The sequence below is a fragment of the Aythya ferina genome, assembly GCF_964211825.1.
Source record: "Aythya ferina genome assembly, chromosome: 3".
Taxonomy (NCBI): domain Eukaryota; kingdom Metazoa; phylum Chordata; class Aves; order Anseriformes; family Anatidae; genus Aythya; species Aythya ferina.
Genome location: NC_140298.1, coordinates 105,599,534 through 105,671,622, shown reverse-complemented (window position 1 = coordinate 105,671,622; position 72,089 = coordinate 105,599,534). Strand labels below are relative to the sequence as shown.

At 40.1% G+C, this 72,089-nt stretch overlaps 1 protein-coding gene across 2 annotated transcripts; it reads right to left on the bottom strand.

Moving 5' to 3' along the window:
* Nucleotides 1–21,775: 21,775 nt before the first annotated feature.
* TRIB2 (tribbles pseudokinase 2) lies at nucleotides 21,776–43,115 on the bottom strand. 2 transcript variants are annotated; one of them, XM_084516292.1, is made up of 4 exons: nucleotides 43,044–43,115; nucleotides 41,799–42,209; nucleotides 37,536–37,828; nucleotides 21,776–24,173 (listed from the first exon to the last, which is right to left on the bottom strand). In XM_084516292.1, exons 2-4 carry the CDS (start codon nucleotides 42,066–42,068, stop codon nucleotides 23,705–23,707), a joined length of 1,032 nt encoding a protein of 343 aa, XP_084372418.1. In that variant the 5' UTR covers nucleotides 42,069–42,209; nucleotides 43,044–43,115; the 3' UTR covers nucleotides 21,776–23,704. The 2 variants fall into 2 exon arrangements, with proteins under 2 accessions (XP_084372418.1, XP_084372419.1); XM_084516293.1 differs by having other exon boundaries at nucleotides 41,799–42,330; nucleotides 43,044–43,098.
* Between the last annotated feature and the right edge of the window lie 28,974 nt (nucleotides 43,116–72,089).

Below are 72,089 nucleotides of genomic sequence, written 5' to 3'. Positions count from 1 at the left end.
CTGAAGCTCATGCGAATTGCAGGTGCTTGAACTGCTGAAAAATAAACTGCCCCTTTTGTATTTAAATATATGTTAATAGGGATCTATCAGGTTGCTGTGCTTCCATAATGATTAAAACATCAAAGAAGTCAGTAAATATATTCATAAATAAATAGTAATTTGAAAAACAAACACACAAATAAACAAAACCATTAAATTATACTTTGTGTCCTTCAGCCCAGCTTTTCCCCAAGGGCTTGATCAAAACTTCCTGACGTCAGTTAAAAACCTTTCTTTTGCATTTTGTGAACTTTGAACCAGGCTCTGGATGGCTGAGAAAAGAAATGAGCCAATCTGACCTGAACAAATGCCAGCCTGGTCCCCTGCCTTCCAGTGGAGACAAAGTCAGCACTAGAGTATGGGACGTGGGAAGTTGTGCATGGCTTTCCAAGCCTGGTGCCGGGGCAGCAAGCCCAGAGACCCCAGAATGTGGTGAAGGGTTTGGCAAAATGCAAAACAGGACAAGGCTGCAAAAATACATTTGTAGGCAGGGGCTTTTTCATCCTGCCAGCTCTGCAAGGCACAGCTCATGGGCTACGCACTAGGCCATGTTAACAGGATGTCAGGGGAGATTATGTATCATTGCTGCCATTCATTTCCTTTCCTGGACTTCAGCCTAACTCTTCAGTTCTTTTCAGGACATTTCAGAAAGCATTACATAAAGTGAAAACCTCAGGCTTGCATCTAAACTCCAAAATTAAACTGTTATTCATATCTCCTGGTCACCTTCAGAGACAGAAAGAACGAACGATGCCACTGGCCAACTTTTGGGGGGTCATCTGGCCCTGGCTGTGTGATTGAGAAACTGCTCAGACATTAGGTTCATAAGCAGGGGAGGACAGAGAGAAAATGTCCCCTAGCCATCACTGTTTAGTGTAGCAACACTACAAATTGTAAATTAGGAACTTTAATTTTATAATCTTCTCTATGGGAATTTCAACCCCCTTACCTTCCTCCCCTCACTATGCTAAAAGCTAAAAGGTACGGGGGTAAGGAGGTGGTTGGCTTGGGAAGAGGGTGTTTTTTTAAAGACTTAAAGTTGGGGATTAGGATCAGCTGTTGCCCTTTAACATTGTTTTAGAACCACTTATTTCTGCATTTGTGAAGGAAATATAACATTCTTGTAAATTGTGGCCTTTCTCACAGGCTTCCAACACATTAATTTCTGGGCCTTTCGTAGAATGAAAACCCAGCTGGTGTGTTGTGTACATCTAGGACCAAGCGTTCATCATGCCTCTCTCCTGATTCAAAACTGCAGACTTCTGAGAGGAGATTTATTTAATGTAGGGGCAAGAATGTATTGTGAGTCACTGTGTTTTTCTGATGTCTGCATTACGCTGGAGTGAAATTGAAATCATACTTCAGTCCCTATTTAAATGCCTTCTCTTGGCAGGAAAAAAAGAACGTTCAACCTCTGAACTCTGATTGGCAGCATGGTGCTTAGTTGGTAGCTGACTCTTAGCCTTATTGGGTCCTCCCTGTTGTCAATAGGACAAATCTTGTCCAACAAAAGCAACATCCTGTCAGTTACTGCTTCTTCCAGGAACCTGCCTTTTCCTCCCCCACAGCTGCTCTCTTTCTTCAGGATCAGGCAAGAAAATAGTTATGCATGAAAAGGATAGAGCTACAGAAGGAATAGCCATCAGACCTTAAACACATGCTTCCTGTGGGACTTCAATATCCTTCTCCATTTCTAAGGACATTAAGAGTGAACAAAATCTTGACTCTAACAACTAAGGAGAATCAGATAAAAGGGGGAAAATACTTTCATGTGAGGAAGTCATAGAGAAAGAAAGGCAGATATTTTTAGCCCTCTCTCCGTGTATCTCAGGAATATGAACTTGGAGTTGTGGCTACAGGAATTTCATCAAGGAAGACCAACTTATTCAGAACAGGGAGGGTGGACAGTCAGGTAATACAGAGACAATGCTTGGTGGCTCGCCAGCATCCTGCCACCAAGGCAGAAAAATCCCACACTTTAAGATGTATACGGGTATATGATAATTTACCTCCAGATGTTAGAAAACAGCTGTGTAGAAATGGAGCATGCTGGGAAGAATGAGAGAAGCAAGAGGGAGTGTGAAGGGTTGCAGAGGTTTCATTTTCACATTGCAGGCTGGGCGGGAGACATTCTTCTCTTTCATGCTCTCTTCTCTGGGAATTACTATTCCTTCTTCTTTAGCCCACAAAACTGGGAGAGAGAAGGCAAAGATAACCAATCTGTCAAAAAAGGAAGGTGAAAAAAGCCACTCACTGGGATGCAGATAACAGTGTGGTACAAAAGCCCTTCCTTTGTCCAAAATGGCAACTCAGAACCTCAAGACTGTAAGGGAGTAGGAGGAGTCCAGGATTTCCCAGCCAAGGACTGGGAGAGAAGGTACAGGAGTATCTTTCCTCAGAAATAATATACATGGGAGAGAGATTGTTTTCACAAAGGGAAGCAAAAAGGCTGAAAAGCTGACCTAGAAACAGGGTATAACACACACAATGGGGAACACGCAAGAGAACTGATGACAGCCTTAGGCATGGTTTCAATATAGCCTAATAATTTACAGGAATGGATTAGCTGAGAACATCCCATAAAGAGTCCACAGTGTTTTCAATTAATACTTAGGTATATACCATGATTATAAAATACCTTAGGGCTATCCATTTTTCAATGACATGTCTATATTAATCCTGTATTTTTTTCACTAAGTGATGGCTGCTACTGACTGCTAAGAATGTTCTGCTTCAGTAAACTTTGATTTCACTTGCAGTTGTGCATTTATTAGGCAAGATTATCATCATCCAAGTTTCCAGGGTTGGGAATTCGTTTGAAAAATATGGTCTATTTGCATTTAATTATCACATATTTACTGAGGAAAAATATAAACACGCCTGTTCTTCGGCAAGGAATGGAGCCAGTAATGTACTGCAGACTTGGGATTGTGCTTTTTAATATAATCAAACTACTGTTATAAATAATTCACAGTTTCCACTGTGGAAAAAAAAAATGAATAAGGTTTTCCTGTTAGGTTTTTTATTTTTATTTTTTACTTAAAAAGACAGAAATTATTTACAATATACTAAAAGTACCAAGACAAATTGCTCATATCATATGAGATATAATTAAAATTCACCTTGAAAGAGGATGTAAAGGGAAAAAAATATCCCCTGTATGAGAAGTAGCTACTAGTTGCAGCTGCTTGAAGAAAAAGAAAGAAGAAATATATTGTTTGTAAGATATCAAAACTAAACAACAAGACGAGAAGATGAGGAAATGTCAACTTGATTTTTGGGAAACAAATTATCTGTTTAAAGTTCACCTAGTTCCAGACATCACACAGACCTCTTAAAGTGTCCCCAACACAAATGACTCACAAAATGGAGATGAGGGATTTGAATTTAGATCAGAAGGCAGAATTATTGAATTGATATTAGACAAGAGAAATTTAATGGCATTGCAAAATTTCTGCATGAGTGATTTTTCATCCATTCGCTATGACAATCCTTTGTACTAATTCCGGTAGGCTGAAACAGAAAGAACAGCTTCATTTCAGCAAAGGACTTCTATCCTTTGACAGTGACCTGAAAAGACCATCAGTGGCAGTCACTGAACCAACACCTTGCCAAAAACACCCACTGCTGGTTGATGAAAAACTCAAAATGAGCCATCAATGTGATGTGTGCTTGCAGCCCAGAAAGACAACTGTATCCTGGGTTGCATCAAAAGAAGCATAGCTAGTAGGTCAAGGAGGTGAATCTCCCCATCCACTCTGCTCTTGTGAGACACTACCTAGAGTGCTGTGCTCAGGTCTGGGGCTCCCAGGCCATGGACCTGTTGTAGTAAGTCCAGAGGAAGGCCATGAGGATGATCAGAGGGCTGAAGCCCCTCCCCTATGGAGACAGGCTGAAGGAGTTGGGGCTCAGCAGGGAGAAGAAAAAGTTCCAGGGAGACCTTATAGTGGCCTTCCATTACCAAAAGGAGGGCTACAGGAGATCTGGGGAGGCACTCTTTGTCAGGGAGTGTACTGATAGGACAAGGGGGAACAGCTTTAAACTGAAGGAGGGTGGATTTAGATTAGATATTAGGGAAAAGTTCTTTGCTCTGGGGGTGGTGAGGCAATGGAACAGGTTGCCTAGAGAAATTGGGGGTGACTCATTTCCTGAACGTGTTTGAGGCCAGGTTGGATAGGACTTTGAGCAACCTGGTCGAGTGGAAGGTGTCCCTGCGCACGACAGAGGGCTTGGAACTAGATGATCTTTAATGTCCTCTTCAACCTAAAACATTCTATTAAAACAAAACAAACTAATAACAGCAACAACAATAAACAACTCACTCTATAGTAGAATGTGCTGCACTCAGTTTGTGCTAGGTTAGAAAAGATATACACTAAAGTGGACTGGTGGGCTAGCAGGTGAGTTCTGCCTGCTGAGGTACTGTGAGTAGGTAGCCTGGGGGCAAGTACATAGGCCTGAAGTGAGGGGATATACACCAGTGAGAAGAAAAGCTGAAACTGTCAGTACAGTTTGCTATGCATTTCATGGGGCCAAGTGGAGATGTCTAGAATGAGGCAAGTAGCTCTTTGAGTCCATTAATAGAGAAGATGCCTAGCTTACATTTAAACATCTGTATTGGCCAAGGCCTAAACAGGTGTCTTGCGATAACTGAGGTACACAGGATGCACTGGTGTGACAGACGTGACATGGAAGACCTGCACATTTTTGACCAGAAGCTGGAGGCTAGACAGGCTAGCCCAAGGTTTCCCAAATAGTGCCAGACAGCTATATTAGGTAACAAAAACCTATCTTTTTTTACCTCTTGTTTAGTTTGATTTTATTTTGAGACTAGAATATTTGCTTGAAAAATATTGTAAATATATTTTTTTTTTTTGCTACAGTTTCTAGATGTTTTTATTGAACGAATGAATACTAATGCTTGTTCCTGTTACACAAGCAGCATAATATTTTCTTTCATTAGCTTATTATTTAATTATTATTTTTTCATGTTTAGCTTCCTTCCTCTTCTTTAGATGATATAAACATTGTCAATTGTGTCATGTCTGTCTTTCATGGTTTTGGTGTTTATTTTATCAAGTAGGATAATAATTTCCTCGCACTAGAGTGTGCTTCTAAAATCAATGCTGAGTGTGATGATAATAGCATGAGACATATCCAACTTCATATTTTTATTCAGCATTTCAAGAACCCCCATCTGGCACTGCCCTAACCACATCATTCCTTGCTTTTGAAATGACTTGCATAGCAATTTTCTACTTCTCAATTTGATTTCTTCTATCTCCATTCTTAAAAAAAAAGTAAAACTGCTATATGAGGGTGTATATGTTGCCAGAAGCAACTGGATTTATACCATCAGCTAAGGATTTGTGACAACTAGAACTTCAGTCCTAGTTTTAAAAGATATTGTCGAGCAATCCTTTTTGTTTGTTTGTTTGTTTTAATTCAATTCACCACTATTATCAACAGGTGTACTTAGGTGTGTAAAATATTCATATGAATAAGCACTTTCAGTTACATCCCATGAAGAAAACAAATAAACAAAAGGCTTCAGGCCAGCTGATTTTTGATGACTTGACATTTATACAACTCATTCTACCCATGAACAATAACATTTATTGTGCTGAGAGTTCAGGAACTAAGTATAACAGGAACCAGCAAAAGATGGCTAAAAGTAAAGTAAGGCAGAAAGGAAGGTCATAGTGTAGAGACATGGTTATTATTTAATTTCCCTTCAGAAATAACAGGGAAAAACAGGACTGTTCTTTCATCCATACTTATCCCCTAAAAAAAGACATGCAAAACCAACACAGATGCACACCTCAAAAACTCAAGACCAGAGATCCTGGTTTATAGCGATTCAGTTTCTGCCAAATGGGCATAATTAAGAACTCAAACAACTGTAAATGAAAGCAAAACTTAAGCTGGATGTGAAGTATCTCATCCCAATATCTACCGGAACTAAAAAGATGTGAGGAAACACATACACACACTTGTAGGAATACATATTCAAAGGGAGTGAGGTATGACAAAGGGCAATGGCCAAAAAGTGGGTCACAGAAAGTTCCACACCAACATGTGAAAGAACTTCTTCTTTACAGGGTGATGGAGCACTGGGACAGGCTGCCCAGGAGGCTTGTGAAGTCTCCTTCTCTGGAGATATTCAAGGCCCATCTGGACACATACCTGGGCAAACTGCTCTAGGGAACCTGATTTGGCGGGGGGGGGGGGGGGGGGGGGTTGGACCTGATGATCTTTTGAGGTCTCTTCCAACTCCTACAATTCTGTGATTCTGTGATTGCGTGTGATTCTGTGATGACAGCCACGTAGAAAGACGACAAAAAAAAACGATCAGTCCTCTTGTTGTTGGATTTGTGTGTGTGTGTTTGCTTGCTTGGTTGGTTTGGTTTGGTTTTATTTATTTATTTTCCCAGGGGGAGAGGGAGATATGTATAAAAATTTATTCCAATCACATTGCTCAATAAGGAGCCAAATTCTGAGAGAACATATGTCTATTTCTTTTGATGAACAATATGTATTTTTAAAGTTTTTACTTTTCTTTAGACTTTCATTTAGGAGTCAGGAAGAAAAATCAGTCAGTAAACTTGTAGAGCACATAAAACAAAATTCTAGTCCCAAAGAAATACAAGCTTTCCACATCAGAACTTTTCAGAAATCCATGTAGAAGATAGATAGCAGATTCAGCTTTTGTTTTTCTTGGTATTGGCCAATATTTGGTTAATTTACTCATGGTATCCAACCAAAATAGTTGCAATTCTCTAAACTGATAAGATATACCTAACTGATGAGAATTAAGTAGGAGGAAGAGGAAGAACATATCCCTATTGGTTATGTTCATAAACTGATTTTTGTGTGTGCTGTAGTACATTATGTAAGACATACAAAATTGTAAGTCAAGGAAAACATTCCTAAAAATAGAGGACTGACCCTGATTTTAACCTGCAATAGCTGGGATATCCTTATCATGGTTTAGAAAGAAGTTTTGTGATGAAGGTAGCTTCTGCTTAAAAGTGTGTGTTTTCCTGTAGCGTCTAGTGCTGAGTATCTTGAAGAAAAACAAGACATAAAAATTAAGGCACAAAAGGTTAATGTCAGAAAACCTACCCCTCCATCTGAAAAGTATATTGGATATGTATGGCTTCATATTTAATCCTTTTTCTGATGGTGATTAGTGATTAGCAACATTCTATTTAGATGACCACATGAAGTTAGTACTTAACCAGATTTGCGATATTGGCCAGGAAAGATGAAAACAGCCTTTCTTGTGAGATTTTTGGCTCATACTCTCATAGGAAAATATCATACGAATTCCCTTTCATATAGCATTTTCCAGTTCTGCTTTCAAACAAAAAATAAACAGCTGTGAAACAATAAGCTCCAAAAAGCAAACAAGCAAAAATTCCCTGATGTGTTTTGATCTTATTAGGTTGAAGTTGAGTAGTTTGGGTCAATTCTTCTTTTATCTGTGTAGCTGGCATGTTGCCACCATACATGCTTAAATAGATTGTATTTGCAAACTATCATTTGCTATATAGAACAGAAAAGAAAAACAAAAGTGTTAGAATGACCATATTCTTACTGCAGTCCTTCTTTGCTTCAGCAAAGAAAAGTATTATTGTTTGACAGAATGAAACATACTAAAGTGAAATCAAATAACTTGCTGGCTGCTAGATAAATTGTTGATTGGAACATAATTTATGTTGATTTCAGAAGGCCCAATCTTACAAAATACACATGAAATTCTGTTAGAGCGCATTCAAGTTTGACCAAATGTAATAAGAGTTGGGGATACTGGTTGTGCTACAGCATAAACCCTTAACTGTCTTGAGGCAAATACAACAATCTAAAATTACCCTCTGTCTTCAGTTTCTGCATGTCTCTCCAAACATGTGAGGATTAGAAAGACAAGGGATACATTCCTTTTAGACCGCAGATTTTACATGTCAGAAACAGTGCAATAGTGGCTTTTTTATATATTTGCTACCATAGATCACTGCACTCCTAAATTCATCACAGGAGAGGAAAGGAGATTCAAATCAGGAAGACAAAAAACGACTATGGACACTGAAGTTCTTTCTATCAGTTTGCTCCATTCCTTCTGTTCAAACTTATCCTTACTTTTGTTGTCATTGACTCCATCAGTCACCTGAGTCCTTCTAGCCCAGAAGATCCCTAGCGAGAAAGAAAAATCTGTTCAATGAGTCATTTGCAACCTGTTCCTTTCTTGCTGATGACTCTGCTAGTTCTGTTTTGTATGAAAAGAGCAGGCTAGTGAAATAGCCCTCTGTCATGCAGCATGAGAACAACTTGTTCCTCACCTCACTGAACAGAGGATATTACAAAATGGACTCTGTTTTTTTTTTCTATTAAAAATATTTATATAAATACATAAGTAATTTCAAACTAAATATATAGTGTACATTTTATATACAGTATATAATGTATTACATGCTAGAAATTACATGCAATATGTATGTAAGCTATATTTTCATAATTGCATTTTATTTATAAATATAAATAATTATGTAAAATACTATATCAAATTATTATAGTGTTATATTAAATAATGATTGTTCAGTACAGACAAATAATAGCAAATCTCAGCATAGGGCACAGTTATTTCCAAACACAGATTTTAAGTTTGACAGACAGCTATGTTCAGCATATCATGGACCACAAAGATGACCACAAGTGCTAGGGAGAGAAACACAATTACTCTTAGAGGATCCCAGTGTGAAATGGTCATGTGAGTGTTTTTCAAAATTGTCTTGATAAGGTGCATCATTTTTATTATCTTTGTTATTACTGAAGTTCAGGATATTTTGCAGAGGAATACGGGATTACAAAAGTAATACTGTACATTATTAAAACACCAAACCACAAATCTTTTAAAATCCTCTACTCTTAAAAAGATGCTATTTCTTTAGTCTTTAGTTCTGCCTTTCTGTTTGTCACCTGGAGTGACCAGTAAAAGTTTACCTTAGATATAGATACAAAAAAAAAAAAAAAAAAAAAAAAAGTGATTGCATGGAACAAATTAACTTTTTTCTTTTTTTTTTTCCCTGCTCAGGAAGGACCAAGCCAGGGCTGCATTCCTTGCAGTGGTCATATAAGCCCTCAGCAGCTGAATTAAATAAATTTACAACACAGTAGTTAGAAAGTTGTGCTTACAACATTTCTTGGCTTTTGCAGTTCAGTTCAGCTTCAGCACTAAAAATAACAAACAAGTCAGGCCTCCAAAACACACACAGGTTGTTTAAAAACTGTGAACATTTAAAAAATAACACATCTGAAGATACTTTATTTATTTCTGTCATTTTAGCCTTACTGTACCATCATAAGAGACATAAATGTAAAGTTTAAATCAGAGTTGGAAGAAAAAACCTCTAGAAGACGCAGTCTTAAAAATACTAAAACTACAGGAATTTTGGTAAGGGGTGAGAGGAGACAGCACTCCAATACAAGCTGGAAAGATTTCATGCATGAACCTATAAAACTCTTGTAAGTGTTGACTACTGCCTGGGAACTGTGCATTGCTATGGAAGGTGGGAAAAGTGACACAGCAGCAACCAAAAAAGAAAAAGGGGACTGAGGAAAGCATCCAGCTGTGAGAGGGGAGGAGCAAGTACTCTGCATCACTCTTTGTTGAAATCACATTTTGATTTGATTTAAAAATTCAATTCTTTTAAAAAGATAGATTAACCTTTACTTTTCCCATCTTAATTCCCAACCTCCTTCATGAGGATTGTTCATTTAGAGTAGAAGTGTGAAGTGAGAGAAACCCCAGAAGGAAGGGGGGGTTAGTTATAATTAACCTACAGTAATTAATGGAACAGTAAATGTGTACTGAATTAACCTCCAAGTGCTAAGCACAGGCAATTTGCAACCATATCCCTTCACAATAGAAACATCATATTTGTTTGTAAAGCATAGGGCCACATACATTCATTGAATTATAGACTTGTGGAATCACTTAGGTTGCAAAAGACCGTACAAAACACGAAGTCCAACCATCAACCTGACCTACCAAGTCCTGTCACTAAACCATGTCCTTTAGTGCCACATCAGCATGTCTTAAAAAAATCACCTTTTGAATTCACCTTAAGTTTGGCCTCGCTACACTTTTTTTCACATGGAACTATCTAAAGGCTGGATGAGGGAGTTTGACAAAACAGAGCCATGCCTCTCAGGGCTCTCCTAACTACTGCAAACCCTAGCTTCTACCGCAGTCACAGTGCAGCTGTGGAGACTCCCTAGCAGCTCCAGCCTGATGTTCACTTGGGTCTGCCAGTGCTGGTTACTGTAGAGAAGGTGCTTTGACACCACATTTGGCAGGACATCCTCAGAGAACTCTTGCTTAGAGGTATCTGAAATGGGAGTCCAAACCTCAGAGATGCATCAATGTGAGTAGCTCGTTAGGTGAGCACAAGTACCTTGCAGTCAGGCAGTAGGGAGCTTCATGGCCATTGCTATCATGACAAAGCTTCCTAGCAGTATTTTCACTGCTAACCAGGACTGAGCAAAAAATAAATATATTAACAAAATAAACAGAACTCCACAAAACATCAGTGTGGGTTCAGAAGGATTCCTATTGGCACTGTCACACCTTGTTTGTTTTTCTAAACAAGTAAACCATGTTTAGCAAAATGGCAACCTTAAATTTTTCAAAAATCTTATGTTATTCTTTTTTTCTCCCCCCTTATAATTCTTAAGGAGGTGATTGCTTGCTCGTGTATAGTAGTATAATATACAATGTAATATGGTCTGGGCATAACTAAAATACTTTTGCTTTAAAAAACCTTCAGAGAACATACTGGATGATTTCTCTTGGACTGATATTGTAAGGCATACTGGGAACATCTGAAATGACAAACAATACTTCAGCTTATGAGATTTTTATGTGACCTTTTTCAGAGCAAGACCATAAAAAGAAAATTATTCCATTGTTTTCATTTACTCTTAATAGATTATCTTCTGAGTACAGTTGCTGAAGTAGATTATTATATTTTGCTTTCCTTTCAAAAGCTGGGTTAAAACCTGCTTAAGTTCTGTGAGAAATGGGTTTTATGGGTTTTGCAATATTAGTTCTGAAGCAGCTGAAGTTCATACACAAAATTTGTTCCCCTTGCACAAAAAAAAAAAAAAAAAAAAAAAAAAATCAATTAGAACAGAGCAGATGCCTTGTCTGAAGAATAGGAGGCTGCTGATCTCATAAGATAGGACATATTGTACTTGATCCTAAAAATGAAACTGTTCAACCATTCTAATATATTAGTTTTACTTCAGTAGTCACAAGGATCTCCAGTCCTAGAAGTAGACTTCATTATGCTGCTATTTGCAAACATACAGAAAAAAAAAATAGATAAATAAAATAAAAAAAAAGTGTTCCAAAGAACTTGCACTCTAATTACACATTTTTATATGATTAACATCTGAATAGTTATACTCTGCTATTATTTATAAATGCATAAAAATACCTGTTTGTACATATAACTTTTTAATTATTGTTTTATTATTTATATATTTTTTACTATTTATTTTTTATTTCCTGTGCTGGTCCTTGGTCAAGGCCCATGTAAACCAATGTGAATGACAATTATAGCACTGATTTTCCAAGACTCTGTGGCAGACTGGAAGTGAGATAGAGCTCTTCTAATTTCTGGTGTCTACAAGGTAACTATATTTATAGTGGAAGTTTAGGCTTCTGTTTAAAAAAATAAAATAAATAAATAAATAAAAATGGAGTTCCCGTGCAGCAGGCATAATGTGCCATTCATCTGATCAAGGATTAATGTCTACTTTAGTATGAAGTTAACCTCTAGGCTCCACAGTCTGTGCTGATTAGGTCTCCATAAACTCTATAAGATTTGAGACACCCTTCCTGCAGAAACCTAAATAAGAGGGGACTGAAACCTATCCAAGGTATTTAAGAAAGCCAGAGATCAAAGTGGAGGGTTCACCTATTATTTTTTTAAACATGCAGAAGGTAACACAGATTTTCAGTTAGAAAACTTGTATATTTGTATGGGTAAAGATTTTCTGAAAAGGTGAAGGAAAGGATCCTGCCACCTCCTATCAGCCTCCCTCCCAAACAGCAGTCACAGCAGTGTGCAAACTGCTTGTCTATACAAGTGCCAAACATCTCCCCAGCTCTTAAGGACATTTCTTGCTGAAGAAATAAGCTGTGATTCTCTGAAATAAGTGGGGAATATGTCACTCTTTCCTTTTTCAGCTTCTTATCCAGCTTAGTGCAGAGATATGTGAGAAGCAGAGCTCTACCGTCCCTACCCTCTCTCTAATTCAGGGATGTTCATTTATGCATGTGCACGTACACCCTTATGCACACATGCAAACATATAAATCCATCCATCTTCACTTTTATGTAAGATCCTGTTTGCTGAAGTAAGACAGAGAAAAGATTCAGAATACACTTTTGCAACACTTACATGTGTAATTCGTCATGGGTGATGGGGTTGCAACATTACCCATGAAGCAATTTATGTACTGCAATACCGTTGGCTAAAGACAAATGGACAGCCAGGATTTTGTTGCTATTTTTGAGGGAGGGAAGAAAGAATATATCATTGCTCGGACATCATATTAATATCGATGCTGAATCTCACAGATGTGATCTTTGATACTGATGACAGCTGTTAATTGTCCCAGGATGAAAGAGGGATGGGCATGCACTAAGTGCCAAGCTGGGCTGATAGTAAATAGATTTTTTTTTTAATGTCTTTTAAAATCTACCATTAGATTTTTCTTCATTGTTTATAAATGTGCTTTTCTCCAACAGCACAGAAAAAGAATATAAGACCCATGGCAAACCCCACACATGTTTGTGAATATGGGATGGCTCAAGCTGCACACCCAACTCTGATCATCACCTGGGAGCCACACTAATCATTTGTTGTGACCACATATTTAAATCCCAGGAAGCAGACAAGATGTCAAGCTACCATCACAACACAGTTTTCATCTTTGCAGACTGAAAAATTAGTGTTAGATCTTCAGCAAAGGTGTAACACCAAATAAATATTATGTAAAGGCAGTACATAAACAGGTTAGAGAAGGGCAGAATAACATCATAAAGGGAAAGTATTTGTGACTCATTTATAAGTGAGTTTTCCTAATGTGCAGTGTACAATTGAAATAAATGGAAACTTTAAGAAATATTCTACATAAGACAGAATCCAAAAATGCAGGAGGTTATGCAAGGCTAACTGTAAAAATAAGCAGATGAGTCCTCTAAAATAATATTGCAACATTTTTTGGCTTCCATTTATTGGTTGCCATAGGATTTTTACTCAGTGAGCAACTGCTAAACACAAGGCTGCTTCATACCATAGCTTGGCTTTTAAGAGAAGAAAAACATTAACATTGTTTAATGAACACACTTGTCTGGAGAAGTATTAACAAATGCTAGGAACTAATTTTCCTACTGACTGCCCAAAACCAGAGAGATTTGCAAGTGCTGTTTATGGTGCTGTGCCAGATTTGAATCTTCCTTTCTAACAACATGTAGATTTCTCCTTCAAATAAAAAGTTACTTGTTTTTGCAGGAAGCTGAGGGGGGAAAATGTCTGAGAGTAAACAGGTTAAAGTGCCATGTACACAACAGAAAGGATCACAAGGTACCTTTAACATGCTATTTGAGCTACACCAGCTGCTTCTGCATCCAAAGAGTACATCTGGTGGATGCTAAAGGAATGAAATGCTTTTCTAAAACATTTAACTTCTCAGCATAGCAGGTTTTCGATTTTGCCTTTATTAGTGCACACACTACACTGAGGTGTAAAAAGAGGAAAATGAAATAAAGACATGCTATAAAAAGTAAACAAACTAATTTTGATCTTCATCTTTTATTTCATCTCCCAGTATACCTGGTTATATCAACATTCATGGTTACTATTTTTATGATGATGCAATTGGGTTTATTTCTGGTTTTTGTCCAGTGACTGCTTGATATAAAATTCTTAAAGCAGCCAATGTGTGTCCATGGCTGAGTGCTTACTCATGTATCACATAATGGTCAGGCCTCCTTTGGCCTGAAATCCTTTTGAACCAACAATTTTTGTAATCTTGTTTTTCAGTGACCATTTCTGAAGAGGGGAAGGAAAGCATTTTCCCACATAAACTACACATGTATTTACACTTCTTAAGGTACCCAAGTTTTGACACTTAGACATCTCTCAAACTAGTGAGAGAATAGTGTTGTGGGCTGTAAATTTTCAAATGTCAAGGTCTTTTAGATCCTAGAGAAACAGCCATGTAGGTGTACCCACCTAGTGTCATCTGAGATGCCCGAGGTCACCACATAATATACCTTGCTGTCTCTTCACAAGAGGTCATTCTTCCCTAGCTCCAGTGTCACATCTGCAGGTCTTGTGAAGATGTCTTGGAAACCTGGTGTATCTCAAAAGGAGCTAGACATTTCTGTATATGCAAATAAATTGGGGCCCTAGCAAGCAGGGAGGATTAATCCCATATAACTTTAGACATCTATGCCTGACCTAGACACACTGAACTCCTTTTATAGCCAGCAGAGAGAAATATAGTTGTCAACATTTAGCAGGATAAATCCCACCCCTAAATTTCACTTGTGTAAGCCATAACTCCCCACATGAATAGCATTATATAGTCTGAATCTTGTCCCTGTCCTCCCTGTACACGTAAAGCTGGCAGTGGGTTTTTCTGCCCCTCTGCAAGGAACTTTATGTAAGAGATGAAAGGCAGAACCAAGCATGGGCTTGTCTACATTGACTCCAGAAGTCCTGTCAGCCTCCCCTGTGCTCTGACAAAGTAACTTTTTGTTTTAAAAACAATCTTGGAACAAGATTTGAAACTGCCCTAAATATCACAGTCTTCGGTTGAGTTTTGCAGTAAAAGGATGATGATTTAACTCCAGAAAATGAAGCCTATAGTCTATCTACTAACCTTTCTAAAGAAAGTTTTTCCCGGTTGTCTAGGGATTTATCTGTTACTGATTCAGCTGACAGGAGCTCAGAGTAAATTGATGGTGTCAAGAAATTGCAAAGAAATATTGAAAAATGTGGTTTGGACGCTTTTTTCTACTTCTCTGAACAATTGGCATCCAACATCTGCAATGTTAGAAACATTACTTATGGATGGGAGCAGCAATATTCAGTCTTTTAATCCCACAAGCCATTAAAAAGAAGATGAGTAGCCTTTTACCCTTCAGAAAAGTCTGATGGTTCTGAGATAGCTTTTGGATATAATCCATGCATTTTCCCCTTACTTTTACAGTGTACTTAGCACAGTGGCCTCCAAATGCACCCAGTGACCTAGCAGCAGAAACACCAACATAGCAAGCATCACTTACAATTATAGTTGCCTTAAACAAAAGCAAAGTGTATTAGCAGAGCAGAGAAAGTCAGAACAAAAAACTGTTTAAACACAATGACCACTGGATTTCTTTCTTTGTTCTGCAATTTAGACAGAATGTCAAAAGACTATGATTGCATAAAATATCATATATTTCCTCATATTTTTATTATATTTTTAGACAAGACTATCTGAAACCTAAAAACTTAATTTCTCTAAGTATTACAGAAAATGCAACAATGTTGAAGAAGTACTGTAGAAAGAGCGGAACAATAAGATTGTTAAATCCTGGGGAAATTTTATCAATAGTTTTCAAAGCATTTTGCAAGATCAGTTGAATAATTCTAGTTTACTAAATGGAAAAAATAACACCCAGATTTCACTTTGCTCAACTAGAAAATCAGTAGAAATCAAAATACCATTTTTTTTTCACAGGCCAGGTCAGGATGTAAAGTCATTCTGGAATGGCTAAGCAACATTGCTCTATAACAAGGGGTAAGGGGCATTACCTTCCTTGCCTTTACCTATGCAGATAGAGTACTCTGAAAGAGAAAAGGAGAGGAAAGGCACAATCACTCTGCATTTCCTGAACTTTGAGGACATAACTGCTACCTTGACTTTGTCCTGACTGCCTACACACAGCTGAATTTCTTCTGGCAAAATTTCATCCTGCAGTAAAATGTGGGTTATACTCATGGCCTGATCAATCTGTAGGAATTAAATCAGATGATTCTGACTACTCCAGTTTCATCAGCTGCAGTAAATAGCAAAATGTCAGTGGATTTATCTGAATCATTCATTTCATGCTCCCTGGTGTTCCTTTCTTGAATTAAAGACAGAACATTGCTAACTTTCTGACAAATTTTGCTGCTGTCCTGAGGTTACATGAGATCACTGGTTATTCATGTTAGCAGCTCCTCAAACAGAGCAAAGATTCAATTGTCTATACAGTATCAAGAAAATGAATTTGTCAACATTGCTCATCACATTGAAAGGAAAAAAAATCTTTCTCTGACATAAGGCCACTGTTTCAATTGTGCTATTTCTCCTCCAAATGTGTTCCTTTGACTGAATTATAAATTTAGTAAAAAGTAATAATTTCTACAATACGCATATAGTTACTCATCTTGAGCACATTGATTTGATTGGCCTTGATTTCAGTTACCAAATAGAGTAGATGCATTATGTAATTTTTGAAGTATGCTAATAAAAAGTTTGCATGCAGTAAAATCTTTTTACCCTAATGCAGCCAGAGACCTGTCAGAAGCTTGGTACCAAGAAAGGCTCCAGTTTTTACCCACTGATACACTCCATCCTACTGCTGCTCTGAAGGCTCTTTGCATAGCTTAGGCACATTTCTTGCTAATGTGAACACTACTTAGTAATTACAAACATTTAGAAATTACAAATATTCTGCAGTTATGGTGATTACACATAGGAGGGATACTATAAAATATGAAATAATGAAATGCCCGCTGGTATCCGGAAAGCATGAACTCCCCTTTTCTAACAGTCTGATAATGAACTTTAAAAATTAAACTGAAACTGTGTGAAACTGTGTGAAATGGAGTCACAGAATTATAGAATATCCTGAACTGGAAGGGACCCACAAAGATCGAATCCAGCTCCTGGCTCCACACAGGACCACCCAAAACCAGGCCCTATGTCTGAGAGCATTATCCAAACGTTACTGGAACTCCGTAAGGCTGGGTGCTGTGACTACTGCCCTGGGGAGCCTGTCCCAGTGCCCAACCACCCTCTGAGTGCACAACCTTTCCCTAACCCCCAGCCTGACCCTCCCCTGTCCCAGCTCCATGCTGTCCCCTCGGGTCCTGTCGCTGTCCCCAGAGAGCAGAGCTCAGCGCCTGCCCCTCCACTCCCCTCGTGAGGGAGCTGCAGGCCACCATGAGGCCTCCCCTCAGCCTGCCCTGCTCTGGGCTGAACAAACCAAGGGACCTCAGCTGCTCCTCATACGTCTTGCCCTCCAGACCCCTCTTCATCTTTATAGCCCTTCTTTGTATGCTCTCTAATAGTTTTATGTCCCTTTAATGCTGTGATGTCCAAAACTTCAGGCAGTACTCAAGGTAAGGCTGTATCAGTGCAGAGTAGAATGGGAACTTTGCTTCGACCCATATTGTAATTCTGACTGAAAAAAATGTTTAAATTTTATCTTTATATCAACTGATTGAATTAGATCATATTATAACTATAAACTAATATGAGAGAAATAACAAGCATAATGAACTTGTAAAACAAAAACAAAAGACTGAAATGAAGCCTGGATTGCATCAGACAAGTGGTTGTGAGCTGGAACTAGAAGTCCATGTGGAGCAATGAGACTCCTCTAGTGGAAGCAGATACACACATAACCAAGCCAGGTACTCATAGGAAACACCGAAATTGTCCTTTTGAGGATAAGCATAGAACACAAACTACTTAATGCCATCTTCATACAGCACAAGTGTAAGTGTCTGAGGTCATGTCAGATCTCTGAGTCAGTATGAACAGAAATCAGATGTTTGTCCACCTCTACCTCATACTTTGAAGAACTTGGCTTGACACACGAGGAATACTGTTCCTAGGTGTTGTCATTTTGCAGCTACTAACTTTTACAGGTGAAAATGCCTTTTTTAAGCACACATTCTGAAAGGAGGAAGACATCTGTATTCCACTTCTACCCTCCACATATCAAGCCTGTGCCTGAAGACAGCTGACTACAGCTCTTCTGCCCTCTTTGCTGACTTCTAATGCACACTTAGTCAAGCATGCAGAAGAACAACATTGGCATTACTGTGTCACAACGCGCCTTTTCCCTGTCATATTGGTTCACTTTGGAAGTCTAGTGGGAGGTGTACCTTCCCATGGCAAGGCAGTTGGAACTAGATCATCTTAAAGGTCCCTTCCAACGCAAACCATTGTATGACTACATGATTTGTGGAGGCCAAAAGTTCAGATCTGGACTTCCCTGCAAGGAAGGACTGCCAACGCCCAAGTCAAACAAAACCTATGTTTTAACATTGATATTTGGAGATTAAAATTGGAAAAAATCAAGCCTAGTAGTAGCTCCATAGAGTTTAACAGGAGCCTTATCAAGCACTACGTATTTCAGTCTTTCCAAGACCTGCTACGGTGTGAGAGGGCTAGTGGGAAGCAGAAACAAACACACTATTTCCTCCTGTGTACGCTTTGCATTTTGCTAACCTAATCAGATGAAGATAAACACCTTGCAACACAGTGTATAACTGACGTCAGCTTTATTTGTGTGCTTGGGATGATGTCAGCACCAGCTCTGCAACTACACTTTAATCTCTTGAGCAGAAATAAATGCAGCAGCTAACCTATTACTTTCCACAAGCTGCTGCACCAAGATTATTTTATGTTTCCCCCGCAGGCTACAGACATTGTGCAAAGGTTGCAGGAGATCCAGAACAATGGGATCTGCTCCTGTACTAAGGCTGTGCTGAACCATGTTTTTTTTTGTGTGTGTGAGGAGTCTAAATGAATTTTAATTGAATAATAACTAGAATAAGTAACACCTCACAGCACACAAGTCAGGCTCATTCAGACCCTTAAGAAATGAATTCCAGGCTCATTTACATCAGTGCAAACAATATGAAATTATTTTCTAAGGATTTACACTGCTATCACTGAAAATACATTTTTACTCCCATTTAAATACACTCACCAATATACTTAAAACTTTCCAAGCCAAATATGGCTGAGAGTTTCAAACTTGCGTAAGGCTTCGGGGGGGGGGGGGGGGGGGGGGAGAATCAAAATTTCAAGCAGATAGGCGCTAAATAAGCTTAATTCAGAAGACAAAAGCCAGAAATGGGGGCATGGGGACGATACCAAGAATGTAACAAGAACATGGGAAAAGCTAAAGTCAATGCCAGAACTGGTCTAGTTTAATTTTTATTTTATTTTTTCTAAAGCAATTCTCCTCAGTTGCGTTTCATGTTCCAGTGGAATTACACCATACTACAGGTCATTTATACCCTGCTTTCCTTACGGTTTGATTTCAATTTGTCTCATTGTGTTACCAATTTTCAACATTTGCTTCTACTGAAAGAGTAGGAAAGTTACAAGTTAGTTAAGTTGTTAGCTATACCCTCTCTTATTAAATTAGCAAGTTTTTCATAGAAACCTTAGACAAAACTTTAAGCATAAAGAACTGATCATTACTAATTCTTTTGGTATTCATTATGTTATTAGTCACAGGGCTCACTCATACATTTCCAAATTTTAACATAATCATTTCAGGATGAGTAGTAGTATTTTGCCCCCCCCCCTTCCCAATAATTTTTCCTTGACATCACATTTCATACCCTTCATCTCTGCCAGGAAAGTGTGGTTTGGTGTATTAGGGGCTTTTTTTTTTTTTTTTTTTTTTTTTTAAAGAAAACATAGGTTTTCCAAGGTTGATTCATCTCAAAGAATGAAGTTTTAAGGGATTTATTTATTCCCCTAAAAAGATGCACATCTCAGTAACACAAAGGGATCAGGTTATATGACATCATGGTGCCAAAGAATTATTTGTCATTTGTTCATGCAGTCCTGAAGAGGAGGTTGTAGCCTGAAAACACTAGTATTAGTACTAACAAACTAAAGAAGTCAGGGTAAATTTAAAAAAAAAAAAAAAAAAGAGTAAAAAAAGTTTGTTTTGCCATCTGTTTTATTTTGATTGGGTTAGAAGAGGGGTCATAATCTGCAAAATGGCATAGTTCATGTAATCTCCTTTCCATCCTGCAAAATCAGCCCTTTCCCCTGGGCTGTGGGGTAGCTGAGCCTGGCCCACGGCCCCTGCTCAGTGAAACTCTGCACCTGAGTGCAGTCACTACCCAAGGCGAGGGTCAAACAGCACTGGGAAAGCTACTAAGACATTTCTTCAACATGCAAGTCCTGTATCCGTGTTCCATGAACAGCAACCATGCAGCAATAAATAAACAGAGAGAAAGAAATCAGCTGTTTGAATCACAGATCCCCTTCTCAGGTTTCACTCTGGGGATGAGGAAGCTCAGGAAACAGGGCACCCCTTCAGCATTTCACAAAGCTGATTGCAGCTGCCAGAGGATTCCTCTGCTCCAGCACCAAGAAAGCTTTTCCCTCCAACATAAAAAGCTCTGCAAACGAGCAATCATTAGTCAGCCACATTTTTCATATAATTACTGGCAGTGAAAAAGCAAGCATGCAGGTTGCTGTAAAATAAGGTCTAGCTACTTCCACCCAAACAGAACAGAAGCCGCTCACATAAGTTTTAGTGGGGGAGATGGAAATCCTCAGCATCCTCCCCCCTTCCCTTCCCTCTATGACTGATTACAATCTGCTTTTTTTCCCATAAACCACATTTATTGTGGGAGTTTGATTTGAAAGAGTTTCAAGTAATTTAAACTTTGGCTGCAGGCATGCAGATCATTTAAAAACTGATCTTCAAGTGTTTCTACATGTTAATAACATTTCTGCTTGGTGCTATAATCAACAGTTTTAATTCTCAACCTATCAACCAAAATACTCAATATGTGCCAGGAATTACCTGGACTAAAATCATGTAGCACAATGCTAGACAGCCTGATGGTAATCCCTGTACTGGCAGTTTGGGTGCAATATTCTGCTATTTTGGAGTGGAACAGGTTTTTTGTTTGTTTTTTCTTTTGGCGGTGGACATCTGCTACCTATAGCTTTTCTTTTTTCTTTCAAATTATACAAAAGCCAAAACCAGATAGCATCCTGGTTGAAATCACAGCGACATTCAACTGGTCTTTCCTTAATGGGCCAAGACTCATCTGTTTTGTCTAACATTGACAAAACACTATTATTTCACATGCACTTCTACATAATCTCACTACATACATCTATAAATTATTAATCAAAAAGAATGAAAATAGTAGAATCTGGCCTTGAGTAGGAGACAGTAAATTAGGAGGTGTTATTTCAGATCCATCCTTTCTGGAACTGAGAGGTAAATGCAAGATACACATTTTTCTAGATCTTTGGAAAGTGGAAGTGCTAGCTTGCTCCATTTCGGCATGTCTCTATCAGTGGAAGAGCCTCACATTAACAAAAAGACATAGCTCTCACTGCATTTCAATGCCCTCCTAGAAAAAAAAGAAGTATATGGACTTGACAAATGGCAGGGACATGCCAAAAGAAAATAAACAAAATAAAAGCCAGTTTCATTTATAGCAGACTGTAAATTTTTTGATGAAAAGGCTTACAGTGTTACCTTGTAAATAGAAGTGCTAAGCTTTCTCAGCTCACAGGTCTGGCAAGAGCTTATTAGCAGCACAAAATATAGCAGCTAAGCGATCCTAATAGAGAAAACTCCTGCAGCACCTCAGACCTAAAGTAAGAACATCTTTCACAACTGAAATTTAGTTAAATATGCACAATTTTATTTATTGAAGAGATTAGGACAAAAACATTAAACCAAATACATGACAAAGCACCAGAGGCAGTAAAACCCCACCATGCACATCACCAATCTTTCCTCCTATAAGGTACTTATAAAATAAAAAAAAAAAGTCCTTCTTGACACAGCACCATCTTCAGAGTGTAAAAACATTACTCCTTTATATTCTTAGTTACCAAAATAGAACCAAGGCAGGTCAGCTGCAGCTAGCTTTGTCTCTTGATAAAGAACTGTGAAACATCCTCTTGAGAGTGGGACCATAACTTTCCTGCAAGGCAGGCAAATAGCATCCATACGTCAAATGCCAAGTAGCTGTACGCACATGCCACATACTATAATTAAGCACAAATTCAAGTAACATTTACATACTACAGAGTCCACATGTACCTACCCAAAAAACATGACCACTTCACAAAACGTATACAGGCAGTAATATCAGAACAACTGAGGTACTGGAAACACAAATATTTATGCCAAGAGATTTCAATATCATACAGCAATATAAAAGCAGTAATAAAAACATTTGCCAGTCTAAATCAAATAAAGCTATCTAGAAAAAAAAAAAAAAAAAAAAAAAAAAAAGCTAAATAAAAAGTTATTTAGGGACAGAAATACCTGAACAGAAAAGAAGTGTGTTAACTACAGCATGTAACATGTCATCCCAAGTCAACCCGTAATTGAAGTACTGGCTTAATACATCACTACTGTGACATTTTCTTCAATAAATAGAATAAGTCTTGACAATACAAAAGGTGCATATTACTGTGTATGTTTCAAGAGGAATATCTGTAATATAAATGTTCAGCTTATTAATACCCTCTTATTTCTTATTCTGGACATAAACAAAAATCAAACCCAAACAATTCTTTTCCCAAGTTGAGAGGAATTCAAAGAAAAAAAAACAACTCACAATACTCTTCTTCAATAATAAAGAGCCCTCTATTTACATGTGGGCCAGTCAGGTAACGAAGAGATCGGTTCTCAGATAAAGACATGATTAAGGGCCTTCTGCCCTCTCTAGTCATATACGTGCAGCATGGCAGATATGGAAGCCAGTATCTCATATCTTTTAAACAAAAAAAAAAAAAAAAAAAAAAGTCACATAATTTTCTTTTTTTTTTTTTTCTCTCCTATTATAGCAGTAATGCATCTGGAAGTTCGAGTTATAATAGCTTCCTGCAACAAACCATTTGACACAAAACAGAACAGCTTGTTAAATGACAGTTACTTCCCCTTAAGGGAACAAAGCATTAAAATGTCATTTCCTGACAAGAATATTAAGTAGTTTATTTAGAAGAAATGAGTTGAAAATAGCTATCAAGAGACATGAACTGAAATTTTGTTTGTTTTTAGCACCCACTTTTCATGTCCATCTTTGTGCACCTAATTTTTTTCTTAAATTAATCCCATTAATTATTAGACATCCGATTAAAAAAAAGTTAGCCAATTGTACTTTCCCTGAATAATGGCTGAAGTTAAATATCTAACAGTGCGATGCCAAGATGTGAGCTGAGGCAAAAAGTTTCTATTTGTTGTGAGTTACCACTATTTTTTAATGGAACAGAAACAGGAGTGATACAGCTGCACCAGAATTGGCATGTGCAGTCTCCTTGGCTCCAAAAAGGTGAGAAGCTACAATTGCTCCATGCTGCCTTTTCTCCTCCAAATCAATCTAACCTGATAGCAAGCTTCCCCCCACCCCCCCAATCTGTCCCCATGCTACATTTGTTATATTAGCTCCTTGTGGAGGTTCCTTCTCAATCCGAGGACCTCTGAGTGTCTTTTGCTACCAAGCTAGGCTGATGCAGGATGTGATTTAACACCGTCAGGAAGGGCTCCTTCATGTGTCCATCTCCAGGTTGTGTACCTTCTGAACACCAGTCTTTGTGCTCAATTAAAGAATGGGTCCAAATCTTCTTCCATGTTGACATCAGGCACCAGCTGATCTGATACTTCCTTAGCACCATATCCTGAATTAGATACATTAAAATCTGTAGAAAACCATGGATGGTCCAGAATTTCCTGTGAAGTCAGCCTTTCTGATGGCTCCCGACGCAGTATGCTACGTATGAGGCATTTTGCCTTGGGGGATAGAGTTTCTGGAATGTTAAATTGCCCACGCCGGATCTTGCTGAAGAGGGAACTAGGCTCAATGTCATGGAAAGGATAGCGTCCAACTAGCATGGTGTAAAGCATGACACCTAGACTCCATACGTCCGCTGCTTTGCCAGAGTAGCTGCCATTTGTGTTCAAGATCTCTGGACTCACATAGGCTGGGCATCCATGCTTATCAGAAAGAGAGTCATCATTTCCTCTTAAAATATAAGCATCTTCTAGGCTTTCCAATTTCACTCTAGTCCTGCAGGCAAAAAAAGAAAAAAAAAAAAAAGAAAAAAAGGAAAAAAAAACACACAAGGTAAGTAAACAGCAAAACACACATATTCCAGGCTGTTACAGTTACACAATTGCAATTGTAATAAAAGTACTCTACAAAATTCAACAACTGCAGAACTGCAACAGTTTAGATTCCCACTCACAGTGCTTATTATTACAGGTAATTGATATTGTCTCTTCTATACCAGTTAAAAAGACACATAGGGAATATTGCCATACACACAGCTACAAGATTTCAATTACACCTGTCCAGTAAATAAGCTGGTAAGGTCTTATAAAAAGAAGTTAACTGCTACATTCAAGTCTTTAGTAATGTTTCTGTAAACATGATTTCCAAGAGGAGACACAAGCCTCAAGGTTGTTTGTTTTCTGCACTCCAATCATATGTAGGACTCATGACTAGCCCTAACTAGACAATGTTGTTTTGACACTTTCACACTGGTGAACAGTTACTCGCACCTGTATTTCAAAGTTTGATGTGAATAAAAACTGTCACTCCGACCCTAAATAATCCTCTGACCAACCAATATTTTTCTTTATTTCAGTATTCAAGAGCAAGTTTGACAGATTTTGGTCTTCCTAAAGAGATCTTTGGGTAAGGGAGATCAGGCGAGCTGAATACAGAGATGAGCTTATCTACCCAGCCAAACCAGAAGAGCTTCTCACATTGAAATGAATGGAGAGAATAGCAAAGGGCTTGCACAGGGATGACAGGAATGCTTTATCTAGATTGCACACTCCTTTTGCCTGCAAAGTGTTGTGAACTTGTCATTGTGCTGAAGTAATTATCTCTGCAAAAGGATTTTCTTCCATTATAGATATCACACAGAAGCAGAAAAAAAACAACGCCAAAGCTGCTTGTCATAGCATGAGTTTTACATAACCTTTCTTTCCTCTTAATTTGGACTGCAAGCGTCTGTAGCTATATTTAAAAATCTGTCCCTTTTAAAGGCATCCAAAAGGATTACCAATTATCCTTTAGACAATATGCCAGCAATAGTTGGCTCTAAGAGCAGAATGGGTACAACGCAACAGGATTTATCCAGTGCATCTGGATAGAAGAGTAACCTAGCAGCAGTGCAGTCTTCCAACAACTTGGGGATCACAGCTCAACTGAGGGCATTTCAGTCCTCTTTCCTCAACCTCATGGGTCTGTATGATCACTCCTAGCCCTGTGTCGTGGCCATACTCCCATACCACAGACATTCACAGGCAATGCCTGAACTTCATCCCAGAAAACAGAACTCACATCTCTTGACTAAAGCACATCGTTTAATAGGCATTAGAACAGACAAGGAGAGCCCTGTTTCTTAAATGTTTATTGAAGACAACATTGCTCAGGCTTGAGTTGCAAGACAGCTGGGCCAGCTTTGGCTGAGACTTGGTTCCAGGGCAGCTCAGTGCTATTTTCTTTGAACCAACAGAAGAGCATTTTACTCCATGGAGTACTCCAGTGGCAACTGTGCCATAAACTCTCATAATGACACTTGGACCTTTTCAACAGCTAGAGATGTTTACTAGCAGAGGTGAAAGCCCCTTTGGCAACATGCCTTGAATCAGGAAGTCATAAATACAGAATGCAGGATACCTGGCTCCCAAGCAGTGTGTCCAGGCAGCTCCTTCTCACATTAAACAGGCCAGCGTTTTCTCCTCCAGTGCGGATGCTGATGGGGTTTGTGCAACACACCTGCTTCCCGATTAATTACCCATTGCCAGCCTAACAGCAATTCTGGGGATGGACAACTGCTCGTTAGCACTCAGACAATACCCTATAGCAGCAATACCTCACACAGGAAGCTGGCTGTAAGAAGAAACTAACTGCAATTATCAAGACCACAGCAATTTCCCTCTGTACACAGCTCAGAGGCTCCAAAATGGGAGAGTGCCAAGGAGAAGGGTTTTTCCATCATGCTCAGCCCTGTCACGTTCCCACACCTGTCCAGCATCAGAAGCACAGCGAGGAGAAATGTAGAGTGAAAAAAAAACACATCTAGGAGGACAGGGAACAGAGAGGAGGAAATGGAAGGCAGAGGCATGACTTGTGGTTCATTTGCACTGCCCACCTCAGTTTTTCCATAGAAAAGCATGTGTGGTAATAAAGCGGGGAGGCCAACTACTCAAACGTGCATTAAGTCACTGAACTGCCAGCCAGGAAAGCATCAACTCACTCCTGCTACCAGCAGCAGGCAAGGAACGGGGCAGGGTATGCTATTTATAAATAACTTGCAGGATGGAATTCACCCCCACACACACTCTCTTGCCATCCAAGTGTCAACAGTGCAGGGAAATGCTGCTTACTCTCCTATCTTGTTTTACGTTTCTGAACATTGCCAAAAAAAAATATTAAAGAAACAGTTCATTCAGCAGCTTGTGTATTAAAATAAAATTATTTTATTTCCCAAATCTTGCATTTTCTGTAATGGATGTAACACAGAAGTGGAAGGAGTGGATTGCAATGTGCGTTTAAAAAAAATGCTCAGAACTCATTTTCTCCAAGAAGAGAAATCATTTCTTGCTAGTAAACCAGACGCAGAACACAAAGGCCATATCCCTGCCTTGATTTTCATGCAAGGTGCTGCATTCTGCAGCCGGCAGCCCTCCGCGCATGCCACGTCGGGTTTTGTTTAAGCAAGCAAATGGAACAACAGCTGGCCCTTATCTGCCTGCTCCTCCGTAATCTGCAGCCAAATGAAGCAAACACTCAACCAGGTTTTTCATCCTGCTGAGTTGACAGGCTTTGAGGAAACAAAAGGTCCCAAATCAAACAAAAACACAACCTTCAGCTCTCCTCATCCCTTCTTGCCAGCCCCCAAGACCTCAACCAGTAACACCCTTGTGTTTGAGGTAAAAAGCTGCAAATCAGCTCCTTGACCAGGCTGCACTCCAGCAGGGGTACAAGCCCTGGAGACTCACCTAGTGCCCATACCCTTCCTCACAAACCACAGTCCCGTATCTGCTGAGCTCCTACCTGACACATAACACAGCCCCAGCAGGACACATAACACCACCCCCTTCCCAATTACCACCAAAAGCAACTGGGATGTTCTCATTTTGTTGGAGGGTTGGGTTGCTCTACAGAAGGTGACAAAGAAGGCACTTGCAGGCCTTCTGTGAGCAGAGCAAAAACACCAGAGGAGCACATCACAGTCCTGTGCACAGCACTCGTCAGCTTTTGCTGCTGAAGGCCCTGGCTGAGCTCTCCTGGACTCTTCACCATGTCCCAGAGCCAGGGGAGACCCAACCCAGCCTCTCTTCCTGACAGGTGACTGCACACATCTTGACCTTGCATACAGCACACAGGCTGCAATCACAGACCAGCTGAGTAGCATGCCATTGTGAACTCTAAGTCACTCCCCTTTTTTACAGTCATTTCACAGTTTTTTACGCAATTGAGAAGAAAGGAGCAGCCTGGCTGAGGAGTTGCTATTTCCCAGTGCACAGCACCTCTGCAAGACAGAGGTATTCCTGGATTCCAGTTCTGGTTGGCCTCCCATTTCTCCATATTTCAAGCACTGCCTAAGAGAGCTGGGTTTTCTGCAAGTCTGAGACCTTTCTTTTCAGGATGATGGGATGGGGGGAACAACAGGAAAGAGACGATCTAAATACAGAGAAATGCACAGACGCCCTGGATGAGAAGCAGTCTTCCTTTCTACCTCCTCTCTCAGAGGAAACACTGAAATAAAATACCAGGAAAAAGAATAAAAGCCAACAACAACAAACAGACCCTTAAAAACTGCAAGTAGCTTCTGAGAACACAGAACCTCTGCAGCAGAGGCTCGGAAGTGTATCCAACTGCAGCGCAGACAACCCTGAATTTGGCACTTGGCAGGCAGGGGACAGACTCAAAACCAAATGCTGAAATGTGAAATCAGTCAGCTTTGAAGCACTTCTCATCACAGAGCAGAGAAAGCACAAACAAAAATCATTCTCCTTATTAAGAGTCGCATTTCTAAAAAAAACACCTCTCATTCTCTACATAATTAACTCACATCAGCCAGCTGAAGGACCCCCACAAGAGAAAAGTTTTCCAAAAGCATCAGCATTTGAGGTCGACCATTCAAATGGTTGCAACAAAATTAATCCCTGAAGTTGAAATGTAAGCTACTGCCAAAGCCGGATGAGAATCGCTTTGTACACATACTGTAGGACAACAAAGACTTTTGTCAAGGCTTACGTAATTACAGTACATAATTTCAAGTTTTAATGTAGACCCTGAATAAGCACTTGGAAAAAGAGCATTATGCATCTATCAGATCATTGATAAAACACTGCATTAGTCTAATGCATTAAAAAAAAAAATACAACCCTGAATCATGGCTATTTAAAAAGGGGAAGCTATTCTGCCTATGAATGCTTTCCCATTACTGGTGAATGAAACCACAGAAGTGCAATCAGAGGGCAGCAGCAGCACTCAGACGGGAAATGCGTCTTTGTCCCCATAGAAACCGTCAGGGAAACCCATGAAAAACAATACCACTCTGAATTTCTTATCAATATGCCATTCATTACTTGACTACATTCAGACTTTGCTCTTCAGTAATGTAACAAAACCTAATCAATTAAACATCTTCCAGAAGATTCTTCAACGCAGCCTCCTCAGTTAGCACCCGTTTCTGGCAGACGGCTTTGTCGCATGTACTACACTTTTTTTTTTTTTTTTTTTTTTTTCCAGGGTGATTCACATTATTCCTCCCTGCAGAGCTCAGGGGTTACTGGCAAATTACTCCCTTGCCTTTTGACACTGAAGCCAGGACTGTAAGAACCCGCCATTCACGCTTGCTCCGCTCTTATTCTCCAAAAGCAAACACAATTTCCATACCAGAATCAGTGGAATTATTCAGAAGCCTCTAAGCTCATGAGGCACGGGGGGGAAATATATATAAAAAGATGGAACATTTAAAGCAGAAATGCTGACTGAAAGTCTGAGTGTTTCAGAGGAAAATATCTCCACTGCACTGAATAAACAGTAGTAAAGGAGCCCATGCCTGAATCAATGTTGCTTCTACAGTTGCTTCTAGTTTGTCCTCAAAGCCATTTGATAGAAAATAGCACCTGAACCACAGCTGAGCCACCGTTACCATTTTGGGAAAAAAAACTGCAGACCGAACCCACAGTTTGAGTCCAGCAGCATCCTTGAGACATCGACCAGATCAGCTGCTTTTGGAAGGAGGCATCCTGCTTCAGAGCCTCCAGGCACACCACCCACTTACTATTCAAGTTGGGTCAAAATGAGATGATCCAGATTTACAGATTCTATACAGCAGCCGCGTGCCTCCAGAGATCAGAAAACAACTGTCATCCAAATTGGAATTGCCATCCAAATTGCCATTTTACTGATATGACTGCAGGCAAATATATAATGGCAACTTCTGAACAGAAGAGGTGCCTCACAGCAATCCCGCCTAAATTAGCCTGCCCATAAAAAACAAAGGCACCCAGGCCACGCTCTCTCATATTTCAACGTTGCCCTGACTGAGGCCAGAAAAGCCTTTCCCTGGGTGGAAGCACTCAAGCCATCAGCAGGAACCCGTTACTGCCCAAGAGATCAAGGATTGCTCCTGTGTGGCCAATAATTTACAGGTCATTTAATCAAGGTCAGTTGCTAGCACCCCGTCACAAAGACAAGATGAGCATGAATGCAATTATGCCATCAGGCAGGAGAAAAAAAAAGAAAGGGGAAGCTCGACACTGGAAACAATTCTCTTTTGCTAATTGATTATTTTAACTAAGGGAATCTCTCCTAAATAATGCAGAAGCATGCTGCCTTCATGCAGCCGGTGAGATGGGGAAGGCAGCTAATGAAATCCCATGCGGATGATTTGTAGCTTGGTAGAAAGACTTGTCCTGAACTCAGAACTACCCTATCTTCTCCCAGGGCAGTGAGGCATGCAGGATCAGAGGGGAAATGTTATGCCATCAATTCAAATCCTGCTCCTTTCACTGTTAAGATCCCTTCCAGCGCGTAACGGCACGCAGCCTGGGAGTTCACCACACAGCATCCTACGCAGCTCCAGTGAAAAAACCTGTACGGAGGCTGTCAGACAAACTGTCTCTCGCATAATGAAACAGGCTCAAGGATACGTTTCAAAAGGCAACTGGGACTCGCAGGCAGTCAAGGTTTTACAGGATGAACCTTGTTCCTAAGGGAAGATTCCCTCACTGGTACTTCCGCAAAATGAGGAAGCCTCTAAAAATTACATATCCCCACCCACCCTTCCTCCGACGAGATCCTATCCTGCCCCATATCCCCTCGCTGACATGCAGGATCCAGCAACTTAGGACTTTTAACTCATTTTTGGCTGGTTTACACTTAAAAGAAAAAAAAAAAAAAAAGCAGATCACCCTCCCGCACCCCTCCAGGTAGGGCTGGGGCCCCCCAAGACCTCTGCCCTACAGCACTTGGCCAGGATTGCTGGGAACAGCCTGTCCTGCATGACACGCACTTAGCTCCTTCCACACCCTTATTGCCTAGGGTGACAACACACTCCCAAAAAAGCAGGCAAGAAGGGAGCAATGTGTGTGTGCCTATGTTGGGGTGAGGGCCCTGAAGTCCACTGCAGACCCTTTCATAGAAGGGCTCAGTTACAACCCTTCAAGGAGGCCATGATATGATAAGCATCTGGCTCATGGCAGCTACTTTACCTCTCTTTTATCGTTTTAGATCACATGAAAGGTCAGTTTTAAAAGGCTCTGCTGTCAGCTCTATGCCACGTTCACCATCTTTTTTAGGTCTGTTCACATGATAAAGCTCCATGGGGAAAGGAGACAAAAAAATATATTTTGTGAATGGAACTGCATGTTGCCAGAAAAGCCCTAGACTTTCTCAGCCCACAGTGGGTGCCCTGCACCTCTGTGACAAAGCAGATCCATTATTTTACAAGCTGACTTGCAAACCTTTGCTGAGATGTCTGTAGTCCATCTCCAAGCCATATACATTACTAAAAAGCAGGTGCTTAAGACTAAATATGCCCCAGGTTGGCTCCTGTTTATGGTCTCCTCCTTTTCCCTGTCTCCCTAGCCTGAAGTAATTTCATAGTGTGATAACAAGGACAATTAAAAAGAAAATACAGGATAATTTCACTGTGGCAGTCCATGACAGCTGCCCCTAGCCAGCTCAGATGCCTGCGAACTTCCTCAGCCTCAGCTCAAAAATGAACACCAAGTATCTTGCACCAAGTCTCTGGATGGAGCTTTTTAAGTCTTCAAAACAGCAAGCTGGTGAACTCTCTGTGCAAGATGTCTCAAGAGTCATCTGTTTCCAAGGACTGCAGAGTGCCTGCCCTCAGAGAGAGCAATCCTGTGACAGGCATTTCATGATGGGCACCCAACCATGCCAACTACATCTGGCGACACAGCCAATGTGTAATGTGCAGCATTCATCCAGAGGTGCCTTTCGTAAAGTCACACAGGAGTCCAGAAAGCCAGTGTGCAGTCCAGTGATGGGGAGAAATGTGACAGTTCCTGCAAAGAGCCTGCCAGAAAGCTGGTGACCAGAATGCAACAGGTCCAAATCCAAAAAAAAAAATGCTGAGCTGTCATAAGAAGTGATTCGGGAGCTTGCCAACACAAACCAGCTAAGGATACAGCAAGGAAAACTAGCCAGTGATTGTGGCAGGAGAGGCTGAGCAGCACATGAAGGCAACCTGCAGCCCAGAGTAAAGGCAGGACCCTAAGTAGGGCTTCTCTCCAACTCCTTGCAGGACTGCATCCCCACACCACCCTTCACAGAAGGAAGAAAAAAAGTTAGGTATTCAGCTACAAGTAGTACAATAGTGCTACACCACTCATGGTCACGCCAAAGGACTTCAAACAGACTTAGTTCCAAGATTCACTTGGAGCTCAGTCCTCACCCCAGAACCAGCCAGCAGCCAACTCTTCCCTGGCTTTTGTTTCATTTATGACCTTGTGCACAGCACTTAACCTCTATGACTCTGCATGCCCTCAGGAGGAGATTTACACACTTCAGAGGGCTGGTGTGATGATCAACATCTACAGATGGCCTCCTGCACCCCATCAGGAAGGGGGACACAAATGCAACAAAACTCAGTGTGCTGATCCCCAGAATGCCAGAAATCAGGAGATTTGCAAGCAAACCCCTTGAAAGCAACAAAGAGCACAAACCTTTCTGTAGGGGACAATTGTCTAACTGCTCCATCCTCTATCTGAAGTCTGATAGCAGAGATTTGCTGCCTGTAATGGAATTTGCCTTCCTTACCATATTCTAGTAAAAAGCAAAATAATAATCATTTTTAGTCTGAAATTTGACCTATAACTTCACACTATTGAAGAAGTGATGCTTATTTGGTCCTGTGGCACCTTTCCTCTCCTTTCAGGGTAAGGTAAAGTACTTAAATAACAAAACAGATGAAGACTGCCATTATTTGTAATTCTTTTGGTATTCAAACACCAGGACCAGGACATTAATTTACCTGTTCTCTACTGAATTTTAAGTAAAACAGCGAGTTCCAACACCAGGGGAAAAAATGAGCTGACTGCATTACAATTTGACAACCGAAGGGGAAGAAACTTACTGCTAACTCTAAGAAACTGAAATGCCTACTTGGACAAAGGTGAGTACACGTATTCTGTGTTTCTTAGTGGGATCAGGTTTGTATCACAAGGATTGCAAACAACATAACTAGGTCACCTTAAAGCACCATCCAAAGCTGAGAAGTTCTAGAGGGAAAAAAAGGATAAAACAATTCTAAGAGCATCAAATAAATGTTATGCTAACACAGGCTTTCTAAGTTGGTGGATTGCACTGGCTGCATTCCCCTGGTGCACAGCAAAAGGTGTCAAATGATATTTACTTTTATTGAATCCCACCTGCCTACCATTTCTCATATTTACTCAAGGAATACAGGGAAATTATGATATCTAAATACCAAAATTATTTTAATTTTCCCTTCAACAACTATGATGAATGTACAAGGTCTTTAAGCTTCAAATATTATGACAGCTAATATTTTAATATAATTAAAGGCTTAAAAACACACTACAGAAATTAATAATTCCCTGACAGCAGGAATGTTCATGTATTAAGAAAGCCATTGGAACAACCACCACAGAAATGCTTGATTTAATTCTGAGATCTTTGAGGTGGCTCTCTCTCAAAGCATCTGCTATATATCACACTGATGAATTGCTTTATTAGCTATGCTGTGGCTAGTGCTATTTTTAGTACAACCAAAAAAGCCCTGCCCATTCTGCGACATCATTATGGGACACCAGGAGAAGGGCAGAGATGCTCTGCCCAAAGGCCTACTGTGAAGGCAGACTGTAAAAATAAATAAATAAATAAATAAATAAATAAAAGCTTAACAGGAACAGAACAAAAATAATTAAAAAAAAGAGTCCCAAAAAGATAAGCAGCAACGCTGACCTTAATATCTAGGATGAGAAATCATGCATGGAAGTAGAAAACATACAAAAGCATGTTTTAGCTCATCTCCAGTATCTTGGATTCAAATTTTAGTTAGAAGTTTTTAAATAGTCCAATTTTCAAATAGTCAAGAATCCTGTAAGTACTTTAAAAAGTCTGGTGAGATTCAGCATGGCAAGTAAGTGTTTTCCATGTGTTCAGTAATCTGAAAGTCACTGCCCTCATTTAATGGATGTGCTGCTGCTTGCTAACCCAGTCTTATGAAACATTTCCAGCCATGCGGTAATGTCTTAGAAGTTCTGCTTCATCAAGATCATTTGCAGGTTTAAGAAGCTTAACTCTGAAATTTCAATACTCTGCCTATTTCACATATAGTTTACAAATAATAATAAAAAAAAAAAACAAAACACAAGCACAATCCCTCTTCTTCCACCCCCCCAAAACAAGACCTCCCAATCTTTCTTTATATGAAGCAAACAAAAACAAAACATAAAAGACCTAAGGTGCTTGCCAACAGCACACATCATTTTCATGGAATGCAATCTTAAAAATTTCTGCAGTTCAGAACTAAAGGAATCTATAAAACAAAGTACACTGAAACACAGATTGTTTTGTTTCCACACTATGGAATTCTGTATTTCATTTTAAGTGCTGATGTATTTACATACATGCAATAGCAAGATGTAACACACCATCACAGTCTAGCTTTGATTTAGCACATCAAGAAAACACTGCTAGTAAGATTGGGACCCCTACAAAATGCTCAGCACCAGCAGCCTCCAGCATTTTTTTTCCTACCACCTTGCTTCCTGGTTCATTACCGGTATCGCAAGAGCACTGCAATTTGCAACATCCAAATAACATGCATTCTTCGCAGTGACATCAGCAGGAGCAAAGAGCACTCCTGACACTAGATCAAGATCTTGAATCTTTGCAAATTCCATCTGTAGTTTAGATAACCAGAACGAGGTGGGAAGAGTTCCCATGCCATATCGTACCTGTCTGCAAAACTCCACGAGTTCTGACTTCATATTCAACTACCAGAGTAGCATTAGGATCAATGGAAGGAATACGTGCTAAGAAATGCTTCGATTGATTTTCTTTTTTAGACAAATGGAACTGCCTCCATGTATCCTTCATATTCTCTCTGACTCTTGCAGTCAGTCTGGCAGCCCATAGCTAAGAGCAGACAAATCTTACTTAAAAAAAAAAGTTTCCATTCATATGTTGCCTGCATGCTGGATTTCCCATCTTTTTTTTTCCTAAAATAAAGTTGTGAGTGTTTAATAAGAGAAAGTTTCAAATCAGTAAGTATTAAAGGCTTGAAGAAATAGGAAAAGAGCTACTGAAAAAGACCTCCACTGAGGAACAGGTGTGGAGTTCACAGACATTTCTTAAAACATCATTTTCACCTTTTTTTCTTCCTCCCTGGATCACTGCAGGTACCAAGGATCGTTGGATTTTGCAGCACCCTTACCACAGACACTCCCACAGGCAGCAGTTTCTGAATGCAAGGCTGCTCAGCATGCGGGCATCGCCGGCAGGCTCACCGAAACACTAGTTCAGATGGGTGTGAGCAAAGCACAAAAACCTCCATGAACCCGGAAGGACCAGGAAGATTTTTCAGCCTAAATATAGTAGCAGACAGAAAGTGATGACTGATTACAGTCTGATGATCAGAGCATGTGAAAAAGCCAGTCGCTGTTTGGTTCTATTTCCATCTCCCGCTATTTAATCTCACTGCATCTCCGTTTATTTAGTGGAGAAAGGATTACAATACCTCTATACTTACAAGTCAACAACACATCCAGAACAAAACCACATTACTGTTATCTTAAAAATAACCAGCAAGTCGTATTTGATCTTTAAAATTAATTAGTGGATAATTAGAAGAGACTGTTCAAATGTGAGTAACTGTGTGATATTGCAGACGAGTTATGTTAAAAACATTCATGAACGCAAACACTACTATTATAGTACGCACCACTCTTCTTGGGTGGCTTCATGATTTGGCCTCATGCCGTGTGTTGCATTTAGTTCCTAGTAAGCATCAGGGTAGGAGTTCAAAAGTATTCGGCACGGCCTGCGTCTGCTCCCACTACATTGCTCTGAGCTCATTCTGCTCAGAGTGGAAAGGTAGTTCCAGCCCTGTCCTTCATACAAAACCACACAAGTTTATGTAAAAGGCCAAGAAAAAGTCACTTTAATGTTAGGACATAATCAGCTATAACAGAAAACAACCCCACCTACTTGAAACAGGTTCCCTCGTTATCTACATCAAAGATGTCATAACGATGTTTAATTATTAAACTCAGTGTAAAAGTTGTGAATGTTTAGTTTACATGTATCTGCTTTGAATTTCTCTCTTAACGGACATTAAATTTGTTGCATTTTAGACTTTCTTATTAGAAGAGGAGGAAACAGTAATCATTTACATTGGGGCTACAGTAGGAAAACAGGGAATAGCTGTGAATTGCCCGAACTGAATTGAGAAGTGAAGAGATTCCTTTTACTTTACTGCTTGTAAAAAGATTAAAAGAAGTTCATTTTGGAAAAATTGGCTTTTACTAGGTTAAGTAAAGAATATTTAAATAGGATAGATGTTGCCGTTTTTATTTTGAGGTTCGGAACCTCTCTTTAATGACTTAAGTGACAGAAAACTAATAGACATTCTCAGATCACCATCTTACTGAGCCTACAGAAAACCTGTTTGCCTCTGTTTTTGTTTATAACCCTGCAAACAGCCCCAAATGGAATTGATAAGCATTGGTTATTTTTAATGAAGATTTCTAGAACACTTCACTCTGCAACAGTTTGAGCAAGCTTTCAAACACTTCATAGGATGGAACCAGAAAGGAAAAAACACCTCCCCATCCTCTACCAAGACATGAAGAAGCATAAAGGGAGGCTCTGTCCTCATTTAATTTTGTCTTCCGACAGTCATCTCCCAATTTAAATTCCTCTGTGAAATCCTGACATTACTCTGGCAGCATTCATTTCTCTGGTGGTTTATGTGGAAGTTGCAAGCAAATACATGATGTAATATAATTAATGAAAACTGGTAACCACAAGGAAAGAGATGTGAAGTTTCCACAGGTTCAACGCTATAGCTATGGTTCAGCATCCGAAATAGCACTTCAACAGCGTATACCTAGAGTGTATACCACACTACTTCATTCCCTGTCTTCCACCTCCTTCCCCAAATCATTTACCAGCCAATTACTGAGCAGGGAGAGCATGCAAGGAGGAGATACAAATAAAACCACCACAAAAAAAAAAAAAAAAAAAAAAAAAAAAGGGTAGTTTCCCAAGTACCACAACAGTTGATACTAAAAGCAGGTAAACACACAACAACAAGGCAGTTTTAGTCTTAGTATGACTCCTGACCACATAATACCCTTAGAAGCAGCCTCCAGACTCTTCCAGCACTGGAAGCAAGAAGCTGTCCTCAAAGTGGTCCTTCAAAGCACTGGTGGCCCTTGCCTCCAACCTACATCAGCATTAACCACTCCACTGTTCTTCCTCTTCATGTCTCCTCACTGGTATGAGCCATTTCAGTCCCCAGCCCTCTTTAATGTATCAGTTCTTTTACTCCTTGCCTCTTTAAACACCAGCTGTATTTATGCTAGCAGAGCTCCTACACCAGACATCTACGCAGAGCCTTCCCACAGGAGGCATCCCCTTCTCTGGAATGAGGGTGCTCCTCTGGGTGGAGATGCAAAGACAAGACACAGATACAAACAACTCTCTATACTTACTTTACTCCTAAGCCAGAACGCAAAATGGCACATCCATCCCATGATCAGGTTGCAGAGGTAAGTAAAGAAAGTGAAACACCTTGTGTACCACAAACGAACAGTATAGTGACCACAAAGAACACAGCATCCTGTGAGTCTGAAACTGACCTCAGGCTCCCCCCACCTGTAACGTCATGGAGGCTCTTACCTTTCTTCATCCTTGAAAATAAACTTTCGCAGCTTGAGATCTCGCAGTACCAGTCCACCATCATGGCAGTGTGCAACAGCGGAAGCTATTTGATAGAAGAGTTTGGCTGCCTCTTCTTCTTTAAGCTTCTTGCAGGTACGAACAAACGAATGCATGTCCCCATAGCTCCTTTCAAAGAACACATACGCTTTTGTCTCCCCAAGAATTATTTCAGTAATTTGGTTGATATTTTTATGTGCAGGCAGACAAAAACATGGTGCTAATAACTCCTGGTAGCAGCCAATATCAAACACCTGCAGGAACAAGGACAGTAAAGCCAGGGTTAGCACTATGAAGGACAGTGAAGTTAGGGCATATCTAATTCTGTTAACAGCACCACCTCTGAGTACAGTTTATGCTGCTGCTGAAGCTGTACCGATGTAAACAGGATGTCACAGGCTCACGGCACAGAGGACGAGACAAAACAGACTGTACAACCCCACACAACAGATACACGTAGCCTTGACGGAAAAGGCTAGCGTTCAAAACTTGTAGCAAGAACAGTTTCATTAGCAAATAGCTGATCAAATTTAGAATGTAATCTGAATTAAGCTGTAAAGACCAATGACATGCAGAGGCGGTTCTAGGAAGGAAGCTTGTTTATCTTCTATTTTGCATCCAAATAAACTCATAGAGAACATGACCAGTAGCTTTGTGTTGAGAGAAGCTGTCAAATTAAATCCACCCTGATCCACACGCCTCTCTCTTGATTTTATTAACCCATTAAAGCTTTCAGGATTTTCTGGTTTAAAATATCATCTATCACTATTCACGTTTACTTCCTGCATTTCTTTCATTTCCCATGAACAGCAAAGTCACTTTCACTTTCAAAGTCTCAGTTTTACAATGGCTGTTTATAAGATCAGAAGGACAACAGGGGAAATAGCCCTGCCTGTTGGAGCACAGACAAACACCCTTCAAAAGGCAAAGACAAAAACCACCCCAAAGTCTCTGCCTTTCAGTCAAGTGCTCCATTAAAAGCGAAGTGTCCCTTTAATAGTAAGTATGTTATCACTGATCTTATGAATGAGCTGTAGGAATTAAAAAGGCTGCTGGGAAACCCAAATATAAAAAGTTACTATAATCTAGTGATGACGAATGAATCAGTATTTGAGTCAATTGAGAAATGCCCATACTACACAAAGAAGAAAGACTTCATTAACAAGAACAGAAGCCAGTGTGCTGAAAGAGAGTATAAGCCAAGTATTGATGGGAGCGATTGTTATTTTCAGTTATACCTGCTCCAGATGCAACACAAAGCAAGGGATTAGCATTTCCACTAGCATAAAAATTCTATCAATATATAACTCACTCTCTGGTGTTTTGTTACTTTGGTAAAAAGAATTTAAGGTGGTCATGTCTCATTCTAATTGAACAAAAAAATGAAGAACCAGTGAAAGTATCAAACCGATCCGTTTAAAATGCAATTGTTTTCCTTCTTTTTGTATCCCTGTAGTGGCTATTTGTGTCCTCTCCAAGAAGCAAACCTCCTTGCTTTCTTTGAAGCTTTATAAAGCATTGAGAACCGAGCATCAGAGATGCAGTTCAATACAAATTTACCTGAGGCTTCAAAACCTAAGCCTTTTAACACTTCAGAGTGCAATCATTAACTCCTTTCCCTGAAAAGGACCCCAAAACTGGGACACCCCCTCCTCACCCAGCTCCTTCCCACCACCCCATACCTGTGCTGCTGTACACCAGCACAGGCAAAAACAACCTTAAAGTCAGGCTGCCAAACAGATCCAACACAATTTACAGGGGGGGGGATAGATTAACACTGAGCCATTCTGGTGACATGGTGAGCCAGGGAAGCAGAACTGGGGTGGGGAGGGGGTGTTGCTAAAATCCTTGGTGTGTAAATCAGTCCAGAGGAGAATTCATTGACATTTGGGTCTCAAAACTAATACATTGCAAGTGAATGGCTCTACTACAAAGCGGCTGCTATAAAATAAAATTTAAGCAGGAACATTCATGTAGCTCAAACCCTCAAGTGAAAAAAAAAAAGCCTTTCCAGAATTCTCTTCTAACCAGATTATCCTGATATAAATTAGTTATATTTTGTGGTTCTGGGGTAAGGTAAGTAGGTCTGGATATGTATCAGCACTATATTTGCAAGTGGGGAGATGGGAAGTGCTATCACGCTGCTACAGCCTAAAATACCTTTTATAAAGGGCTTCTTTGTATCCCAGCATGTAAGATCCCTGGCCTCAATTCAGAGAATGTCCAATAAGCTGCAGTTTGATTTAGTTCTTGCTGGAAATTGGAAGTGAGAAGTTACCATTGTCTGGATGCCACAGAGCCTCGAAGCAAGTAACGGCATCTGTACAGGCAGTGGGTGCAGCCAAATGAATCTTGAGAATCATCAGTATGTGTCTGCTATCCAAACCAATGTTTGTGCAAGCAATCTCCAAGAGCATCTTCAATAAGATACCAGAGAGCAGGTCTCTTAGCCGGAAGGCTACTTGACAAATACTAGTCATGATACTGCAGGCATTTTAAAGAATGCATTAAATTGAGTTCAGGGCTGACAACTGCGTATTCACAAGCTGGCAATTCAAGCTAAGATCATATTTTGGAGCCTAGCTAGAAGTAGTGCCTTGCACATACGGAAAAACTGACACTATTCAAATGTCAGGATCGGTTTAAAAACATACTGCTTAAAGGGAGGAGAAAAAAAAAATCAAGTCCACCCTTTGTGAGCTGCAGTCATGCTGCTCATACTGTTATCAAAACACTACCTTAATCCTGCAAAGCAAACAGGAAACAAAGACGAGCAGAGCCCCCACTTTACTACTTGCTATGCAAGTTCACCTATAATTTCACGCAGAGCAGCAGCTTTGTGGGATCTGTTTATTTCATGAAAAGATGCCAATGTCCTAGAGTGCAGCACTGTACTGCTGCACTGAGCAGGGCTTTCATTCTAGAAATTCTCATGTTCTGTTTCAGTTTAGTAACAAAGCATTCACTTCAGCATGCAATATTAGTCCTTTGCAAAGTCACAGGCCCTTTTTTTCCCCTGAATAATCACACAAAGTCCTAGGTTGCCTTAACATCAGGTTTTATAACTCAATCAATGAGCACATTTAAATTGCCCTCTGAACTCCAGTCTTCACAAATAGCAAACAGGAGCAATTATTTTCACTTCCTTGCTACAAGCTAGTCCATAACTTCTTATGAATCGAGTACAGAAGTATGCGACCATCCGCAATACTACCATTAATCCCTGGAATGTGAAAAGTAGATGTATTGTACCTTTTTTCAATTTTGCAGTTAGTTCAACACGAGACGTTTGCTCAAGATAGCTACATGGCACAATTCCATATTTCAGGAACAATGCAAACACTGCAGCGGGTGTTGCAAGGTTGCAATGTGCTACGTAGTTATAAGAACTACTACTGGGTACTGCCTCGGTTTGCCTGGCATAAGTCTGGCTCGCTACAGACAATGAGAATCGCAATTTAGGAACAAAGGAAAATATTCCCTCAGCCCGAAAGGAGAACATCCCTCGACAGGCGTGCACGCATGGGGGTTTCTTTCTCCCACTGCTCACCTTTGAATAGTAGAAGCAAACTGGGAGGAGGCTCAGCAAAGCAGACAGGCTACAAAGAGTGGGATAGCTATTTTGTCTGCTCTTCTGAAAACCGTAGGTGTGCAGGTTTTGTTCTTGCTGAGTTGTGCAATGGGGGAGGATGCTGTTTGCAAACAACCTCCACGGTGAGGGAGCTCAGGCTGCTTAATTCGATGTGGATTTTTTTAAATCACTTTTAAGACAAAGCTGATTGCAACCACCACCCCCCCTCCACAACCTCCCCCATACCCCAACTCACAGAACACGGGAGAGGGGCAAAAAAAATCGAGGAAGCCGGCAGGTCCCAACACCTTAAAATTAGCTGGGGATTCCCTACTCCATTTTGAAAAGTGAGAGTGGGGAAGATGAGGTTTTCTCCTGCACTGAAACTCCCTTTAAGACCTACTTAAAGCACGGCTCTTTCCAGAACAATATCCCCGGGGTAAGCGGCAGAACTGGCTCCCGGCCACCGCTATAACGTGGCCATTGTCTGGAGAGAGGGAAAAGTTACAGGATGCGCCTTTAATCCTGCCTCTCCTCCGCCTTTTCTTTTTTAAAGCTGGTCAATAACCGAACCCCCCGACCTCCTTTAAAGCCCCAGGAAACGAACCCGCGGCAGCAGGCTAAGCCCGGCAGAGGACGAGGAGAGGGATTACCTTGCAAACCAGCTCCTCGCCGCTGTGCAGATGGACGGCTCGGAAAACGTGGTCTCCCTCGAGAGGCTCCAACAATAAGTATTTCCCGATGCAAGAAACGCAATGCGACAAGTTCGGGGTCTCCGGCGGGCTCGGCGAGCCTAGATTCGGGCTAAAACTCTGGCTTGGCTCGATGGACCGTATGGACGAGAGCTCCTCAAAATCCTGGGTTTTATTCCGCGGTCTCCCATATCGTGCTATCGTGATAGGGGTTGACCTTTGTATGTTCATGAGTATGGAGAAAACCAGCCGAGACGCTGCACCGGAGCCCTGGCGTGGAGCGCGGTCCCTCGCCCGTCCAGCTGCGGCTGCCTTTGTGTGCCGGGGAGGGGGGCGGGAGCGGCGGCGGGCGCCCAGCCTCAGCGCCGCGTCCTGGGCACAGGGAGAGAGCGCTCAGCCCGCGGCCCTTTGTTCCCCGCCGGCGGCCGGGCGCGGAGCGGTGCGGAGCCGGGCTTGGGGCTGGGGGGCGGCCGCCTTTCGGCCGCCTCTCCCGCTTAGGAGTGGGGATAAAGGGTTAGGTAAAAGCACTGCGCGCAAGTGTGTGTGTGGGGGGGGGGGGGCGCCTTTTCTTTTTTCCTTTTTTTTTTTTTTTCTCTCTTTTCTCCTACTGCGAGGCTGAGCAGCGCTGCCGCCGCCGGGCTGTAGATGGCGTGGGAACGCCGCCGCTGGGAAAATGCCCCGCGAAAACAGCGAGGGAGCGAGCGCTGAACTTGGAGCGGGCCGGCCGACAAAAGAGCGCACGGAGCGGAGGGAGGCTCCGCGGGGCCGCCCCCCTGCCGGCCGAGCCGCGCAAGATGCGCGGGTGCTGCTGCGCGCCCGGCGGCCAAAGGGACCCGGCTGCTGCCAGCGGCGCGGCTGCTCCGGGAAAAGGGGAAAAAGTGCGACCCCGGGAGCGGGGAGGCGAATCCCAAGCGCACGGGGGGATTTGGGGCTGGGGGCTGAATGGAGAACAGAAACACAAAGAAAGAAAAAAAAAATAAAGCAGCGCTGCGAGAACGGGGCCGGCTTCTCACTGCGGGGAACGGAGGTGCACTAAAGGACGCTTAAAAAAATAATTAAAAAAAAAAAATCAGCAGATTGTATTTATTTTTATTTTTTTTTTTCTCCCAAGGGGGAGAGGGGAAGGGATGGCCGCGTCGCTCCCCTTTCAGCAGGGCATCGTCTCCCCCCCCGCTTCCATCTCCCGGCGTATTAATAGCTACTTACGTGGCGGGGACGCTGGCTGCCTCCGTGCCTCGCTGCCGGCCGCCGCCGCACGCCCGCACGGTGCCCAGCGCGCAGGCTGACTGTACTGCCCCGGCACCCCCGCCCGCCCCGGCCCGGCACGGCCCGGCCCGGCCCCGCCGCCCACCGCGTTCCGCTCCGCCCCGGCCCGCCCCGGCCCGCCCCGGCCGCCCGCCGCTCTCAGGGTAAACAAGGTGAGACGTCCTTCCGCGGCACGGCTGTGCTGAGCCGAGCCGAGCCGTGCCGGGGGGGCTGCTCGCATCAGTGTGCACCAGTACGGCACCAGCGCGGAGCTGGGAGCCGCTCCCCGCTTTTGTCAGGGATGCAGCCGGTCTTCCTTCTCCCGGGGTTGCCCTTGCGGTTGAGGGGGGAGATATTAGCTAATTAATTTTAATTCATAATTATTTCCCCCAAATAATTAAATACACCTTAAGGAGGAGTCCGGCCCCGCCACCCGGGCATTACATGTGCCGGCGCCGGAGCCCCAGGCGGGCGTGGGTTTTGTTTCCCTTTCTTTTCTCTCTCTCTCTCTCTCTTTTTTTTTTTTTTTTTTTTTGTCAATGAAGAAATCGCTTTTATTTTTTTCCGGGCAACGTGGGTCTCCGCGTACTTACGGGAGCCACAGCAGCCGCTTCCCGGTGCAGTCTGCTGGGAGGAGATCTCCCGACCCCGGGTTTGCCCATCCCAAAATTAAAACGGTGCCGGGAGGGGGGCAGAGGGACAAGGTAAACCCTTTCACCTTGCCATGAAGAAAGCCATGAATGAGAACTCTCTGTCCCCGCCCAGCACCACTGCGGTCTGCTTTTTTTTATTTTTTGCTTTTTTTTTTTTTTAAATACAAACATCCCTCCCTCCCCCATTTTATTGTTTCTGCTATGGGAGTTTGGATATATATGAAAGTTTGATGAGCAGCTGCCTGAATTCCCAACAAGCCTGGCACTTACTCCATTGAGTTTGCCCCCTCTTGCCCCTCATCAGCACAGGAGAGCCAGAAATGGGAGAAGAGTTATTTTGGTGTGAGGACCTCTGGATTTGTGGTGTGAGGACCTCTGGATTTGGATGATGCCTTGTGAATCAAAGGAGTCTGCTAATAATGAGAGGAGCCTGACAGAGGAGGCTGTCCCAGAGATAACCACTTTGGGGCTGAAAGAAAATGCTTCTGAACAGGGCTCCAGGGAGGCTGTAGGGCTTCCTCTATAAGGGGGCTCATCTTGGCAGGGGAGGTGTCAGAAATGGCAGGGGTGAGGGGTAGTTGTTCCCAAAGAGCATTATACCCACTTCATCACTCCTCCCCCAGGCAAGGGGCTTTACATGGCCTGATACACAGTTCTAAGAGGAATACCACTCAGAAAGGATTGTCTTGATGTTAAGCTTGGCATGAGACAAATGAGCCCCTGGCAACATGCCGGGATTTGGTCCTGGTGAACGTCCCATAAGCAGTAGGGAAGGACACGGAACCAGTGATCTGCAACAACCTCTAGGATGACCTGCAAACCCGGTCTTTGCTGTCTGCATTAAAATGCAAAGGTGTTTCACCCCATTCCTCAGTCATTCCCATCACCTCTGAATACCCTGTAACTCTTAATACCATTTTTAGAAATGGGGTGAGCAGTGCCGGATACTGAATCACTGCGAATAAGGACAAGCCATAAAGTTATGCAATACATTCTCCAGTCTCACATCCTGTGATCCAAATCAAACATTCTTTTCTTAGTAGATGGCTTTTTACACAATTTCTCCCTTCCTCTCCCCCCTCATACTCCTTCTAACTATGACAAAACACGAGAGACCTAGGCTCTTGCACCAACCTCTGTTCTCCTGACCAGCGTTTTCTGTTTAATTTGCTCAGTTACCCAGCATCAGCCAGAGCCACAGTCCCTGGCAACTCTGGAGAGGCTCTCCAGAGCCTCCAAGCCCAGCTGGAGAAAGGAATGAAAGGAGGCAGGGGTAAAAAAAAAAAACTAATTCACTCTAAGCCTCCAGTTGGAAATTCCCGAATTTTAATGGAATCTGAAGAAGGGATTCATGATAGAATGGGATACGCTTGCCATAAATATAATCATTCAGTTTTGGAAGGAAGAAGATATAAATTTCAGTTTCTGGATTTAATCCTACCCTAAGACACATGGAGGGGTACATATGGCAGGACTGGGAGTGACATGTGTCTATCCAAGGGGTGAATTTGGCTCTTCCAGTATAATTTAATAATAGTACCTTTGTTTCTATGGCATCTTTCCCCAAAACTAACATAAACATTGCTTCTACTCTCAGATAAGTCGATGAAAATATTACCATTTCAGTCTGATGTTAAAGAAGCATGCTCTGAATGAACAAATCTTCACATGCCTCATTGAGACATTAGGTGTACCTAGTCGTGTGTCTGTTTTTGTTGATGTAAGTCTATGTCAGCTAAAATTTTAGAGCAAGGTCAGGATATAACACAGAAGATGTGAAAAGGAATCAAGTCTTAAAAGTCAGATCAAAGTTTGCAGACCAACTCAGCACTAAAGTTTTGTCTGCTTGCCTTGCATAGCTGTAGTGCTTACGTAGTAGGCATTAACCAAATGAGAGGAGATGTTTAACTTGAAAACACATTGGCCAGAATGCTGAAGGGGTGCCATGCGCTGGTCCATACCTAAATGTCATTCCCAGCTCTGGGAGACTCTTCTTTGGAATAAACTGTGATGCTAGTGACAAGTATTGTTTCATTATATTTTCTCATTCAATTAAAAGAGGGATTTTTTTCTGAATATGAATCTAAAACAGTTTCTGAAACAAAGGTACCAAAGAACTAAACAGTTGAATGTTGCATGGCAAAACTATCACATTCTTTCTGAAGATACTAATGCTTGCCAGACTACAGGTTACCTTCTTTCCATCAGAAGAGCTGGGGAAGATTCCTTTTAGGACTGTTTACTGAATGACTTTTCATCTCTGGACTTCATTGTGCTTATCTACCTTGTCTGGAAGCTGTCACCTAGAGAGAGATTCCCATTAGGAGTTTTTATTTATTTATTTTTTTACATGCACTCTGCAATTACCTATTTCTTTGATGACCATGTCCATTACTGAAGTGCTGAGTTCATTCTCTGGAATGGCTGTTCCTGGGGGAAGTGCAGCTGAGGGTAGGGGTGCAGAGCCCTATTTTCTCTTGTCATATTCTTTGGAGTCCCAGGGGTATGTATGAAGGAGGCCTTCCATTTCTAAGTTATAGAAAATATTCACCAAGGTCTCCTCTTCTCTGTATCCAAGGCTTATCTTTATCTCAACAGCAACAGTAGATGTAGAAATTCAGTTTACAGTGTCAGGGACTAAGAAAAAATATTAAGTGAAAAGACAAAAAGACATCTGATTGTGTTATAAACCTAACCTTGTGGAAACGAAAGAGAAGTATCTTTTCCTTAACTCCATCTTTCAATATATTTTCTCTTTTAGCATCTGCTTTTGTGTATACGGACTCTGTGTGGACAGGAGCCAGCTCCCCCCAAAGCTGATAGCAGTCTTTCTTCCATTGATGTCAATGAGCTTAGATCAGAGCACAAGTCCTGTGAGTGATCAAAGACAGTTCTACATAAAAAAGACTTCCTTTTCCAGGTCAGTCTGTTCCTTGTCCCTTTACAGAAAATATATTATCAGCATACAAACACAAGCCAGAACAAAAAGGATAATAATTTTTGAAGTGGTAGAATAAAGACCTTCATTTTATTTTTTGCTGATTTACAAAGTGCAGGGCTGAGCCTATTGGGAACATTAAACAACTATTAAGTGTTGAGAACTGTCATATTGAGAAGACAGTCTCATTCCAGCAAAATTAATCAAAATAGCTAGCTCAAACTATGCTTGCAAGTACCTCCCCACCAGTTGTCACGACTGGATCTCCTTGCCAACTTGGATATGCTTTTCTATTTTTCTAATATATTTTTTTTAAATAATTTACACTGGAACGCTAGTGTGCTAGGAAGGAAGGTTAAACAAAATGATAAATCGTGGGACAGTAAAGGAACAAGGCTTTCCTCCATACATCAAAAAGGATAATTCAAAGACATAGAAACAAGCATCTGTTCTTTAAAAGAGGTGTGATTTTTACTTGTGGTATGCACGTCCATTTTTGACTAAATGAGCTACTGTCAAGAGGTAACGTGACAAGAAATGTACCCATTTGCATGAACTGCACGTGTGATGATTACATGCATGTTCAATAAGGATACAACAAAATATGTAGGGATAAATACCTGTGTGCATTATCTGTAGTCAGAATCAAGCCTTAGGCTCCACTCTTCACTGAAACAATTAAAAAAAAAAAAGTGTTATTGAATAACTCAGTGCAAGATTTACAACTGACTACAGTGCAATAAAAAAAAAATCCACAAAGTAATTTATGTACTGAAGCCTGTTAAATGAAGTAAAGAGAAGCAGGTCCAACATTTCTGCAAGCTGCCTCCTTGTTATGTTGTACAGCAATTGTAAAGAAAAAAAGCTGTTAGCTGAAGTGTGAAGTTTATCTTCATGTGCTTATTCATCTGGGATCTAAGAAGTGTCTTAGTTGTTTGCAGGACAAATCTCTGTGTATAGGAGTGTTCTGCATAAGAGGCAAACCCATCTTTGGCTCAAGAATCAGCAGTCTTTGTCTCTGGTTCTGGATCCAGTAACATATTAGAGCTTTCATAGTGATACTATCGCATAGCCAGGTTTTAGCTGTGGCTATGACCACAGTATGTTCCCAGCCTAGCCAATCCTGGTGGTTTGGAAAGCTCCATCTGCATGTCAGAAGCATTGCCAATGGTCTCAGATAGAATGAGGAAAAGCAAGTCAACCTTAGAAATCACAGCACAGCCCTCCTAATCAGACTGTCAAGACTGTGGGCTATTAGCTACCCCAGTCAGACCTTCCATCTCTCTGTTACCAGTAGATCTGATTATTCACAGATGACGCCATTCCCAGAAGCTAAAAAGTGTTTGTGTTATGTATATCCATATTAATGTTATCCTGCACTAATTGAAATCAATCTCTTGTGGTGGAATTCTCTTCTGAACAGCTTCTGGTTTTCACAGGTCTTCCAACTCCCTTTTTTTAGTTGTGTGAAAGCACCTGTATTAAAAGCACAGCTTCACCAGTCACATGTGAGAGAAATAAAAGGATGGGTTTATTTCTTTTGTAATGGGCCAAGTGAGCAGAGCACACATGGGGGTTTAAGATCACTAAGAGAAATGCTATGTTTGCATGCTCTGGGGAAACCCTAATATGCAAGAGAAGCTATGAAATATTAGGACTAGTTGTTCCTGACCTTTTGGGATTGAACAGACTAAAGAGGACTGCCAGTTGCCCTTAAGGTCTGTCTTCATTTAGGGAGGTCCATTTGTCACTTTAGGAATAAGTTGCCTTGAGAAGTTATTTTCCAGATGAGTATGCAACCTGAACCAGGTTTCTTTTAGGCTGGGCTTTGCTACCCCAGTTGCACTCATCAGCATGAAGCTGGTGGAGGCGAATGTGAGAAGAAAGCCTGACAACTGGATGTGATTCTAGGAGATGTTCTCCAAAACCTCACTGCAATCTTGCATTGCCAGCTTTTGGGGCAGCACTGAAAAATGAGCAAGTTTACAAAACAGAGCTAGAATAAAACACTGCTCCTGTCATCCACAAAGTGCCTTGATGCACACAAGAAATTTCCATTAGCTAAATTTGGATCCCATTCTTCACTCAGAAACATCTTTAATTTTTTATTTGAAAATATATGGTGATATATTTTGCACAGTTGTATTCACAGATGTGAAGGCTGTAAGCCATCTTATGATCATTTCTGACTCTTCAACATGGGTCATGAGCTTACCTGGAATTGATTCCTGTTTGAACAAGAGAAAGGCTTGAGAAGACATTTAATTCTATCTACTGCAGTGCATCGTAAATGGTTGCAGTTGTTACCTATCCTTAGTGCAATTGAAATTATGTACCTTCAGCTTTCTACAGTATTTCCCTGTATATTTTTCTACCAAAGTGAAAAGTCCCCTATTAGTGTCTGTTCCACACAAAAGCACTTACAAACTATAATCAAATTATTCCTTAGCTTTTACTGGGATACACAGTCTAAATAGACTTCCCCTGTGGAGTTGCTCCATTTTATAGCCCTGTTTTTTATCATTCATATCCTTGTGGTTCTTCTCCGAACTACCTCCAGATTGCCAACATCTTCCCTGAGCTGCTATCAGCAACTGACAGTATTCCAACAGCTTTTACCAATGCCAAACACCAAAGTAATACAACCTCTTGATCTCCTCTTTGATACTATCCTCTGCACACTGAAAAAGATTGCATTGGCCTTTTTTGGTAGCATGGTTTCAGAGGGTGCTTGGGCCCAGCTGGCTGTCTGCCAGGACCCCCAGTCCATTTTTCAGTCTCAGCTTCCCAAAGGAAAGCACATCCTGTGTAGGTAGAGCCTGAGATTTTTGTTCCCAAGTGGACACTATACATTGGGTTACATGTGAGACACCTGCTACTTCTTTTGCATCTGCTCTTCAAGCAATGCCTAAAAGGTCTTCATCAAGAAATGCCCACTTCCAGATTTTGGTTCATTGAAAAATACTATTTGCAATGTCATTGCTTTCACCTGCATTGCCAATAGCATTATTAATTAGTACAACACTGATAAGCAGTCTCTGCAGGACCCAGTGTGAATCCCCATGTTAGCCTGATAAATTTAGTGTTAGCCAGCTTGAAAACAATTTGGTTTGCCATGTGTGTTCATCACATTAGTTTTGATTTCTGCCAGTCTCTTGTGATACTGTATGGCAAATGCACCCCAAGTCAAAGTATACAATATTACCACAACTGCTTTTATCCACCAAATTTGTAGTCTCATAAAAATAGCACATTAATTTGATAAGATCTTTCTTCTATTAATCTGTGTTGATTGCCATTAATTAAATTGCACTGTTTTAATACTTTATTAATTGACTTTCCTATCAGCAACTCCATCACTCTGCCTGGAATAGACGTCAAACTGACAGGCCTATAATTACCTGGTTGTCCTATTTTGTCTGTAGAAATATTGGCAAAATATTAACTTTCTTCCCATCCTCCCTCAGTAAGATGTTTTTAGCCAGAGTGGGCTTATTTCTTAATTGTGGATTTCTGGAGATCTAGTGACATTCTTCCAAGTAGCTTTAAAATATTATTCACATTTTTTTTGGTTTAAATTCTCTTCTCCAGACTGGCTCATACATCCCTTAATTGTTTTCAGTTTTGTGGAAATGATTCTGTTAAGACAAAAGTATAAATTTTGCTGGTTAGGGCTTTACCCTGCTTATGTGTAAAACATGTAAAATGCATTTAAAAAGCACATAAAACTAAGTCATTACCACTTCCACCTAAGCAAACTTTAAATTCTGTGATTAATATTTCCCTGTCAGGATGAGGTCTAATGTAGAAGTTTCCCATGCCAGATACAGCTCTTTTTGAGTCAGGAAGTTGTTTTGTGTATTTTTTCTTGAAACTCCAAGAATGTTTTAGTACTTGCATCATGAGACATCCTTTTGCTCTCCCTTCAGATTTATCTTGCCAAGACTGAAAGTGCCATATATAGTGAAAGGCTTTTAAAAGGTTAATCTGGAAGGTCACCCTACACCCAGAGGTAGAGCTGGTTAGTTGAACCAGTTCTGGGTCATTTGGAGCAAAACCTTTCTCCATGCTATGTGATCAGTGTGGCACTGAAGAGTGAAGTCTATGAGAGCATTAAAACCAGAATTTTCCTTGAGCGCTGGCCTGAGTTTCGTCAGAACGTATTAACAAGGGAGAGTTACTGTCCATCATGCTTTTGGCTCAATGCTATGCTGCTACTGCCCAGGTGTGCCCTAGCTTTCAAAAGATAAGCATCAGATCTGCCATAATCTGGGAAAAAAAAAAAAGGAATGAGATCATTTCATTGTCCGCCTGCATCCGTGCTCTGACTGCAGGTAGCAGAGGTCTCTTTCAGGTCCTGTGGAGCATGAAGAGTAGTAGCTCTGCAGGCACCAGCCTGTGCCTCTTTGTTTGCAAAGTGCTTCCTGTTTGGATTTCCATGAGCATTTTTTTCCCCTCCACTTGCTTAAATGATGATTCAACCAAACAAAAAGGTATAGGATCTTACTCAGAATGGTCTTTTGTCATCTTCACGGAGTGGAGGTATATAAGCATGTTAAAAACATAAGAATGACTGTACAAAGTCAGACCAATGGTCCATCTACACCAGTGTCTTCTCAGTGACACAGGGCAACAGCAAATGTCCATGTGGGAAGATAAGAACAGTGCAAGAGTATAATGATACTCCCTCAAAGCAGTCTCTCAGGCCCCTCTCCCAGTGATTTGCAGCCCATTTGCTCAATGAACCAGCAGCAATGCCCTTCTGTTTGATATCCATCAGCGCATTTTTCTCCAGCAGATTCTTCTGATTTGCTTTTGAGCCTTCATACACCCTTAGCAACCACAGCATCCTGTGGCCAGGCATTCCATAACTTAATTGTATATATGAAAAAGTAACTCTTTGTTTGAACTTCTGTCATTCAAGCCTCCTAATTTCATTTGATACCCCCTTGTTACTGCGTTAGAGGAGACAGCAAACAGTAATTCTGTATGTACTTTCTCCCTGCCGTTCATGATATTATAGACCCTATATTATATCCCATCTCTGTTCCCAGCTGAAGAATCTCAGTCTTTTTAGTAATTCCTGTTATGAAAGATCTAATTTCACTGTTCCTTTTTTACTTCTGTTATATCCTTTGGGATGGGAAACCAGAATCCCACACAATATTCAGGATGCAACAGCAGCATGGATTTATAGTGACACTCTGCTGGCTTCTAGATTGTTCTGTATTTCTTTCTATTTCTGAGTTGATGTTGATTTGTTTTTCTGAGCACTATTAATTATTCTGCTGAATGTGACAGTCTGTGGCTATAGCTGTGTCATGACTCCAAGATCTCTGTGTTCCCTCTGTGATTAAGACCAGATCAGAGCCTGTTGCTGGGTCATGCAGTTAGGGTTATTTTTTCCCATATGTGAACTGCTTTGCATTTATCAACATTGGTTTGCCTCTGCCATTTTATTACCCAGTCCTTCCGTAGCATAAGGCCTTTCTGCAGCTCCTCAGTCAGTTTTCAATTTTATTACCCCACATGAGCAAACATTGCAGGCACATTATTTGCTCTCATTTCCTGATCGTTTTGGAAATAGCCTACAGGATGGTGTTAGGTGTTCGGTACTGGGATCAGCTGGCACCATAGGGTAACACCAGAGCCAACCTCAAAGTCAAAGTCAACATAGGGATACAGTATCTCAAAAAGGGGAAGGGGGACAGACTCCTTTTTTTTTTTTTTTTTTTTTTTTTTTTTATTTTATTTTATTTTATTTTATTTTATTTTATTTTATTTTATTTTATTTATTTTTTCTCCTGAAGATGATTGAAGTATGTCTCTGAGGTACCAAAGCTGAAATCAGAATCACTTTGGGCTCCATCAGTAGCCATCAATGGTCTTCCTTAAGGATAAGGTAAATCCCAGGTGATCTAAAATTAAGTTTTCTGTCTCTTCATCAACCGTGGGAGAAAATTCTCCATTCTTAAGCATGCAGTTGGGCAATTTACAAGGTGGGATAAATCCAGACTTCAGTGTGTAGGCTTTTTTTTTTTTTTTGGTGAATTGTAGACTGCAATTTTACAAGCACAGGGAAAGCAGAGTTATATGGTATCACCTAGGCTGGAACATTGACTATTTGAAGCATGTTATAGCTGATCTATAATTCACATGCTTATTTTGACAGGCTGGCTCTTGTTAGTTTTCAATGGGTGTGGGAGGAAATAGCAGTGCATAAAACTTGCACATTACTAATACCATTGCCATATAAAACAAATATTTGAATAGGAAGTTTCAGAAATGATTCAGTGCTCTAGCTGCAGAATATCCTACAGGAATTTTTTATAGTAACAGAATTAATGAAAAGCAAATCCTATTTCTCTACCATGAGCATAGGGTGGTCCCAGTGCAGCAGAGCCAATGTGATACTGTGTTTCAGGGATAGAAAAAGCAGCCTCTACAGATTGCTGGTCCCCTGGGTGAGTGAAGCTTACTTTGAAAGGACTCCCTGAGCTGAGAGGTTGCTATATGCTTTTTAAGTGACTGTACCAGATCGTGTGTGGGTGCAGCAGACAGGGGCTAAAAGCCCTGAGCTGCAATACAGAAGCAATTGAAAAGCCACTCTGTTGTTGCTGCTCCACCGACTGCAAAGGAAAACTCTCTTACCAACCCTACAGACTATTCTAACCACATCCTTTGAAGGTACTGAAGTTATTTCACTGTCTTAGCCCACAGTTTTCTCAACATTAAGTCATAACTTGATTGCTATAGGGTGAGGAGATAATTGTTACGTCAGTAACAACATTTCATTCAGACGCTGTCATAAGCGGAGGATTTCTAGGTGCTGAAAATGTGGTATGACCATCAAACAAAGAAGTCAACATAACTGCCTTCACAAATTGGATTTTTAGTTCACTGGGAAGAATTTTCAGGAAGTTTGGTCTCAGATGTCCTAATCTGAAATATGGCTCTTCCACTGCACAATGCTCTGGGGTTGTGCTTAGGATCAGCCTGCAAACAGTTTGAAGCAGAAATTGTGTCTCTTTCTTCTGCCTTGTGTATTCTTTATCACATAATCTCTTTGAAATTTCTCAGTTTGTGGTGTTAGATCCCTACTGAAAAACAACAGAAAAGCACTTCATTAACTCCTGGAGAACTGGGATTGTTTCTGATGCTGCAGTAAAAGGGGACATGCATCTGTGAGGCTGAGACACGTGTGACTCATCCCTAGCAGCACTTTGACAACCTCTGCTGTGTGCAGTGACACAACATTGTGATCTTCAACAATATGGCCAAAGAAAAAAATGATTTTCTTTTCCTTTTTTTTTTTTTCTTTTCAATTTTCAGTAACTTTCATAATGTCGATGAATATATAACAGGTTTTGAATCTGGAAAATCCACCTCAGACTGGAGAATCCCTTTTATCTTTCTGAAATACGGAAAACCCCATGTCTCTTATCTGTGCTTTGTTCCTAGAATCATTTTTAGATTGAAACATAGTATACTACTGTTTTTTACTTGCATCTATTTTAATGATCACATATATATGATACTGCAACAGGTGGGGTTATTTATACACAGGGAAAAAGATGTTAGATCTGAAAGTTGTTCAAGATCTTAAAATAACTTGTGTACTACAGGAATCCTTTCTGTTAACCTTAGAAAAGGGTGGAGGTGTGGGGAGGAAATGAACATAAAGTCGTTTTATTTCTGTCTCGCAAGACATGAATGAATCACCGTTGTCATCTAATCTTTCGATGCTGATCCCCCGTCTGCAACTTTCGAGCATTTCACATTACTTGCTTCCCTAGCCTTCTCAGCTAAGATGGGTAAATGAATATTAAGCAAAGAAATGATGTCATTTTATGCTTTCAAAGTGCAATGAACTTGATTTTTTTTTCTTAGTTCTTTGATATGTGGAAATTAAAGGAAATAATCCTAAAATGAAAGCAAAAAGCTGTCCCTTAAACTCAAGAGCTTGCAACATCCTGCAGTGGTGATGCAACAGCCAGTAAGACTGACTGAATAGCCAAGTGTAATTCTGATCCCTGCACTTTGCCAGGCTGTGACACTGGCAAGTTTCCAGAATAAGCCAATTTCAGAACTGTGGAGCCTCCAAATATGATCTTCTGTCAGTCACAGAGATTTCAGCTCCAGGAAAGGAAAGATTGATCTAGCAGATTATAATCACCACTGTACGAGACAGTGAAAGAAGTGATCCTCCCTGTAGCAGGATGCCAGCTATTCTGGGACTAGTCATCACCTTGAACTGTGCTGGGAAGCAGTGGTGACTTAGCTCAACTATCACTATGTTTCATCCTGCTCTTGTGATGCAAACCACTCTTTTTTTTTCTTTTTTTTTTATTTTATTATTTTTTTTTTTAATAGGTGCTACAGTGGCAACTCCCAACCTATGCTGAAACAACCAAATGCTTCAGAATTTCCAGAGTCATTCCCATCCTGGCCTTTCAGTTCCCTAAAAAAGAGAAATAAACAGTGAAACTGAGGCTCACACTTTCTCTCCAGGCACACCTGAGTTTAGGACTCTTGCTGCAGGACAGAGCAGCCATCCCTGGACCAGCTGCTGGGGGATGCTCTGCTCTCCCCATGCCATCAGGGAGGTAACAGCACCTTCAGGCTCAGCCCGCACATACATTGCAGTAATTGTAGCTTCAGTTTGCAAAGCTGTGGTCAGGGGGAAAGCTTATAAGTGAAAGGTGCAGAGGTACCTCACCGCTCCCTTGTGGTTTCCCTTTTGTGTAGGACACAGCACAGTGCCAGTGTGCAAAGAGAGGGGAGTTTGGACAGAGGCTAGTTGTAGATTACCAAAGCAAGTTCCTCAACACAAAGTATGGGCCCAACACTAGGATGGCTGCCAGAAATTAAATAGCCCTGATAGACCAGCTGTAATGAACAAATTGACCTGAGTGTATTTTGTCTAAAGCAACAAGAAGACTATTATTTAGATAAGATGGTCTTCATAACCTTTTTCTCATCTGACTAATCAATGCCCCAAATTCTCTTTCCTTGCTGATCCTAGAAACTCAGAGGAAGGAAAATATCGTATCTGTGACAGACCTGGACCTTTACAGTGGGGCTGATAACAGGATACTTATTTCAGCACTAGCTTTAGTTTTGGTGACTTGTATGGCTCCCACCAACATCTCAGGAAGACTGCTACTTCTGGGAAGGGCACAAAACATTAAGGGAAAACTAAAAAGACACCAAGTTGTTTCAAGACAATAAAGATGATTCTGTGGCCAGCTGGAATGAGCTCCATCAGCATTTAGATATTAAACTGGAAAAACTGCAAAGGTCTAGTAATCAAAACTCTGTGTCATTTGAAATCCCCCCCCCCCCCTTTTTTTTTCCATCAAAATAAAATGAGGAGGATTTTAAAAAGTAAAACTCTATATATGTTTGCTTGTGAGTAGGAACAAACAACTATTCCTCCACCTACTGCTCAGCTGCTGCTTTATATAATGAATGACTACTCATTTTTAACATTTTTGGTGTTTTAACAAATTGAAAAAAAAAATAATGAAAGGACAACATTAATTCAGAAAAACAGCTGCCAATCTTGATACCTGTAATTATGTATTATAACCTAATATTATGGGCAAGACTGCAATGCTCTGGCATTCAGTAGTTCCTTATTACAATTATGAGCAAAGCTAGCTCACTGTCTGTTGTTAAGGTTGACTAACTGGGTTAGTCAAGAGGAACATTGTTTTTAGTTGTTTATAACCTTATCAAGCTCCAACCAACTGAATTGAAAATATCCCTGCCAGACATCTGTCTCAACCTCTTTTTATGTGTTTCCTTTTGGAAAAATTCAACTAAAATGGTGTTTTAGAAAAACAAACAAACAAAACCAAGGGAGACTATGCTTGGTCTTGTCTGTCATTGATAAACTGTTACAGCTTTGTGCTTAAAAGCAAAAGCTAGAAGAAAAGTCAGGTTTTTCTCTTTGTTTGTTTTGTCCTACCACCAGAGAAGTGGTCCATCAAATGGCCTTGGCCAAATTGTTAGCCTCTGTAGCATATGCTTATTAGAGATGATACCTGAGTTCAATGAAGAGGCCTCTGTAACGATCGTGTTCTGCCAAGAGCTACCAAGGCTAAGCAGGATTGTCTGAGCATTACAGTGGACGTTCCAGTAATGCCAGACAGGAGCCAGCCCAGGTCATTCTCCCTTCTTGACTGTCCAGTCTACATCATATGATGGATATGAAAACACAGAATAGGTACATAATTTTCTTGTTTTAAAGAAGAGCTCCAGCTACAGAACTGTGGGTCTTCCTCTGCATCTTTCTCATTGTCTTTTAACTTTGGGTTCTTCCAGTGTCCTGGCTTCAAGAGAAGCTGTAGGATGAGCCTGTGCTGTGCATGGCCTAAGAAAGGCACTGTCCTTCACTGTGGACCCTTTGGGTCTGGAGATTCCCCCCTTCCCAAGCACACATTCAGACCAGTAGATTGCTGTGGAAATGACAAAACCCAGCTCCTTTCATATTGCCATGTCCTTGTCTGAAGTAACACCTGAAAGAAGGCTAGATAGATGTGCCTGACGTACCCCAAGCTCCAGAACAAAGGTTGAGGTTGGGTGAGAAATTCGGTTGGCTTGCTCTGGGCAGCCTCCTTCCTCATGTGGAGATCTGTGGCTCAGCTTTAGGAAATGCGAAACTCTTCCTATTGCCTCTGTTTACCTGAATCGCTTTGCTGGAGCCTTTAAAGGACTGCATTTATGTGTCTCTGCATCAGTTTCCAGGTGATAGGAATAATTGTTTCACAAAAGACAAGTTCTGTAATGATTATCTGTAGAGAGAGAATCACAAAGAGGTCAAAATGAGATTAGTGTGCGTTTTATACAAAGTAGTATTTTAGGGTGATTTGTTAATAAAACTGGAGTCCTTACTTGGAGTAAAAGGGCTAAATAATCTGTGTAGCTAGCACTCAGTGTACAAAATGGAACTGAGGAGGGAGAAAAAAAGCTAAAAACTGTATTAGGATAAATAATATTTTTTTAATATATATTTATTCTAGAACCCATTACTCTTTAAAAATAGGTTTATCTTTTTTGAGTGTTATTGAGTAGCACAGTTGCTACTTGGGGTGAGTAGACTGTCTCACTGTGAGTAATGTTCAACTTCTTGCTCTTAAAGAAGAGGTCACTGTTTCAGTAACAGGAAAAAAGAAGCCATAGCATGTAATAAATGTTCAAAGTATCGATTGTATTTGCCAGCAGGTAGGAGGAAAATAGTATATGTAGCTGTTAGATCCAAAGCAGCCCCTTCAAATTATAATTACCTCTCTCTCTTAAATTAAAGGGTCAGACACCAGAATACACACTGGGAAAAGTTTGGGTAAAGGATCAAATCTAAGGCAGATTAATCAACAGTAGCAAGGAACTTGCAGTGAAAATTGCAGTGCTTTAGCAGCTCTGAGGGTACTTGGGGCAACAAGGTAAATATTCTGAGAGGGTATTTTTTTAGGAGGGAATAGAAGAGATTTCGAAAGTTAAATCTCTCAGCTTTCTTATTACATCGTGTTTACATAATCATATCCAGATGCTTTAGGCAATAGTCGCTTCCTGTGCTTACAGTTTGCTGTTGTCTCATCATTCCTTTATTAATCTTTGTGAGGATTAGCAAAACAAACAAGATAACTGTGAAGCTGAAAATGATTTCATGCTACTTCCTATGAAAAAATGTTTTCCAAGGAGCAGGTTTTTTTTTTTTCTTTCCATATCCTGGATTTCCTTACAAAATGCATTGGGAATTTTGTTGCTATGTTTTCAATGTTAGAGATAGGCACTGCACTCCTCTCTCCTCAGTGTCATGTATACGTAGGGTTCTGTATGCCCAAAACTGCAGTCAGGAGCAAGGTACTGGATTTGCAAGCCCTCAAGTCTGTCACACAGCCTTTGTATGTGAGATCATGCACACCTACAGTGGCCTGTAGACAACATCCCTTTCACCTAATTGCCCAGCTAAAAATACACTATGAACTTACTATAACGTGGCATTTACTATGCAGATATTTCCTCCACATATCAACGGAATAAAAAATATATAAATAAAATATGTCCTATACACTGGAAATAGCATGCTAGAATCATCACAGTACACAGTAGGGAGTTATTGTGCAATGACAGCACACCTTGTTGAGTGATAGTGCGGGGCTGTTGCCCTTTGCTTAGCAACATACCAAAGCATGGGATCAGAGTCTACACCCTGTCTTATTGCTCAATTAGGATCTGGCAAACGTCCTTAGATGTTACCCTGGCCCACATCCACATATTTTACTTGCATATGTAACTTCACATTGATGTTGTGAAGGGTAGACCTGGTTAAGCATCTGCAGGATGTGGGGCCACACATATCTTGGTTCTCTTGCAGAAATCAGACCCATCAAAGCAAAGAAGCTTTCCTGGCTAACGTGGCATGGGTAGTGTTTAACAGAATGTCATGGTCCTTTAATTCTTAATGGCTGGAGGAAACAAACACCTTGAGCTGAATATTGAGCAAAGAAGTTAAAATAACACCTGAAAACTCCTTGTCAAAATATTCCACATATTGTATAAATAAAATTATACATAAAACGGAAAATATATATTCACAAGCATAATTATTAAATCTTTATAAAATCATCTTTATTTTAGTATTTTAGGTGGTTTTTAGGTGTATGGAAATGAAAAGTAGTTGTTTTAAAGCGTTGTCATCCCAAGACTTATCATTCAAGACTGGGATGGTCACACAGAGTCTGGGGAGAAGGGATTGCCACCTTTCGTTTTGTCTTTGGAGCCACCATTTAATAAAATTGTTTAATTGTTTAACTTTTTTAAGTAGGAAGAGCCACCACCTTGAAATCAATTTCTGTGTTAGATACACTTCTAGGAACTTCCTCTGCTAAAAGAGCAGTTGAACTGGAAAGTGTGGCTGCCTGGTGACAGGACGAGGGGGAATGGGCTTAAGTTGAGCCAGGGGAGTTTTAGGTTAGATGTTAGGAAGAACTTCTTTACTGAAAGGGTTGTGAGGCATTGGAACAGGCTGCCCAGGGAAGTGGTGGAGTCACCATCCCTGGAAGTCTTCAAAAGACGCTTAGATGTAGAGCTTAGGGATATGGTTTAGTGGAGGGCTGTTAGCGTTAGGTTGGAGGTTGGACTCGATGACCTTGAGGTCTCTTCCAACCTAGAAAATTCTGTGATTCTGTGATTCTGTGATTCATTTTTATGAAATAATAGTTACACAGATTGAGAAATGGTGAAATATCTAAAAGCAATATGAGGCCTAAGAATAAGTTTCTACTTTTTCTAACTGTGTCCTTAATTTTCTGTTTTGTATTTCTAGTATTAGCTTGAAATAATTTTAATAGTATCCTGGTAAAATTTGACCAGTAATTAAAGTGAAACATCCTTCATCTGTTAAAAGTACTGTATAGCCACACATTCAAGGTATTGAAGTGAATTGGATAAGATCTAGAAAACCATGACTGTCATCTGTTCCCCACTTTCCTCCAAACTGAAATGTTATTTTTCCTGATCACAGCAGAAGCCCAACATCATGACATCATGAAAATTTTTCGATAAATATTCTCTTGGATTTTAGAAGACTTATTTGGGAAAGACTGATATGTCTCTTTTAAGTTCCTGTTTTATATTTTCCACAGAAGTATTTTATAAGCCGTGGAAATCAAAGAAACAATAAACTGATGTATCAGTTCAGCCTTAATTATCACCTGGATGGAGCTCAAAGCTGGAGTGGTGCCTACCTGACTACCGATTTTATTTTTTTATTGTTAGTACCCAGAATTGTAAGAGGGACACAAATCTGTGGAGCAGTAAGGTCCATCACAGTCACAGGAGAGAAATGCATAATAAATGAATTTGTAGACAATAACATTGGACCTACAGTTAAAATTTTAGAAATATATGAAATAATTTATGACAATAAACAGTAAGCTGAAATAAGATTTTTGAGTTCAACTAAAATTACAGCACAAGTTCAGCCCTTACTACAACTCAGTGAAACTGAGAAGACAATATTGAAGACAATAACTGAGAAATAGATCACCCAATATCAGGTAAGGCACAAGTGCACATTGAAATTTATTTAATGGTTGGCACACTTTGCTTTGTGGATGCTGTGATATATAATTAGGAGTGAGCTCATGTTGCACTCTTACTTCCAGTGAGGACAGCTAATATATTTCTGACCAAGTCGATTCCATATTTTCAAAACACCTTTAGCAATATGATAACTTTGAAATTTCTATTTCTCTGAAATTGTCCAAGAAGTTCTAAATTGTGAAGCCAGACAGATAGAACAGCAGCAAGATTGATGGACAGGTAAATACTTCATGGTCAAGTTGTCATCTCTTCCTTAGAAAATTAGATATAAAATAGAAAACTTATGAAATGAATAATAATAAATATTTTTCAGCAGTTTTATAGCTTTAATGAAGTACAGTATTATTCCCATTTTTTAAAATGTTTCACATAGTGATACCTAATTTTTTTTTTCTAAAATAAACCTAAGGTTTTTAAAAACTAATGTTTTTAAAAAATGGATAAAAATGCTGTTTAAGAGCTTGTTGCTACAATAAACAAGCCATGCTCACACCAGTACAGTCATTACCCCTTATATATGTGGATGAAGGTTTTTCTGGCAAACAAGCACCTGGTGTTTCCTTAACAAAAGTAAACATATTAAACACCGGCGGTTTTGAGTGTTTCTGTGGTTATAGTCTACAAGCCCATCACTCATGTAAGTATCTTAGTTCAGCATGTGGAAGATGAAGCTTGTTTATCTTTGTGGATCTAGTCCTTTTTATCTCACAGTCTTATCGAAGTTTCTTCTGGGAGTTGGTGATGGACACAGAAGGAAATTTTAACCAACGGTAATCCAAAAAGCTGGGACTTTAAAAATTACTTTCCTCTGTTGGAATTTTATTAAATAATTAAAATGTTTGTCACTGGAAACCAGAAGAACATTTTTTTCAGGCTTACACATTCTCTCACTGTAGCTGTACAAAGTCAAAGAGCCTTTCATATTCTCATTTGAGTACAACAGTGAGTGATGAAGCCAAACTTTTCAAAGTAAGGTTTTCAGATACAGACTATCCCACTCATACACAACACTTCCATGAAAACCATGATCCTCATTAGTTCTGAGCACCTCTGGCTCCTATCAAAACATTTTGCCTACTGGATATTAAGACTGTAGGGCTTTACTTATAGGATTTTCCAGCAAATCTATACAATGATTTCAAAGACAGTGTAGGTTATTGTCACTGCCATTACCAATACTGCCACCAATGCAGTGATACTCATATCTCTCACACAGGGAGACATAATATACATATTTGAAAAGAAGACTGAAAAGAAAACCTAACATCTTTTAAGAGAGAATGGGACTTTCAAATAGCAGTATTCCTTTCACTGTGTGCTGGGGAATGTATGGCTGGGCATACCCAGCAAAACCCTAGAAATCAAGCACACCCTAGAAACCAAATGCCTTTAAAAGCTTGTGCTTGCTAGGTAGCAGGGTTGATCTGGCCTCATGTTGAGTGCATAATTCATTGCCAATTCAGGATGCATAAATGTGTATTATCATAATCTTATAGGAAAAAACTATGATGTGATCCCTGGTTTTACAGATCTATATTTAATATCACAAATGTATTAAATATAATTTATAAATATAAATTAATATAAGGTATTAAAAGGTATAAGATCTACATTTAATACCACAAATTCACTGTAGGTAAAATTGTCACCCTCACTGCATGCCTATGCATGCCACATGGGGCCTGACATTTGTCCCTACAAGACCTCTGCCCTATGCGCTGGAGCAATGGCTGGAACCATCATTAATATTAATGTTTGAAGGAATTTCACTCAAGCAAATAATACTCCATTTTCATAAAATTTAAGATTATGATTGCTGCAGTTTCAGTACCATCTATTAGACAGGTATGGATTTATCTGAAATATATCTATGTACAGTTAAGCCCTTCATTGGTACTATGTGTTTCTACATCGAGTATTTTGGTGTTTTCACGGTTCCTATTTTCCCTCTTAAAGTCTACACCAGTGTCTTCTTAGAAATAATGAATATCTACAATACCAGTAATTTGTTAAGAAAATATTTGGTCACCTGTATGATTTATAAGGGCTGAAGCCAATTTTTTTAGCTATTTGAACATGCAGATTCCTGCTACTGTAAGTCACACCCACAAATTCAGTGCTACCATTCACTTTTGTGCAAATCCCCCATGTACATGCATTTGCAATATAAAGTTGCAATTAGTTGCAATTTGCAATAAGTGCTTTAAATAGCACTTTTGTCACATATTAAAGAGCGCAAACTCTTTCAGTCTACATACTTACCTCAGTCTTAAAAGAATATAATACTGTAAAGGAAAAATATACTCAACACCAGACATTCAAGACTTCCAGGATTTCTGCATGCTGCTAAACTGCAGAAACGGATAAAAGGGTAAGTATTAGTGTTAGTGTTTTTCTGTTTCATTGTAAGCACAAACTCTTTCTGAAAGCATGTTGTAGCTGTTTGTGCTCTGAAGAGACCAATATTTTTAGCTTTACCACTTACAGTACTGGGATGTATTGCAAACTTTTTGATTAAGTATCATAGGCTACAAGAAAAGCTCAGAGCTGTAATGCCTCTAGCACATTTTTAGGCAGTTACCATGCCAACCATAAAAATGATGAGCAGAATGAATACAAGAAGTTTTTTGGAAAATAAAATACTGCAAAGTTAATGCAGTTCCAAAGTTTTGGAACGCTTTATTCTGCTGTTGGAAGATTTAACATGATCCATATATAAACCTACCGGTTATATCAGGAGTTCATCAGCTGTCACTAGCTTAGTTTGCAGACCTGCAGAGGTTTCACTCAAACACTAAGATGTCTGTCTTAGCATTCAAAGAGTCTGGAATTGCTATAGGACCATGAGCAGCCCTTCAAGCAAAGAATCGCTCCAGACTGTGCTAGAAAACTATATGATAGGTGCATGCATAGTCAATGAAAGAGGCTCATGAGAGTCTATAAAAATCGCTTGATAAGATGTCCATGAAACTACATGAATGTTGAATATATACAGAGAAACACAGATGCAAAGAAATAACAAGTATTTCAAAACCAAACCTTACAAAATTTGAAAATCAGAAGTGAGGATAACATAAAAGACATCTAACCAAGTTAGGACTGGCAGCATGCCCAAATACCCTGGGCTTTGCATTGTGGTAATATAAGGAAATAGCAATGCAATTAGGGTGGGAATGTAGTAATGTCTGTAGTCTCAAAGTTAATGCAACAAATTTTTAAAAACACATTAGATTTTTTTTCCTCATGTGGCAAAGTCCATGATATTCAGATACCATTGCATATTTCTATATATTTACACATTTGGGCTTCCATACTTTCCAAAGGTGAGTTGTTTTTATAAACTGGAGGCAAGGAGGATCAACAACAACAACAACAACAACAAAAACCTTTTCAGCTCCACAACCTCATTCCCCTGGAGAACAGTGAGAGAAAACAGTTAATTTGAAAGCAGGGAGTTATTTGTGGAATTCTCTGTGAAAGAAGAATCAACTTTGAGTCTGCAAAGAACAGTCATTTAGGAACACAAATATAAAAAACATAGCATCAGTAATAATTGTAATATTAGCAATAGTAATAAGTAATTTGCCTTGTCCCTCTTCCCACATTTGAAATGGAGCTGAGAGAGAAAATCTTAGTGAGTTTTGACTGTTTTAGTGGTTCAGAGCAATGGGTGTCCACCCTTCTGGCCAGTGCAAGCCACGTGTCTTCCTCTGGAGACCAGAAATGCATGTCATGAAATCAAATTAAGATAATAAGAACAGCTGTAGTTGGTCACACCAGAGACTGATCTAGAATGGTGTTCTGTCTTAAGCAATGGCCAAGAGTGGAACAGGAAAGAACAACAACAACAACAAAACCATATTGTGATATTTTGCCCAGTTTCTTGTATTTGCTTCTCAGGGACTTGAACAGCTGGAGGTGACACCCTGGTGTTTATTAAGGACCTGTCTCTAAGGGATCCATAGGAAAGGGAGCATCAGAAAACAGAACATATGGGGTGAATGCTGTGGCAGACTAGACCTAATCTGCAGGCTCCGATTTGATACTTAGTTTGACACGTTCTGCATAAGCATTTATAAAAGGTAAGACACAATGTTCTTTATAAACTGTTTGAAAATTAACTTGAACTTACACATGTACTAATTCACCTATACAGTCTTAGACATTTCACTCTGAGTCAAAGACAAAAATAGAAATACTCTATTTTTTATATATTTTCATGCTATGTTGTTCAACAAATCTTTTATATTAATTCTTGAAGACAAATCTTTACTCCAAACTCCAAATGAAATTCATATGCTATCTCTAGTAATATTTGAATATTAACAAAAAGTATTTTTATTGATTTTTTTCCTCAACATCTTATTCCAATTCTGCATTTTCCTATAAAATTTTCATGATAACCCTCCTTCCCTCCCCCCCCAATGGCAGAAAACAGAAGAACTTCAGGTATTCTGCTGTATTTACTGCAAAACAAAGACTTTAACTCCTATTCAACGAACCAGTTCATTTAATATTAGTTTAACTTTTCAATTTTTGGTATAGGCTATTTGGTGTTGGATCAATGGGATTACTGAGGTTTCCTTCTATGGGAGCAGGTCCAGGCCACTGGCGAGGTGTGGTCTCGGGTGGGTGGGTTTGGAGCTAATTTACACAGTTGCAAAAAATCCAGCTGCCTTTCTTTATTCATAGCTTGAGGTGGAGTAGGAAGAAGAGGAGGCAGTAGTGGTAAGTGGAGGACACCAAATTGTGCAATGCGTGTAGGAAGGCAGCCAACATAAAGTGGAAAAAAATGTGAGCAGCAGCCAGCACACAGGCTACTTTACACAAGTTAGATGAATGTTCATCTGTGTCTTGCACCAGGTCATGTAAAGCAAGGAACAAGGGTGACATTTCCAGCCAATACCCTCATGTGAGAGTAATTGTGGTTTAACAATCCACACGACATGTGTGACAATAATTAATTAACAGTCACCCCTTTGTAGTGCCTGCAGCCCAGTGCTTCTATGTGTGCATTTGGAGCCCTCTGTGCATTCATTTACCAAAGCCTCTGTACTTGAAATTCAAAATAATCAGTTTACCCTTTGATGAGTTAATCCTCCTGCTCCCTTCTACCTCCACTCTGCCAGACCCCACAAAGCCTCAGAAATTTGGTTTGTGGAAAATTGCCAAATGGAATCAATTTAGGTTTGAATTACCAAAGTGATTGTACCCTAGGATTATCCCAGAGTATGGGACACTGCCCTCTTCTCACACCAACTTGCCACTGCTGTGACTCTGCAGCTCCATTGGTCTAAGCTAAATTTTATTCTCTGACATGGGCTGGTAGAAATGAGAGGAGATTCTGGCCCTGGTTTTAAATATTTGAACAGGGTAAAAGCCAAGAAGGGTTGGAAATTATTTAGCCTGCTATTAGGAGATATAATTAGACATACTTGGGTATAATTAGACTTGGATTAAATGAAGGGGAAAAAAAAAGCAGTGTGAAAAAACAGCCTTGCTAACAGTGAGATCCCTTATATGTGGAATAAGGCGAAAATGTGTGAAAACCATGGGGGAAATGAAGTAGGTGACAGGATAGGTCTTTTATCTCTAATACTATGGGACAGTTTATGCCCTTTGTTGGTGAAGTGAGGAAGGGATGTCCATGGAAACCATGAGCACAGTCTGTATTCTGTGATCAAGGAAGCCATCGTACCCGAGGTGTCCCCAGCTGGTCAGGGGATGTTAAACAGGATGTGTCATCTCTCTCCAGATCCTTGTGGGTTTCCTTGTATGAGGCACAGTATTATACTAGGTAGGCTCTAGAATGAGCCTTTTTTACTCCTCTGTTAAAGGTGAGTTTGTTCCTCAGGAGGCACCATTAGTAGAATGGCGTAGGAAAGAATGATACTGCTACATCAGGCAATGACCCAACACAGAAAGTCCTGATGCATTTCAGGTGATACACTGAGAATTAAGGCTTTTTAGCTCCATACAGGAAACAATTCACAAGTTAGGCCACAACTTTTCAGTTGTAGCAACTGAGGCCTACAAAGGTCCACTACGGACTTTTCCTTAGAATGTTAGCAAAAATAAAAGTGAAACTACTGAAGGTTATTAAGGTGGAAAATTTGAGGACTCAGAACGTAAGGAATTCAACTAACTTAAATTCAACTTGTATGCAGTCCTAGTTCTACCCTTTTGTGTGTTTTGATACAGTCTTTAATTGCATAATCACATACTATTTGGTGAATAATTCCAGACCCAGGGCTGATTTGGGATTGTGTGAACTAAATAAGACATGAGACCACACACAGTGAATAAACTGGATAAAAAGGAATATTGAACAGCTGCCTTGTTTACCGAGTACCACCCACTAAATGAGGCAGTGATTCTGCAGAATTAAAAAAAAAAAAAAAAAAAAGAAAAAAGTACATGATCAATATAATTAATCATAATGCAGAAGTCAAATGAAGAGCAGAGAGTTTATATGGGCAAATCAAGCCCTCCCTCCCTAGATCTGCCACTTATTCAAATCACACTTGGTGATCACACACTGTTTTTTTGCAGGTGCCAAGAATGCTTTCTCTAACTCTTCCCTCCCAGTGACTGCAGTGCATTTCTGATTCAGTTAAACTTAATCTAACCTACCCTCTATATAGCAGCTGGAATTGCTTTCTCAGCCTGTTTTCCTTTCATACAGTGTTATAGTGAGTGTGAAGTTCCATGACTGCGTGACTAAGGGCATATATATGCCATCTATAGAACAAAGTACATTGATCTGGCATACAGATAATGAATGTCACTCAGCACAAGTAGTTTTTGTGTTAAATGTCAGCAAGTCGTTGATTGTAAAACCATTTCTTTTTCCATCCTCTGAAATACAGAAATCTTATGATGCATCATCTCCATAGATATCATGATACATCACTCAAAAGTATCACAGGAAAGTTTTGCAGTTCCATTTGCCCAGGAATGTTTAGGGAGGATCTGGAAAAGTCAGCAAGCTTCCTAGCAAAGGTGTGGTCTTTCTGAAAGGCTTACATTAAATATCTGTTTTATAAAGCAAGGAAACATACATACAGAGAAATCACTCCTGAATAATCAAGACAAAATATGTTTGAATCTACATTTTTCATTTTCAGTTTCAATGTTTGCCTCTGCCCATATTGTTTTGTTTTGTTTGTTTGTTTGTTTTCTTTGTAAATCCCAGACCAGAGTTTCCAGTATTAAAATCAATGGAGATCTTTGTCTAGATTCTAAAGGGAGTGTATAGATTTCTCAGAAATGTATATGAGAATAAGTACAATCCAATGTGAAAAGTAGGGGGCCAGAAGGCCAGCAGTGGTCCAGTTTGTACCATGTTAGTTTGCTGGCAACCTTTGAAAAGCACATTTTCTGTTTGTGCACAGCTTCCTCATTTGTAAAACAGAGATAATGTGCTTCATAAATTTTATAATCCATATTGAGCTCTGAGATGGAAGTGATTGCAGAACTGCAAAGTATCCCTCTTAAAATTTGTCCACAGCTGAAAGCCTATCCATGCTAACTGGTATTTTCTTTAGGTCTCACTGAGACCTCAGAATCAATTGATCCTGATTTACTTAAAGGCTTGGTTCTTTGAGGTGTAAAAATAAAACATTTAGTCACCTGTGATTTTAAGAATGAGTAGCTCCTACACATCCACTCATCTAATTTAAGTACAACTATAAAGTTGGTTTTTTTTGTTTGTTTGTTTGTTTGTTTTTTTTGACTATCATTCAGCAGCTTGCAGGGCTGGATCAATATAACATGCAGTTTAAGAGCAATCTTGAGGTACATTGCCTCTCAAGAGAGTTACGACACTCCATTTCAGAAATACATAAGCCTTAACGTATGTGAAAATGTCTCTGGACATCTCTTGCCTTCCTCACAGAGGTGTTGTAAGCCTTAATGCTTCTGCAGTATTCTTTGAGCTGCTTGGATGAAAGATGCTCTGTGAAGTAAAGGTATTTTTATGTCTCATTAAACATGTAAAGAAGGATAAAGTAAGACTAGGAAACAAAGCAAAGCTGGAAGAGAAAAAAATGTGGCTGTAAAGGGGATATGAGTTGGTAGCATGAACCATGCCTATTTGCTGGTGTAACTGAAGGTCTCTTCATGTTCTACAACTTTGCTATGCAGCAAAGAGGTCTTTAAATGGATAGTATACCTGCCAAATAATGTTTGAAATCCCTTGTCTTTGCTCACTGCCCTCACACACAATATATCTTTGAACTGATGCTGAATGGATAATATATATTTCATAATTCAGACTGTCAGTATTTCCTTTACATAATTGTAACAGCAGGAAATATATAAGGCCTTTGTGGAACTTGAAAACTCTATTGCCTTGGGCTATATTTAATATGTAATAAATTATTCAGCAACAAGACACTCTACATTCTATTTACAGTAAGTTAGAGCTAAGTGTGTGAGGTATACATAACTAACATGAAACAGTATTTACTATCGCTGCCAAGGCTGAAGTGTTTTCTGAAGGCATTAGTCTCATATTCAGTTAGCCAGATCCCCATCAGGTGAAAATTGACATAGCCTCATTGACTTTACATTGAGAGAAAGGGAAATGCAAAGGGTCACCTTTCTGGTCTGCAGCTGAGAATCAGAAAGGTCAAGAATTAAGTGTTGTGATATCTCACATTTAACCAGGTTATAAACTACTCCTTACATGTGTTTTTCTGTCCAGCTAAATATAGCACTCTTGAATGGCAGTCTGTCAACAACAATGTTGTGGAAATCTTGTTTTTAAATGGAAAAAATATAGCTTAATAATATTGTCTTTTCTGACTGTATCCAGCAGTGTGCATCAACATATCCCTGAGATCTGTCCATGGACAGGAACCAGGAGAAGTGATGTGGCATGTCTAGTCTTTCCTCCTGACAGAAAGGAACTTTTGTTCCATAGAACATGTTCATTGAGATCTAATTTTCAGACATCCATTTGACCCACATAAGGTTTCAAATAGCAGTTGTTTTTTTCATGTTCAAACTGGGCCCCAAACTTTTATCCTTTTCTGCTAATGACCCAAACCATCCATCACGAGTACCTTAATGTTACTCTGGATGCAGCTAGTACATGTGCTAGTGCTTGTGAGTTAAAAAAAAAAAAATCAACAATAATACAATAAAAAAGTTATTTTTAAAAAAATATTTACCTTATCTAACACATGAAAGTTAGTTTTACTGAGTAGTGAGAGTTCAGGGTAAAAATCAGAGAAAGCAGAATTAGAATAGGGCATGTGATGCATTGTTAACAAATTTTAAGAATGGCAAGGTTCATGTGACAAATACAGGAAAGGAAAATAACAGAAAGCAAATGAAAATAAAAAAAATAATAATAAAGTTGTTATTTGTTTGTCTTAAATATACCAGCTATTTGCTGATTACTCTGTTCCCCGAGACCCAGAAAAGAAGGAAAACAAACTTCTTCATATATATTTTCCTAGACTCACAGATTCCATCCCTTCTCAGTTGAGACCCAATATTCTCTCCTTGTCAGCAGTATCTGAACTTCTGTAGAAGCAAAAAGGGCTTAGTTCACCTCTGGTTGCTGCCAGGTGTAGGGTAAACCTTTCCTAGCGGCAATTACATTTTCTGTACAATTTCAGCATTCAGTACCTGGCCATCATTGTACTGGGCACATCATTGTACTGGGCACAAGAAGAGCTCAGCCTTGCCAGAAGAGTACCCACAGGCATTTCACCCAAAACCTCATGCTATATGAGGTAATTTGATGTGCCTGATAGTTAAAAAGATCTGAGTTACAGGCAAAAATGTTGGCTTACAAAAAGGGTAGGGTGCAATTATGATGTCTGAAATTATCAATTCTTAACAGTTTCAATGGACAAAGAGGTAAATTGGTCACCACCTGACCATGAAATAGATGTGGAAGACAGTTTAGGGGGGAAAAGACTTTCTCATGTTCTGTGGGGTCAGGTTCTCCAAATGTATGGTCAACAGCCTGGGTTCCTGAGAAAATGGAGGCAGCCTTGGTTATACTTCTTACTCCAAGAACTGTTTATTTAATATTTTTGGAATAAGAACTAAGTTCATGTCTTCAGAATAGAAAGTAACTCTCTAATGTGAACTTATGAAAAGTACTCAGTTTTCTAGATACAGGCTCACTGGAGCACCAAACTGAAGAGGAGAGAGGTAGGTGTCTGATATGCACCCACACTACTGCAGTCTACAGTTTGGTGGTGTGTCCTCTCCAAGTAAGCAAAGGTATAAGTTTTAATTCCTTCCTGTGAGCAAAGGATGTCTGTTTAGTTGCACACTAAGCCTCTAAGGAGAAGTGAAGCCTCTTCCTTTGCTAGAAGGCAAAGAGCAATCCCTTAGAAGATAGTAAAGAGTTTGTCTATGTTGTCTATCTTAGTAGGCTGAGTCATGTACCAGCTCGCTTAGCACTGAAATAGAGAAATGTGGGAGCATGGGTAGGAAAAGAACAGCCCACAGCTGAACTGGTCACTAGCTCATACCTCAGTGAGCCCAGTCTTGGGTTTTCAGCTGAAATTAAACTCCTGGATCTTTTTCTCCAATGCAGCCTAAAGCAGTTTTCCAAAATTATCCTCATTAGCCCTCTTCTCAGACAGACCATCTGATTTCTCAGAGCTTATGTGGCGTGAAGTGGAGAGTCTTGGGCCATTTTCTCTCCTTAAATTTAACTTGTAAAATTCCGAGTTAAACACTTTCTGTTTTCAGTGGAATGCTGATGATATGCTATTTGACTGTCAGTAGAAAGGAACCATTCAGTGCACACTTAACCCTAATTCTGTCACTCAAATTCTTGCAAAACTTCTGTTATTTAAGAAGAATTTGCTAGTGTGATGGGTATAAGAGCAGACCCACTAAAATTAAAAAAAATAAAGGGGGGGGGCATATATTCTGCATTTATTTGCTCTGAGGGATATGAGTAAATTTTGTGAAATCAACAAGTTTGAAATGTACATATGGAAAGAAAAGTTTCTGCTTACCAAGTTAATGGTGGAAACTGAGAATCCTTTGCAGCTGCTGCTGTGTTATTTACAACACAAATTTGGATCAAAAGATGGGTTTTAAAGAATTCCTAATGCTTTACTCCACTGCCAAATATGTTCAGCTTCTAACAATGTTGAAATAGCCATTTCTACAGTGGCAGTTCCTCTAGGGTGATAAATCCCAGTTTATGTTCCACAGACTGAAGGTCTCCATGATCATTCAGTCTGTGTTCATAAGCCAGGATTCAAAGAATCACACAAAAGGAAAGTCTAAAGTCAGTATTTACCCTGATTCCCTTCCATTTCC

Excerpts from the sequence above, each read along its gene's own strand:
- TRIB2 (XM_084516292.1), bottom strand. The coding sequence starts at position 42,068 with ATGAACATACAAAGGTCAACCCCTATCACGATAGCACGATATGGGAGA. Across the intron at positions 37,829-41,798 it reads GCGAGGAGCTGGTTTGCAAG|GTGTTTGATATTGGCTGCTA; the intron begins GTAATCCCTCTC and ends TTGTTCCTGCAG. Across the intron at positions 24,174-37,535 it reads ATTTTCAAGGATGAAGAAAG|GACTAGAGTGAAATTGGAAA; the intron begins GTAAGAGCCTCC and ends TTTTGCCTGCAG.